Raw genomic sequence first — 72,089 nt, 5'->3', positions numbered from 1 at the left:
TACTGCCAAGAATGACCTTGAGCAGATCACTGCAGACTATGTGCCTCTGGGAAGAAGGATAAAGGAGTTTGAGGTGTAAGTGGTGTTCTCATCCATCCTTCCCGTAGAAGGAAAAGGCCTGGGTAGAGACCATCGAATTGTGGAAGTCAACAAATGGCTATGCAGGTGGTGTCGGAGAGAAGGCTTTGGATTCTTTGACCATGGGACACTGTTCCAAGAAGGAGGAGTGCTTGGCAGAGACAGGCTCCACCTAATGAAGAGAGGGAAGAGCATCTTCGCAAGCAGGCGGGCTAACCTAGTGAGGAGGGCTTTAAATTAGGTTCACCGGGGAAGGAGACAAAAGCCCTGAGGTAAGTAGGGAAGTGGGATACCGGGAGGAAGCACAAGCAGGAGCGCGCAAAAGGGGAGGGCTCCTGCCTCATACTGAGAAAGAGGGACGATCAACGAGTTATCTCAAGTGCTTAAGCACAAATGCAAGAAGCCTGGGAAACAAGCAGGGAGAACTGGAAGTCTTGGCACAGTCAAGGAATTATGATGTGACTGGAATAACAGAGACTTGGTGGGATAATTCACATGACTGGAGTAAAAAGAAAAGGAGTACTTGTGGCACCTTAGAGACTAACAAATTTATTAGAGCATAAGCTTTCGTGAGCTACAGCTCACTTCATCGGATGCATTTGGTGGAAAAAAGAGAGGAGAGATTTATATACACACACAGAGAACATGAAACAATGGGTTTATCATACACACTGTAAGGAGAGTGATCACTTAAGATAAGCCATCACCAGCAGCAGGGGGGGGGAAAGGAGGAAAACCTTTCATGGTGACAAGCAAGGTAGGCTAATTCCAGCAGTTAACAAGAATATCAGAGGAACAGTGGGGGGTGGGGTGGGGGGGAGAAATACCATGGGGAAATAGTTTTACTTTGTGTAATGACTCATCCATTCCCAGTCTCTATTCAAGCCTAAATTAATTGTATCCAGTTTGCAAATTAATTCCAATTCAGCAGTCTCTCGTTGGAGTCTGTTTTTGAAGCTTTTTTGTTGAAGGATAGCCACTCTTAGGTCTGTAATCGAGTAACCAGAGAGATTGAAGTGTTCTCCAACTGGTTTTTGAATGTTATAATTCTTGACGTCTGATTTGTGCCCATTCATTCTTTTACGTAGAGACTGTCCAGTTTGGCCAATGTACATGGCAGAGGGGCATTGCTGGCACATGATGGCATATATCCCATTGGTAGATGCGCAGGTGAACGAGCCTCTGATAGTGTGGCTGATGTGATTAGGCCCTACGATGGTATCCCCTGAACAGATATGTGGACAGAGTTGGCAACGGGCTTTGTTGCAAGGATAGGTTCCTGGGTTAGTGGTTCTGTTGTGTGATGTGTGGTTGCTGGTGAGTATTTGCTTCAGATTGGGGGGCTGTCTGTAAGCAAGGACTGGTCTGTCTCCCAAGATCTGTGAGAGTGATGGCTCGTCCTTCAGGATAGGTTGTAGATCCTTGATGATGCGTTGGAGAGGTTTTAGTTGGGGGCTGAAGGTGATGGCTAGTGGCGTTCTGTTATTTTCTTTGTTGGGCCTGTCCTGTAGTAGGTGACTTCTGGGTATTCTTCTGGCTCTGTCAATCTGTTTCTTCCCTTCAGCAGGTGGGTATTGTAGTTGTAGGAATGCATGATAGAGATCTTGTAGGTGTTTGTCTCTGTCTGAGGGGTTGGAGCAAATGCGGTTATATCGTAGAGCTTGGCTGTAGACAATGGATTGAGTGGTATGATCTGGATGAAAGCTAGAGGCATGTAGGTAGGAATAGCGGTCAGTAGGTTTCCGATATAGGGTGGTGTTTATGTGACCATCGCTTATTAGCACCGTAGTGTCCAGGAAATGGATCTCTTGTGTGGACTGGTCCAGGCTGAGGTTGATGGTGGGATGGAAATTGTTGAAATCATGGTGGAATTCCTCAAGGGCTTCTTTTCCATGGGTCCAGATGATGAAGATGTCATCAATGTAGCGCAAGTAGAGGAGGGGCATTAGGGGACGAGAGCTGAGGAAGCGTTGTTCTAAGTCAGCCATAAAAATGTTGGCATCCTGTGGGGTCATGCGGGTACCCATCGCAGTGCCGCTGATTTGAAGGTATACATTGTCCCCAAATGTGAAATAGTTATGGGTGAGGACAAAGTCACAAAGTTCAGCCACCAGGTTAGCCGTGACACCAACATTCCACACAAAGATGGACTACAAGCTATCAGGAACAGTATCCCCGATACTGTCACGATACTGTCAAGGCTAACCTGGTGGCTGAACTTTGACTCTGAACTCTAGAGTACAGATGTGCGGACCTGCATGAAAGACTGAGGAAGACTCCTTAAGCTTATTCTTACCAGCTTAGGTTAAAACCTTCCCCAAGGTACAAGCTTTGCCTTGTTCTTGAACAGTGTGCTGCCATCACCAAGCGATTTAAACAAAGAACAGGGAAAGAGACCACTTGGAGACATCTTCCCCCAAAATATCCCCCCAAGCCCTACACTCCCTTTCCTGGGGAAGGCTTGATAATAATGTCCTCACCAATAGAGACAGGTGAACACACACCCAAACCCTTGGATCTTAAGAACAATGAAAAATCAATCAGGTTCTTAAAAGAAGAATTTTAATTAAAGAAAAAGTAAAAGAATCACCTCTGTAAAATCAGGATGGTAAATACCTTACAGGGTAATCAGATTCAAAACATAGATAATCCCTCTAGGTAAAATCTTCAGTTACAAAAAGACACAAAATAGGAATACACATTCCCTCCAGCACAGCAAATTTTACAAACCATTAAACAAAAGAAAAGCTCATGCATTTTCTAGCTAGATTACTTACTAACTTTACAGGAGTTGGAAGGCTTGCATTCTCGATCTGTTCCGAGAAAAGGTATCACACAGAGAGACAAAATACTTTTTTGCCTCTGGCCAGGAGGGATTTTGTAGCACTGTATATGGAAAGGTGGTTACCCTTCCCTTTATATTTATGACATATGTGTAGAACATCTCCACCATCCTGAGATATGCTCTACCAAGTGGACTCTGAAACTTTTTCCACCTATATGTCTCACTTGACTGTCCTCCTCCTGTTCTGTGACACCTATGTTGGGCTCATCTCCAGGTATCTGCTGAATAATGACAGGGTGTTGTCTGTGCTTTACAACACAGTCACCCTCATGCTGAACCCTTTGAGCTACACCTTGAAGAACCAGGACGTGAAAGTGGCACTGAGAAAAGTCTTGATGGAGAAATTGTATTTGCAATGAAATTAGACATATTTTTCTGAAGGGCTTGTGAATATCTTCTCGGTGCTAAAGGACTCTTATTTTCTCAATTCATTTTCTGCTCTGAGTTTAGTTGAAATGGTGAAAAAATTACAAAACAAATGAAGTTAGTTTTCATTTAGTAACTTCAAATGGAATTATTTTTGTCTTTTTAGTGAAATTTTCTGTTGTACTTTATTGTTTATTATTCATGCTCATTTTCTACAGTTTTAGTGAAATTTTGTTCAAAATCATTCTCAAAATGGTTAGCTTGCAGCACATGAACACTGTTTTCCAAAATTAGCTTTTTAAACAACATATTTCATTGTGATTTTGAGTTGAGAAGAAAAAAATCCATGCATATTCACATTAAAAGTAGATGAGTTTTTGTGATTTTTCTCTGTGTGTTTCAAGCAGAAATATATATGATCAACATTTCTGAAACTTTAATTACTTTTTTGGCCAAAATTTCTAATTTCAACCTCTCCCCCAATTTTTTTTTTTTGACAAAATGTCTTGAACATTTTTGTGTGTTTCATTTTGCAGTTTTTGGACACTACTTCAACTGTAGCACTGAATGGCATTGACATCAAAGGAACTACTCCAGATTTGTACAATTGGATAACTGATCTCAGAACAAGACCTGTATCCCAATTATTTTCTTTGAGAAAATATTTTTCTTTTCAGCCCATCCCATAACAATCTCTGCACAGCCCCTTTCACCTCATTGTTCTTCATGTTGGGGACACCGGGCATGGCCACTAGGTAACTCAAGGGGATGGAAGACCACAAGTGTCAATGAAGCCCCCTCGCTCTAGGCCCAGATAGCCCCCCCTTCCCTTTTCTGCCCGGAGATACTCACAGCCTTCAGGCTGAGAAATTTGCAACAGTGTATTGCAGGCACAGACTGGCTGTAGCAAGATTAGGTCAAGCAGGACAGGAATGTTAGATAGTGCTGAACAAACAACTCCATATATGGGGGAATAGATGATAAAAGGAAAAAGGGGAACTGGCTGGTATACCGGATTGGCTATATGGATACTTAGGACAGCTTGCTATTGGATAAGCATGCTAAAGAATGAGTGTATAAAATATGTGTAACTGCTTGCACTGGTGTGCAGGATTTGAGATTGTTGTTTCCCTGTACCGCTTGAAGCTTCAAATAAACTTTTCTACTTCTCCACTCCGTTCTGATTATTGGGCGACACACACCGGACAACAAATCCAGCTGTTGCCTGCCTTGGGCATTTTGTTCCAGCAACACTCAGGCTGAAGACTATAGGGTTCAAGTAGGGGGTGATGGTTGTATACATCAGAGCCAGAACTTTGTTGCTGTCCAGTGAATTAATGGACTTGGGTCTTAAATAAATCAGGCCACTGCTCCCATAGTACAATGTCACCACAATGAGGAGTGAGGAGCAGGTGGAGAAAGCTTTGTGTCTTCCATCAGTCAAAACCATCTTTAAGATGGTGGAGATAATAAAGGTGTAGGACACAAGGATGAGAAAAAATAGAGTGAAGTTGACCAGTACAGTAGCTGTAAACAACTGCATTTCATATGAAGAGGTGTCAGTGCAAGAAAGCTTAATCAATGGGGGAATGTCACAGAAGAAATAGTTAATCTGATTGTACCCACAAAATGGCAAGTTGAAAACCCAGGCTGTCTGCACTAGGGATACCACATTACCACTGAACCATGAGAGAACTGTCAAGGAAAGGCAGACCCTCTTCATGATGAGCCTGTACCTCAATGGGTTGCATATGGCCACATAGTGGTCATATGCCATGTCGGCCAGAAGAAAGCACTCAGAGATTCCAAGGAAGTAAATTTGGGCAACACAGCCCATGTAGGAAATGCTCCTGTCCTCTGAGAGGAAGTTCACCAGCATCTTGGGGACAGTGACTGAGGTGTAGCAGATCTCCAGGAAGGATAAGACCTGGAGAAAGAAATACATGGGGGTGTGAAGAGCTGTGTCCATGGTAATGAGGATGGTGAGGATTTTCCCCGTCAGGGTAATGGTATAAATTAACAGATAGATGGAAAACAGAGGCACCTCCAGCTCACGGTGGTTGTACAATCCTAGTAGAATGAATTCAGTCACCATGGTGAGGTTCCCCCTTCTTAAGTCCTCTGCATATTTCATCTGTGGGAGACAATACATTCCTAGATATCATCTGAAGAAATGACCCACTGCAGGAAATAAGAAGAAATATTCAAAGCACACATTCTCCAGTGGACATTTTATGGGAGTTGGGGCCCATGTCCTCAAAGATATTTCAGTGTCTCACTCCCTTTGATTTCTATTGGAGTTAGGAACCTAAATACCTTTAAGGATCTGGACTTTGGTGAGTAACTTCCCCATGAGACGTTGAAAATCATCCTCAAAATTATAGGGGCATCTTCTCCCGTCTTCTTAGGGCAAATTTCCCTGAGATGCCAATCTGGGTTAATTGGTGTGTGATCATTCTAGCTGTGGTCAGGAAATGAAAGAAAATGTCTCAAGGAAAAGAAACATCCCCAAAATTTGTAATTGCTGTTGAAAAAATCAGAACTACCTGAAACAGGCCCCTCAGTTGGATAGAATGACTCACAGATAGATCTATAGAAAGAGAGATAGACTAATAGGTAGGTAGCCCAATTGATCAGTGGATAGATGGATAGATTTCACCAATCTTTTAAAATTTTATCCTCTTTCAAATTCTTTTAACCATCCCACCATTTCCCCTTCTGCAATAAGGACACACAATCTCTTATTGTTATAAATTCATCAGGAACACATTGACTACACTATGTTCTAATCAGCACACTATAAGGATCCTGAGTTAGTGTAGATCACCAAAACTTCTTTGAAGTACATGAATTCATGCTGATTTGCACAAGCTACGTATTTTCCCCCTAGAGTCCCATCAGACTGGCACAAAGTTTTCTGCCCTGTTCAGTGATTGCCAAATAATAATATTGAGATGCTTTAAAAAGCTAACTTTCTGTCCACCATGACCAGCTGCAATTTTAAAGCACTTGAGGGCTTTACACAGAAAAGTTAGAGAAGATGGGCATGCCTCTCCTCCTTTTTGTGCCTTAATTTCTCCAGCTATAGAAAGGGATGATAAGTTTTGTTTATCCCTTAGTGGAATTGTGAGGCTAAAATAATTAATATTTGTAGAACACTTTGAGATCCTCAGATTACTGTTGTTATGGAAATGCAAAGTGACATTATTATTATTGAATCAAATTGATTCCTAAATAACTGTTGATAATTCCAATTCAAAAGGAACAGATTAGGGTTTCGTAATATATATATATATCAAAGCCCATTTTGATTTTTTTTAAATTGTAAGAAAAGGGTAATAGAAAACTGGAGACAGTACAAAAGAGTGGTGAAAAGTCTGATTCTTTTTAGTGGGGGAAGGGAATTAAAAATCTAAAGTATGAAGAAATTTACAAAGACCAGAATATGTGTCTATAGGGATATGAGGAAATGTAACAACTGTTTGCAGACAAACAGAGGGAAGTTAAAAAAAAAACTGCTGGTTGAAAATTTCCATAGGAATGTTTTCCATAAGAAAATGATGATTAAAAAAAATCTAAATATTTAGATTTTATCTAACTCGTCTATGGAAAATTGATATCGTAGAATAATATTGCTTCATGGTTATCATTTCAACAATAATATAATCAAATTTATAGAGTCAAAATGAAATATTTTAAGCTTATTAAAAACAACAATTTTACTTTATTCAGATACAGTATTTCAGAATATTTTGTTTCACAAAAATAAAATTGAGATTTTGAATTTTTGGACTGATTTAGGATTAAACCTAATTTTGAAAACTATGATTTTATTTTAGGACAGCTATGAAAAAAGAGAGAAGGCATTGTTCTTCTATTTATTTCTAATAACAATAATGATCAATAGCTAGCCAGTTCTTTGAGCCCTTACTGATTAGCATTTGAATTGTTTCCTGAGCAATTCCACAGGGTATGTCTACATTACGAAATTAGGTCGAATTCATAGAGTCGGTTTTTTAGAAAGCGTTTTTATACAGTCGAGTGTGTGTGTCCCCACACAAATGCGCTAAGTGGATGTAGTCGGCAGACTGTGTCCACAGTACCGAGGCAACAGTCGACTTCCGGAGCTTTGCACTGTGGGTAACTATCCCACAGTTCCTGCAGTCTCCACCGCCCATTTGAATTCTGGATAGAAATCCCAGTGCTTAATGGGGCTAAAACATTGTCGCGGGTGGTTCTAGGTACATATCGTCAGGCCCCTGTTCCCTCCCTCCCTCTGTAAAAGCAAGGGCAGACAATCGTTTTGCACCTTTTTTCTTGAGTACCTGTGCAGACGTCATACCATGGCAAGCATGGAGCCTGCTCAGCTAACCGTCACTGTATGTCTCCTGGGTGCTGGCGGACATGATACTGCATTGCTACACAGCAGCAGTTTATTGTCTTTTGGCAGCAGACAGTGCCGTATGACTGGTAGCCATCGTCAGCGTAGTCCTGGGTGCTCTTTTAACCGGGCGCCTGGGCAAACATAGGAGTGACTCAGCCAGGTCATTTCCCTTGTTTCGTCTCATGGCGATTGAGTCCTATTGGCAGTGCACTGTCTTTTAATTTGCAGCCAGCAGAAGACGATGGCCAGTAGTCATACTGCACTGTCTTCTGCTGAGCACCCAGGAGGTGACGATGGCTAGCGGTCATACTGCACAGTCTGCTGCCAGCATGATGTATAAAGATAGATGAAGTGGCTCAAAACAAGAAATAGACCATATTTGTTTTGTATGCATTTTCTCCTCCCTCCCTCCCTCTGTGAAATTGATGGCCTGCTAAACTCAGTTTTGAGTTCTTTCCTTGAGGTTTTGAATTCTATCCTTGAGGCGGCCATTCAGTTTCTTGCAAAGCCACGCCCTTTGTTGATTTTGATTCCCTATAAGCCAACCCTGTAAGCCATGTTGTCAATCGCCCCTCCCTCCATCAGGGCAACAGCAGACAATCGTTCCGTGCCTTTTTTCTGTGCAGACGCCATACCATGACAAGCATGGAGCCCGCTCAGATCATTTTGGCAATTAGGAGCACATTAAACACCACACACATTATCCAGCAGTATATGCAGCACCAGAACCTGGCAAAGTGAAACCGGGCAATTAGGCAACAGCAGCGCGGTGACGAGAGTGATGAGGACATGGACACAGACTTCTCTCAAAGCATGGGCCCTGCCAATGTGGGCATCATGTGCTAATGGGGCAGGTTCATGCGGTGGAAAGCCGATTCTGGGCTCAGGAAAGAAGCACAGACTGGTGGGACTGCATAGTCTTGCAGGTCTGGGACAATTCCCAGTGGCTGCAAAACTTTCACATGCGTAAGGGCACTTTCATGGAACTTTGTGACTTGCTTTCCCCTGCCCTGAGGGGCAAGAATACCAAAATGAGAGCAGCCCTCACAGTTGAGAAGCAAGTGGCAATAGCCCTGTGGAAGCTTGCAATGCCAAACAGCTACCGGTCAGTTGGGAATCAATTTGGAGTGGGCAAATCTACTGTGGGGGCTGCTGTGATGCAAGTAGCCAACGCAATCAAAGATCTGCTGATATCAAGGGTCATGACCCTGGGAAATGTGCAGGTCATAGTGGATGGCTTTGCTGCAATGGGATTTCCTAAATGTGATGGGGCCATAGACGGAACCCATATCCCTATCTTGGCACCGGAGCACCAAGCCAGCGAGTGCATAAACCACAAGGGGTACTTTTCAATAGTGCTGCAAGCACTGGTGGATCACAAGGTACGTTTCACCAACATCAACGTGGGATGGCCGGGAAAGGTACATGACGCTCGCATCTTCAGGAACTCTGGTCTGTTTCAAAAGCTGCAAGAAGGGACTTTATTCCTAGACCAGAAAATAACCGTTGGGGATGTTGAAATGCCTATAGTTATCCTTGGGGACCCAGCCTAACGCTTAATGGCATGACTCATGAAGCCATACACAGGCAGCCTGGAGAGTAGTCAGGAGCTGTTCAACTACAGGCTGAGCAAGTGCAGAATGGTGGTAGAATGTGCATTTGGATGTTTAAAAGCGTGCTGGTGCAGTTTACTGACTCGGTTAGACCTTAGCGAAACCAATATTCCCACTGTTATTACTGCTTGCTGTGCGCACCGCAATATCTGTGAGAGTAAGGGGGAGATGTTTATGGTGGGGTGGGAGGTTGAGGCAAATCGTCTGGCTGCTGGTTACGCACAGCCAGACACCAGGGCGGTTAGAAGAGCACAGGACGGTGTGGTGCACATCAGAGAAGCTTTGAAAACCAGTTTCATGACTGGCCAGGCTACGGTGTGAAAGTTCTGTTTGTTTCTCCTTGATGAAATCCCCCGCCCCTTGGTTCACTCTACTTCCCTGTAAGATAACCACCCTCCCCCTCTCCCTTCGATCACCACTTGCAGAGGCAATAAAGTCATTGTTGCTTCACATTCATGCATTCTTTATTAATTCATCACACAAATAGGAGGATAATTACCAAGGTAGCCCAGGAGGGGTGGTGGAGGAGGGAAGGACAAGGCCACACAGCACTTTAAAAGTTTAAAACTTATTGAATGCCAGCCTTCTGTTACTTGGGCAATCCTCTGGGGTGGAGTGGCTGGGTGGCCAGAGGCCCCCCCTACCGCATTCTTGGGCGTTTGGGTGAGGAGGCTATGGAACTTGGGGAGGAGGGCGGTTGGTTACACAGGGGCTGTAGCGGCAGTCTGTGCTCCTGCTGCCTTTTCTGCAGCTCAACCATATGCTGGAGCATATTAGTTTGATCCTCCAGCAGCCTCAGCATTGCATCCTGCCTTCTCTCATCACCCTGCTGCCACCTTTCAGCTTCAGCCCTCTCTTCAGCCCACCACTTACTCTCTTCAGCCTGTCACCTCTCCTCCCGGTCATTTTGTGCTTTCCTGCACTCTGACATTGTCTGCCTCCATGCATTCATCTGTGCTCTGTCAGTGTGGGAGGACAGCATGAGCTCAGAGAACATTTCATTGCGAATGCGTTTTTTTCGCCTTCTAATCTTCTCTAGCCTCTGGGAAGGAGAAGATCCTGTGATCCTTGAAACACATGCAGCTGGTGGAGAAAAAAAAAGGGACAGTGGTATTTAAAAAGACACATTTTTATAGAACAGTGGGTACACTCTTTCACGGTAAACCTTGCTATTAACATTACATACATAGCACGTGTGCTTTCGTTACAAGGTCACATTTTGCCTCTCCCCCCCCACGTGGCTAACAGTGGGGAACATTTCTGTTCAGCCATAGGCAAACAGCCCAGCAGGAACGGGCACCTCTGAATGTCCCCTTACGAAACGCACCCTATTTCAACCAGGTGACCATGAATGATATCACTCTCCTGAGGATAACACACAGAGATAAAGAACGGATGTTGTTTGAACGCCAGCAAACATACACTGCAATGCTTTGTTCTACAATGATTCCTGAGTACGTGCTACTGGCCTGGAGTGGTAAAGTGTCCTACCATGGTGGATGGAAACCTTTTGCAAAGGCTTTGGGAGTACATCCAGGAGAGCCACAAATGCCAGGGCAAATTAATCATTAAACATGCTGGCTTTTAAACCTTGTATAGTATTTTAAAAGGTACACTTACCAGAGGTCCCTTCTCCACCTTGTGGGTCCGGGAGGCAGCCTTGGGTGGGTCCGGGGGGTACTGGCTCCAGGTCCTGGGTGAGAAACAGTTCCTTGCTGTCAGGAAAACCAGTTTCTCCGCTTGTTTGCTGTGAGCTATCTACAGCCTCCTCATCATCGTCTTCCTCGTCCCCAAAACCTGCTTCTTTGTTGCCTCCATTGAAGGAGTCAAACAACATGGCTGGGGTAGTGGTGGCTGAACCCCCTAAAATGGCATGCAGCTCATCATAGAAGTGGCATGTTTGGGGCTCTGACCCGGAGCAGCCGTTCGCCCCTCTGGTTTTCTGGTAGGCTTGCCTCAGCTCCTTAAGTTTCACGCGGCACTGCTTTGGGTCCCTGTTATGGCCTCTGTCCTTCATGCCCTAGGAGATTTTCACAAATGTTTTGGCATTTTGAAAACTGGAACGTAATTCTGATAGCACAGATTCCTCTCCCCATACAGCAATCAGATCCCGTACCTCCCGTTCAGTCCATGCTGGAGCTGTTTTGCGATTCTGGGACTCCATCATGGTCACCTCTGCTGATGAGCTCTGCATGGTCACCTGCAGCTTGCCACACTGGCCAAACAGGAAATTGAAATTCAAAAGTTCGCGGGCCTTTTCCTGTCTACCTGGTCAGTGCATCTGAGTTGAGAGTGCTGTCCAGAGCGGTCACAATGGAGCACTCTGGGATAGCTCCCGGAGGCCAATACCATCTAATTGTGTCCACAGTACCCCAAATTCAACCCAGCAAAACCAATTTCAGTGCTAATCCCCTTGTCGGTGGTGGAGTAAGGAAATTGATTTTAAGAGCCCTTTAAGTTGAAAAAAAGGGCTTCGTCATGTGGATGGGTGCAGGGTTACATCGATTTAACACTGCTAAATTCAACCTCAATGCCTAGTGTAGACCAGGGCACAGAAACCAACGTGATCATTTATGGAACAAGGTCCCATTCAATGTGAATCTATCACAATATGTCCCCTACCATTTACATAGCGCCATTCACCCAAGGACCTCTGAATAACTAACATCAATTGTGCCAGTCTTACAACCTCTGGCTGCGGCAAGTCAGTATTTACCCCAATTTTGCAGATGGAAAAATGGGGCACAGGGAGGCAAGAAGAGATTCTCCACCAAGGTCACACAGCTAGTCTGTGGAGGTACAGGAAGAGATTCTGGGTCTCATGAGTCACCGTAATCTAAGCACAGAACAGCCCCTGAATATACCCTATGTATATAAGAGTATACACCTCTGCAGAAACCCAATGATATGACAGGTTTCAGAGTAGCAGCCGTGTTAGTCTGTATTCGCAAAAAGAAAAGGAGTACTTGTGGCACCTTAGAGACTAACAAATTTATTAGAGCATAAGCTTTCGTGAGCTACAGCTCACTTCATCATTCATCCGATGAAGTGAGCTGTAGCTCACGAAAGCTTATGCTCTAATAAATTTGTTAGTCTCTAAGGTGCCACAAGTACTCCTTTTCTTTTTGCCAATGATATGACTGACCAAACTGCACAGATGAGGGCTATGTCTATATAGAAGGACAGACAAAGAGTTCGTTTCATGCACCCACTTCCAAAACTATCAATCCAGTCCCTTTGGTTGGTTCTCAAGACCCTCCATTCTAAAGGCTGCATGAATACAGGGGCTGCAGAGACTACAGCCTGGACACTTTGGATTTCAGGAAAAAAAATAACATCGAAATGGTATCACTTAAAGCCAACTGCTACAATCTAGCAAACTTTGCCACATGAGGAATCTCATTCACGTATGCCTTTGCAAAATTGAGCCCTGGGTAAATGTCTGATAAAGCAGACAATCCTATCAGATTGCTAAACACCACTAAAATTACAGAATCAGGAAATTCTGTGTTTATGATATGATCAGGCAAAATTAAAATGTTATGAGCAATGACCTAATTCAGTGTCTGAGATCTCCGGAAATTACTGTTTGCTTAGTTAAAGGGAATTGAAAATAATACATAAAAGGAGAGAAAACACTTCATTAGTGTTAATTCTACCCAATCCCTTTCTAGAAAAAATATAAGATAACTTCATACAAACTCCCCTTTGCCTTCAACTTAACTGTAAGGTACCGGTCTATCCCTTTACAATTGCTAGACTTTGCCAGATACAGAATTATCTGTGTCTGATTCATTAGAGTGATATGTTCTTGTTTGCATTACTTGTTGGACATATTTTCTTTATTTATTTATTTGAATTGAGGTAATACCTAGGAGCCCCAGTCATGGATTAGGACCCCATTGCGCTATGCTCTGGATAAACCCTGAATAAAAAGTCAACCCTTCCCCAAAGAAGTTGCAGCCTAATTACATAATTTCCCAATCTTTTGGAAGATTTTACATTAGTATATGGAGCCCTGGGGATGGGTAGAGTCAGACACATCTGAGGATAGGCACCTATTTAATTGCAGTTTTAAATTTCTTTGGGAAAGCAAGAAAAAGAAGTATTAAAGGGCTGATAGTCAGCAGGTGAAAATTCTTTGTTAGAAATGAGAATCTCCCCCGGGTTTCTATATTGAGATAGTTCAAGTCACAAGGGCAAAAGCAACATGCCCTAAGTTATGTTTTCAGCCCATGCAAATGTAAATGCTAATCAAAATATAGTCAGATCCAAAATAAGTTCCCCCTACCTTCAGCTCCTTCTGCTCAGTTCACTGCAGGAAGAACGTGCTGATTTCTGTGGTCTACTTCAGACTTTTTACATAAAACTTGGGGAGCGATTATGCTGGAACCACTGCATTCTGCACACCAGGGAATTTCACACCTGTGTACTCCCACTGTTTCTCTCTGATTCAGTTGTAAAAGTCTGCAGCATTAGGTTTTTCAATGGAAACTTTTGTCTTGTTCCTGGACCTAATTCTCATTCACATTAAGACCAATTCATGTGGTTCTGTCCGTGTCCCAGAGCCTTGAAATGGGTGTGAATGTCATTTATATCCATTTTTAGGCTCTTTTTATATGGCTAAAGTGGTACAGAACAGCTTCCATGTCAGTGAGATTCAGCTCTACTGAGGCAAATTCTCTTTTAAGGCTATATCTATACTTGGAGCTGGAGGAGCAGAGGTACAGACACCTGCCTCGAGCATATGCCAATGGTGTCTGAGTGGGTTTGTAAATCAAAGTGATGAGCTCATGGTACTGCCGCTTGCCACTGCCTGTGCTACTATGGCTGAACTACTATTTTTAGCACACTATCTCAATGACTGTGAACACAGGCATGTCTACATGAGCTGGTAATAACACCCCTAGCTCCAAGTATAGATATACCCTAAATTACACCAGTGTGAAACTAGATTAAGGGCTTCATATTGCAAACTCATGAGCATGATCCAATGAAAGAAATCTGTTGGTTTCAGATCTTATTCTCAAAGGAGGGCACAAGCAATACTGTTTCAATTAGTGGCATTTACATCATTGTGACTACTTATAGTGGGAAACATTACACCAGGTAGTAACTGCTCATGGAATCATGTCATAACTGTATGAACTTCCCTGCAGCTAATCCAAATTTGTTCATGTCATGCTAAAAGCAGAACTCCTCTGGATAGATTAGTCTGCTTTGGATAGAGTAGGTAGGTAATTGTCATAGACCCATGGATTCCAGGGTCAGAATGGTCTGTTTTGATAATTTCATCTGAGCTTCTGTATAACCCAAGCCAGAGAATTCCCATAAAGTAGTTTGTGTTTGAACTAGAGTATATATTAAAACAAAATAAAGCATCCAATTTTGTTTGAACTATTGGCAGTGATAGAGAATCCACCAGAACCCTATTCCATGGTGTATTTTCCATGTCAAGTGAGGACTTGCTACAAACTTTGACCTCATTATAGTGAAGCACTTAAGCATGTGCTTCTCTTGAAACCTGTGCATAGTCACATGGAAGTCAATGGGAGTTTATATCATGCTCATTTAATCCCACTAATGCATCATTTTACACCTCATTGGTTTCAGTGAGGCTACTCATGCTTAAAACTCATCCCCCACTTTATTTACCAAATTTGAATAATAGTCCTTCTGTATATCTAGGTATTTATGTGATCCACATCATTGTAATATAAGCACCTTCAAAGAGAAGAATTGACAGGTTTCAGAGTAGCAGCCGTCTTAGTCTGTATCCGCAAAAAGAAAAGGAGTACTTGTGGCACCTTAGAGATTAACAAATTTATTTGAGCATAAGCTTTTGTGAGCTACAGCTCACTTCAATGGATGCATGCAGTGGAAAATACAGTTGGGAGATTTTATATACACAGAGAACATGAAACAATGGGTCTTACCATAAACAGTGTAACAACAGTGATCAGGTAAGGTGAGCAATTACCAGCAGGAAAGCGGGGGGGGGGGAACTTTTGAAGTGATAATCAAAGTGGGCCATTTCCAGCAATTGACAAGAAAGTCTGAGGAACAGTGTGTGTGTGTGTGTGGGGGGGAGGAAATAAGCATGGGGAAATAGTTTTACTTTGTATAATGACATATCCACTCCCAGTCTTTATTCAAGTCTAAGTTAATTGTATCCAGTTTGCAAATTAATTCCAATTCAGCAGTCTCTCATTGGAGTCTGTTTCTGAAGGTTTTTTTGTTGAAGAATTGCCACTTTTAGGTCTGTAATAGAGTGACCAGAGAGATTGAAGCGTTCTCCAACTGGTTTTTGAATGTTATAATTCTTGACTTCTGATTTGTGTCCATTTATTCTTTATGTAGAGACTGTACAGTGTGACCAATGTACATGGCAGAGGGGCATTGCTGGCACATGATGGCATCTATCACATTAATAGATGTGCAGGTGAACGAGCCTCTGATAGTGTGTCTGATGTGATTAGGCCCTATGATGGTGTCCCCTGAATAGATATGTGGACACAGTTGGCAACAGGCTTTGTTGCAAGGATAGGTTCCTGGGTTACTGTTTTTGTTTTGTGGTGTTTGTTTGCTGGTGAGTATTTGCTTCAGGTTGGGGGGGCTCTCTGTAAGCAAGGACTGGCCTGTCTCCCAAGATCTGTGAGAGTGATGGGTCATCCTTCAGGATAGGTTGTAGATCCTTGAAAATGCGTTGGAGAGGTTTTAGTTGGGGGCTGAAGGTGATGGCTAGTGGCGTTCTGTTATTTTCTTTGTTGGGCCTGTCCTGTAGTAGGTAACTTCTGGGTACTCTTCTTCACTTCAGCTGGTGGGTATTGTAGTTGTAAGAATGCTTGATAGAGATCTTGTAGGTGTTTGTCTTTGTCTGAGGGGTTGGAGCAAATGCGATTATATCATAGAGCTTGGCTGTAGACAATGGATCATGTGGTGTGGTTGGGATGAAACCTGGAGGCATGTAGGAAAGCATAGCGGTCAGTAGGTTTCAAGTATAGGGTGATGTTTATGTAAGCATCGCTTATTAGCACTGTAGTGTCCAGGAAGTGGATCTCTTGTGTGGACTGGTCCAGGCTGAGGTTGATGGTGGGATGGAAATTGTTGAAATCATGGTGGAATTCCTCAAGGGCTTCTTTTCCATGGGTCCAGATGATGAAGATGTCATCAATGTAGCGCAAGTAGAGTAGGGGCATTAGGGGACGAGAGCTGAGGAAGAGTTGTTCTAAGTCAGCCATAAAAATGTTGGCATACTGTGGGGCCTTTTAGGGACCCATAGCAGTGCCGCTGATTTGAAGGTATACATTGTCCCCAAATGTGAAATAGTTATGGGTGAGGACAAAATCACAAAGTTCAGCTACCAGGTTTGCCATGACATTATCAGGGATACTGTTCCTTGTAGTCCATCTTAGTGTAGAATTTTGGTGTAGAGGTCTTCTAAATCCACAGTGGCTAGGATGGTGTTTTCAGGAAGATCACCAATGGACTGTAGTTTCCTCAGGAAGTCAGTGGTGTCTCAAAGATAGCTGGAAGTGCTGGTAATGGAGGGCCTGAGGAGGGAGTTTACATAGCCTGAAAATCCAGCTGTCAGGGTGCCAATGCCTGAGATGATGGGGCGGCCAGGATTTCCAGGTTTATGGATCTTGGGTAGCAGATAGAATACCCCTGGTAGGCGTTCTAGGGGAGTGTTTGTACGGATTTGTTCTTGTGCTTCTTCAGGGAGTTTCTTGAGCAAATGCTGTAGTTTCTTTTGGTAACCCTCAGTGGGATCAGAGGGTAATGGCTTGTAGAAAGTGGTGTTGGAGAGCTGCCTATCAGCTTCTTGTTCATATTCCAACCTATTCATGATGACGACAGCACCTCCTTTGTCAGCCTTTTTGATTATGATATCAGAGCTGTTTCTGAGGCTGTGGATGACATTGTGTTCTCCACGGCTGAGATTATTGGGCAAGTGATGCTCCTTTTCCACAATTTCAGCCCGTGCACATCGGCGGAAGCACTCTATGTAGAAGTCCAGTCTTTTGTTTCGACCTTCAGGAGGAGTCCACCCAGAATCCTTCTTTTTGTAGTCTTGGTAGAAAGGTCTCTGTGTGTTAGTATGTTGTTCAGAGGTGTGTTGGAAATATTCCTTGAGTCGGAGACGTCGAAAATAGGATTCTAGGTCACCACAGAACTGTATCATGTTTGTGGAGGTGGAGGGGCAGAAGGAGAGGCCCCGAGATAGGACAGATTCTTCTGCTGGGCTAAGAGTATGGTTGGATAGATTAACATGTTTTAGAGATGAATTAAGTTTACTCTAGCAGCACCTCTTTGAGGGTAGTCTATGTTATTCCCATGCGGATGGGGAAAGCATAGCATGGGTGTTTGATACACAGATTCCCAATGGGGTGGTAGAATATGATATTATGCTTCTGTTTTGTGCTTTCTCTTCTTATGGATGACCACTGAACAATAAAGAAGATTTTGGGGGAGGTATAGCTCAGTGGTTTGAGCATTGGCCTGCTAAACCCAGGGTAGTGAGTTCAATCTTTGAGGGGGCCATTTAGGGATCTGGGGCAAAAATTGGGGATTGGTCCTGCTTTGAGCAGGGGGTTGGACTAGATGACCTCCTGAGGTCCCTTCCAACCCTGATATTCTATGATTCTAAGTGACTCAGCAAAGGTCATCCAGGGAGTCTGTGGTTGAGCCAGGAATGTAACTAGGCCTTCTGAGTTCCACAACGGTGCCTTATAAATTAGTTGGTTGGAAAAGGAATGTTCTCCAGCCTAATTTACCAAATGAAACATAAGGGCAAATATGACCATTTTTACTTGTTTCCAACTGGAGTAAAGTTGGTAATGTATAAGAAAATCTGGAGGAAATTCCTTTTTCACACTCCTTTTACTGTTTAAAGCAATAAAACCATCTGATTAATGTATTGTCTTTGAACGTAAATGAGATTTGAGCATCTAACTTCCTTAGTCTCCTTTGAAAATCCCAGCCATAGTTCATAAAGTCTATAATGTTATTGACTAAACTGAAAACAAATAAAAAATAATAATACCAGCAAGATTCCACAAAATTATGGATTTTTTGACATGCACCATAGCTAATGTGAAACATTTCTTACCATTAAGCCATGATTTGAACTCTGGAAGCTCTCTGGAAGCTGTTTTGTGAAATGTTTTGTTCAGTGGAAGGCCCTGACATGGTCATCATCTCTTCTAAAATAATTATTCTTTCTGCTCAGCCTACCCAAAGAATCAATGAGCAAGTGGCTGAGATTTGGGAGGTGGGCGATCCTGAATTTGACAGCTATGCCCTACTGGCTCAGGAGGCATTGATGATTTTTGATGTATTGATGAATTTAAGCTCCCAAACTCATCTTTTGAAAGGTTTCCTTTGAGGATGAGGACTGAGAGGTCAGATATGGAGTGTTCATTTTGTGAAAAGTTTTGCCCATCAGTGATAGTGTGCTTTTGTCTTTTATCATTTTTCTGTGTGAGTGCTTTAGTGAGTGTATTGATTGTCTCGTTTCACCCATATTGTTGCTGTTGGGGTAGTTGGTGCTTTGGATGAGTTTTACACCATATGTTATGATTGGCATGTGTAGGCCTACAGAGTCTTGGAAGGACAAGCTTGTGTGACCAGAGGCTGGTGGTTTCAGGGAGCTAATCCACATCAGGCACAAACAAGTCTCCCTTGCACCAAGGACAGGTGTTGGCAAAGTGCCTCCCAAACCCAGGTTCCTCTGGGAAGCATCACCATGGCCAATGGAATTTAACCTGAATGTTTCACCAAAATGACCAGCACTCCATCCACTCATCCACCCCTCCATGAAAGATCATGATGTATGAAAAATATCAGTCCAGAAAGTTAATCAGAAATCTAGCTCAGTAGTAGAAATGGTTGAGATTTTCCATTAGAAACATGGGGGAGGAGGGCAGAGGGGAGGAGTTTGGGCAGAAAATGGCTATTTCATCAAAATGGGCTTTTCCTTGGGGAAATGTCTATTTTCAATTTTTAAAAAATAGTAGTTGATTTTTGTTGTTGACAATCTCAAAACAAATAATCAAAAATGTAGCTGAAAATGGATTTTTTTTTCCAAATGTTTTCATGGAGTGTGTGTGGATGGAATTCCTGATTAGTTCTACTCAGAAGAAACCACAGCCTGATGGGCACTTGAATTTTATGCTGTCAAGGTTCCTTCCCCACTCTGAACTCTAGGGTACAGATGTGGGGACCTGCATGAAAACCTCCTAAGCTTACTTTTACCAGCTTAGGTTAACACTTCCCCAAGGTACAAACTATTTTACCCTTTGCCCTTGGACTTCCACTGATACCACCAAACGTCCGGGTTTATTTTTGAGAAAGAGTTGTTTGGAAATGTCTTTCCCCCCAAAATCCTCACCAAAACCTTGCACCCCCCTGCCTGGGGAAGGCTTGATAAAAATCCTCATTAATTTGCATAGGTGAACACAGATCCAAACACTTGGATCTTAAGAACAATGAAAAAAGCATTCAGTTTCTTACAAGAAGAATTTTAATAGAAGAAAAGGTAAAAAGAATCACCTCTGTAAAATCAGGACGGTAAATACCTTACAGGGTAATTAGATTAAAAACATAGAGAATCCCTCTAGGCAAAACCTTAAGTTACAAAAATACACAAAGACAGGAATATTCATTCTATTAAGCACAGCCTATTTCCTCAGCCATTTAAAGAAATCATAATCTAATGCATATCTAGTTAGATTACTTACTAAGTTCTAAGACTCCATTCCTGTTCTGTCCCCGGCAAAAGCATCACACAGACAGAGAGACCCTTTGTCTCTCCCCCCCTCCAGCTTTGAAAGTATCTTGTCTCCTCATTGGTCATTTTGGTCAAGTGCCAGCGAGATTATCCTAGCTTCTTAACCCTTTACAGGTGAAAGGATTTTTCCTCTGGCCAGGAGGGATTTTAAAGGTGTTTACCCTTCCCTTTATATTTATGACATATGCTGATAGCATAAACACAGAGAAATTTAGATGCAAACATAAAACACTCTTGCTGGAAGGTTGCAATATAATATGACTTTATTTCTTAGAATACAGAATGATAGTTCACAAAACCCCCAAACCAGTGAGAGACAAAGCAGGCTTCTCCCTCAGGCATAATTCAACCCACCTTGCTCTAGGTTGGCTTTGTGCAGACTTACTCCTACTCCTAGATTGCAGGCTTCCCTACAGAGCCCTTTGCCTGCGTGCAGGACCAGTAAACCCCTTCCAAACTTGGAATGATAACTTGTGATTTTAACAGTTTTCAATACACCACATGGAAAATTCAGTGAACACCTGTAAATCACATTGATTTCAGTAGGATTGACATTCCATATGGTTTGTTTCAATGGGATGACGTTCATGAAGGACTGACTTGAACCAGAGATAGCAGGATCGGACTCCGAGTTCAGATAACATGAGCTGCATCACATGGTCTCCATTTTCATTTTGATCTAAAGGCATTAGCTTGAATTCTCTGAACTGCTGTGAAAGTCCCAAATTTCCTGACAACTTTCGTCAGGGCCTCCTTTATCTCTTTGTTTCTCAGGCTGTAGTTGAGGGGGTTGACCAGTGGTGTGAGGATGGTGTAGAAGACCGAGAAGACTTTGGTCATGCCTTGCAGTGTGTTGATGTCTGGGAGCAAGCAAACAACGATTAGGGTGCCATAGTAAATGGTCACCACCATGAGGTGAGAGGAGCAAGTGGAAAATGCCTTTTGCCTGCCAGAGCTGGAAGGGATTCTCAGGATGGTCGTGATGATAGAAATGTAGGAATTCAGGGTTAATAGAAATGGTGGTAGTGTGAATAAGGAGGATAGCAGGAAAGCCACAAGTACCATGCTGTGGATGTCACTGCAGGAGAGTTTTATACTACGTTGAATTCACACAGGAAATGGTCAATTTCATTGGGACCGCAAAACATTAACATTGATATCCCAGATACTATTATGGAAGCAGCCACTAATCCACTAATCCAAGACCCAACCATTAGCTGGAAGCAGAACCTATCATTCATAAGGGACACATAGTGCAGTGGTTTACATATCGCTAAATACCGATCATAAGACATTGCTGCCAGGAGATAGCATTCTGAACATGCCAAGACTCCAAAACAATAAAGCTGCATGAAGCAGCCACTCACAGAAATGGTTCTGTCCCCAGTCAGGAAACTGGCCAGCATCCTGGGCAGTATGGTGGAGGTGTAGCAGGTCTCCAAGCAGGACAGGTTCCCCAAGAAGAAGTACATGGGGGTCTGAAGGTGCGGATCAGCCACAACTAGCACAACAATGAAGATGTTCCCAGCCATGGTCATGATATAGATCACTAGAAAGAACAGGAAGAGAAGAACCTGCAGTTCTGGGACATTTCCAAATCCCAGGAGGATAAATTCCATGATGGATGTTTGATTTCTGCTTTCATGTGTGCCAGGGGGTGTATCCATGGGAGGAGGGAAGAGAAAGCTGCAATGATAATAAAGAGACATTTGCTTTTGTAGTACAGTGCCAACATTTACAATTCAATTATTGCTCAAAAGGACCCCTCTGATGATTACCATCCCTAGTCTTACTTGAAGAAAGTGGACTGGGGTGTTTATCACCAGCTATCACTGATGCTGGAGACATCTAAACATTTTCCTCAGTAATATTGCTTGTATATTTCTCTTGCCACATGATCCATTGCTGGAGTGACACCTCTCCAATGCACTGTGGGTGGGCTGCATTGTAACATGGAATTCAGAAGACCTGGGTTTTGTTTCCAACCTTTGGTCAGTCATGCACAACATTCTGCATTCAGAAATATAGACACAACTTCCTCTTGCCATCATGTCTGCTGTTTATATTTATGCCCATCAGTGTAGATTTTTTTTATATCCATTTCACTCTGATCATTCTTAATGGAGGACAGATGGAAGGGTGCATTGATTTCTCTACACTGGTCCTTTTGGCAACCATATCACTTTACAATCACTAATTTTATTTTTAGTTTTTCCCCATATCACCCTTGGAGCCCAATAGTGCAATGAATTGAAGTCAATGGGACTGATTATAGTGTGCAAAATTAAGTACATGGGCAATCTTTGTAAGATCAGGGCCTTAATTGTGATACCGTAGTGATGTAGATAGATAGATAGATAGATAGATAGATAGATAGATTTTTCTGTCCATGTTGCTAACCTCTAGCTCTGTCTGTTTCCTTCTGTCCTGTGTGTCATTCAGAGATGTATTTGAAAATACTTTGGGTATTTCATTAACATGCCCCTTTCAGATAATTAATGCAGACGTTAAATGAAATGTGAGGTAACACTGGCCCTCTAACTTCCATTTTTTTAAATCAACGCACACTTGTATGGTCTGTTGGCCAATTCTCCACCACTGGCATTTCTCAAGAGGATTGAATAACACAGAACAAAGAAGTTATTTGATGAATTGCAGCTTTTCATCATTTCTATTACTTTCTTTTTTGAATTGTCTGAGAACAGAAACAAAAATTCTCCAATATATTCATGATATAAAAGTGCTCATAGAGTTCATCAGTAAAGAATATTTTGTCTCCAGATCATTCTCAGAAAATGTGTTATTCAAAATTTACACAGTGCTGTTCTCTTACATTTCTCTGACGGCATTTCCTCCACTCTTCATTGGATAACTGCCTAGCCTGGCATGTATTGTAAGTTGACGCTTAAAGGTATCATTTAACTTTGTTTCCTGGGCTGTATTTCAGCTTGTTAATCTTAAGGGTCATGTCCTCAGCTGATATAAATCACAATAGCTCCACCGGCATTAATGCAGCTACATCAGTTTATATGAGGTGTGGGTCTGGCCCTGTGTGCTCAAATGTTCACGGAACACAAATGCAAAAGGGTTGTGTGACCGAATGCACCCCTCTATTGCCGTAATCTTGGTACAATTTATGCCTTGTGAGGTATCATTTGAAAACTAATAACTTGCTGGTCAATACTATCATGGTGAAATGTATGTAGCAACATGGTATGTCAAGTTATGAAATCCCCCTCTATGATGTTATAAGCCTATGTTCAAAAGCACGTAGCCCTAAACAAAGAAATGCATGTTTACCTCAGTTTACATATAAATAATAAACAGGGTCCTCTGGACAGCAAGAGAGGGTAGACCAGTTTCTCAAAGACAAAGGACAAGCCGATGCCTCTAGCATGTGTCATCAAAGTTGATGGGCAATCGCCCTTTCAGGTGGCTATTCTTTGAGCAACTGGTTTGGAATGTAGTATCCAAAACAGAGATGAGAAAAGTATAGAACAAAGCAACAAGTTATGGAGCTGTTACAACTGTGGGTTGGATTTTCATGATGTATAGCGTTTTGTATCTTGTCAAAACCGTATTATAAAGGTAACTAGCTTTAATGCATATTTCTGGAGCATATCTTTTGATTTCCATCCTCCTTGTAATAGCCCGTCACATGTCTGAAGACTGTTGTCAGGTCCCCCCTCTTTTCTCAAGTCTTTCTCAAGAGTGAATATGTCCAGTTTTTTTAACCTTTCCTCTTAGGTCAGGTTTGCTAAAACCTTTGATCATTTTCATTGCTCTCCATTGGACCTCTTTCCACTTTGTGCACATTTTCTTAAGTGCTCACACAGTACTCCAGCTGAGGCCTCACTAGTGCTGAGATAATAATTCTTGTATCTTACATATGACACTCCTGTTAATACACCCAAGAATATTAGCTGTTTTTGCAGCAAAATCAATTTGTGATCCACTCTAACCCCCAGATCCTTTTAGCCGTAATTGTGCATTTGATTTTTCTTCCTAACTTTGCATTTGCCTTTATTGAATTTCGCCTTGTTGATTTCAGATGAAATCTCCAATTTGTCAAGGTCATTTTGAATTTTTATCCTGTCCTCCAAAGTGCTTGCAAAGACTTCCAGCTTGGTGTCATCTGCAGATTTTATAAGCATACACTCCACTCCATTATCCAAATCATTAATGAAAATATTGGATAGTACCAGACCCAGGACAGAACCCTTTGAGACCCCACTAGATACATTCTCCCAGTTCGACAGTATAGCAGAGAACCATTGATAACTACTTTTTGGGTACATCTATACGGCAAAAACAAAACAAAACAAAAACACACCAAAAACTACCCAGCAGCAGTGAGTCTCAGAACCTGGGTCTGCAGACTTGGTCTTGTAGGGTTCATGCTGCAAACACTAAAAATAGCCATGTAGACATTCTGGCTTGAGCTGGAGGTCAGGCTCTGAAATCCATTCCTTTCCCTGAGCTTCAAACTGGTAGTCTACATGGCTATTTTTAATGCCATAGCATAATCCCCGCAAGCCAAATCTATAGATATGGGCTCTGAGACTTGCAGACACAGGGTTAGTTTTTTTTGCTGTGTGGACGTATCCTTTCAGTATGGCCTTTCAATCAGTTTTTGCTCATATTATAATAAGTTAATCTAGATCACATTTCTCTGTTTGCTTATGAAAAAGTCATGGAGGACTGCATCAAAAGGCTTACTAAAATCAAGATATATCATATCTATTGCTCCTCCCCTATCCAATAGACCAGTTTATATACATATGAACATAAAAACAATGATGCATACAAGCATATGAACATGTGATCGTAATCACCAAAAATGCAATCAAATGCACTAGCACAATTCTATTCATATATATACACAAGGATGCAGAAACCTACAAATGTAAACACTCAGATGTATATATATACAAGGACATGACTCAAAAATATAGAAACAGATAAAACATGTTGGCTATAATTTATTAAGCCATCTAGGGGATTCAGATACTTATTTCCCATTGACGATTAAAAGCATAGATTATTTTTTCAGACATCCAGTCAAAATGTAAACCTTTCAAGTTGGACAGGTGAAAAAATGTTTTGGGTTTGGTGGGGTTTTTTTGTTGTATTTTTCCCTTGTGGAAAATTTCAACTGTTCATTGAAAAACAAAAAAAATCTCACAAAGCACTTGTTTGGGGGGTACTTTTGCAACCAAACCTTCAAAATTTCCACCCAAAACCTGAAAATTCATCTGTTTACAGGTTTCTAATTATATATATATAAATTTCATCCATTCACCTCTAACTTACCTGCTTGGGAGCAAATTGCCCCGCTTCAGCACAATTTCTCCAAGTGACAAAAGGCACCCATTTATATACATTTTGGTGTGCACCAGGGAGGTACCCTGAAAGAGGCTCTGCTGTGATGTTTCCATGCAACCAGAACTGCCCTTAGTAATCATAGATGAAGAACGGAGGCTTCCAAACTTACACAGCTGGCTACACCCGACGTGGTGAGCTATCAAAAAATGGGCAGCTTAGATCACTCTGGTTCAGGCTCAGATTGCTGGTGAGTTGGTTTGTGTTTGAACCAAGCTGTGAGTGATGTCATGCTGGGTTCCCGACCATTGCTTTTCAGTGATTGTGACTAGGGTAGCTTCACGATGTCACCTGGACGCAGACACTGTCAAGTCACTTGCCACTGTTTAGTGACCCCCAAGAAGTAATCAGTGGGTCCTCATGGAAAGTGAACATGTGTAGTTGATTCTTTTATTCCTACTAAGAGAATACCCAAAGGCCCAGAGGTTAGAGGTCACAGAAAGTCCATCACAGCCTCAGAATAAGGCAGTCTTTCTTTTTATGGCCACATGTTGCTGTAGCTTTTCTGCATTAGGATATATGATCAAAGCTGTCTTGCTAGGGTATGTACAAATAATAGGCTTCCATGTGTCTCAGCTTACACACCGCAGGCTCTAGAGGCCTCATAAAGCTCTGCCAAGAGAAAAGAAGAAGGTGTGGGCTGGGGAAGAGGAGTCAGGGAGAGCAATTGTCCAACTTACATGGAGAGTATTGGCAAGAAATTTGGGCCCCACTAAAGTCAAAAGCAAAACTCCTGTTGAATTAACAATAGTAGTGACACAAGTTACTAGAGACTAGAGGCAAATCTTGAATAAGTGTAAGGAAATTGTTAAGGTGGATGCTGGAGGTATAAGGATGGACCATGCTTGGAATGAACAAATTAGAGGAAGTGTGAAGGCGGTACCAATTACAGAAAAGCTAAGGGAATCCAGGCTTAGATGATTTGGGCATGTGAAAGGAAAATTGGAGGAACGGATGGGAAACAGCCTTTTGAACTTAGAAGAGGAAGGTACAGAATGATGATCCAAAAGTAGATGATGGATCTGGTCAGATGCATCTGATGAAATGGGCTCTAGCCCACGAAAAGCTTATGCCCAAAATAAATTTGTTAGTCTCTAAGGTGCCACAAAGATTTCTCATTTTTTTCGCTGATGCAGACTAACACAGCTACCACTCTGAAACCTTTAATCTATATATTAAATTTGTATTGTACAATTTTATTTGATAGATAGATAGATAGATAGATAGATAGATAGATAGATAGATAGATAGATAGATCTTTTCAAAAAAATGGAAATTGGAGTTTTGGCTAAAACTAATTTTTCACAGAAAATTAAATTTTCATCAGAAAATAAATAAATAAATAAATAATAAATATTTATATATATATATATATGTTTTAGGGATGAAATATTTTCACTTCTTGGTAGTTTTTTGCCCTTTATAAAAATGTAAAGTCAAAATTACTGGTGCTAATTTTTCATATTGGGAAAAAAAATCACCAGCTTTGTCAGACAGTTAGATACATTGATTAAATGGCTAATCTTGCACACAATGTGGCAAAAGAGCCATGGATGGAAGCTTAGTCCTAGAGAAATTCAAACTGTAAATAAGTATATCTCTTCAACATGAGATTAAGTAACAACTGGAACTACGTATCCAGGGATGTGATGGATTTCCATCATCTGAAGTGTTTAAAGCAAGACTGAATGTAGGAAGTACTGAGAGAAATTATATTCCATATAGTATGTGGACTAGATGATTGTAATGTCCCCATTTGCCCTTAAAATCTATAGAAAGATAGATAATTCTTCATTGTATTAGAACTGACCTGCAAGGTAAATTGTTAAAGGAAAAGAGTGATTTCCTGACCCAAAGACATAGTGAGAACAAGGTTTTCTTCCCTGATGAATTTACACATTTAGAGAAAATATTGTGTTAAGACAAAATAAAAAAATCAGGAATATTTTCATTTCAAGGGGTTAAAAACAAGTTTATTTCAAGAGTTTTTGTAGAATTTTTTCAATCCATTTTTTTTCATTTTGTTGAACATATTATTGAAATGGCTATTAATTTTTTTCATTTACCAAACAGTGGATAAATGAAACATTTTAAGAATCCTTTAAATGTGATTTTATTTAAAATATATTAAAAATGTCATGATATTTTTTGCAGAAAATTACATTTTTTTATTACTTTCATAGGAAAAAACACATATAACTAAGGACCACACACATGAACAAGAATTTAACCAGAGGGATGGGTGTTAAGGGATGGGGCACAGCATGCTGAGCTCTGATTGGGCAGGGATGGTGTCCCTAGCCTCTGTTTGCCAAAAGCTGGGAATGGGCGACACAATGGGTGACACAACGGGTATCACTTAATGGTTACCTGTTCTTTTCATTCCCTCTGGGGCACCTGGCATTGGCCACTTTCATAAGACAGGATACCTTGGTTAGATGGACCTTGGGTCTGACCCAGTATGGCCATTCTTATGTACCTCCATTTCATGCAAATGTTAGCAAATTGGAGTTGCCTTTACTGATTTTTGTGGGAAAGGCACACATTTCACAAGAGCTTTCCTCAGGGCCCTGTTCACCTCCTTGTTTTCTCAGGCCTGTAGATGAGGGGGTTGACCATGGGAGTCAGGACTGTGTAGAAGACAGAGAACCACTTTATTCAGGTTTCCCACTGTAGCACTATCTGGTAGCATGTAGACAATCATTAGGGTCCCGTAGAAAATTGGTACCAAAATGAAGGTGGGAGGAGCAGGTGGAAAAGGCCTTTTGCCTCTTGGTGGTGGAAGGGATTCTCAGGATACAGGTGGTGATAGAAATGTAGGATGTCACAGTTAATAGGAATGTGGGAAGGGTGAAGATGGAGGAGAGTATGAAGGTCACAAGTTCCATCTGGCTGTATCACTGCAGCAGAGTTTGATCAAAGGGGTGAAATCACAGAAGAAATGATCAATTTCCATTTGGGCCGCAGAAAGTGAACTGTGCTAACAAAGACTTGTGACAGTGCTAGCCAGAAAGCCACTAATCCAAGAAAAAGATGCCATCTGGAGGCACAAGCTGACATTCATCAGCATTGCATAATGCAGGGGTTTACATATTGCTAAGTACGATCATAAGACATCACTGCTAGGAGAGCACATTCTACAGCTGCCAGGGAGCTGAACCAATTAAATTGCATGATTCCCCTCTAACAGAAATGGTTCTGTCCCCTGTCAGGAGACTGGCCAGCATCCTGGGCAGGATGGTGGAGGTTTAGCAGAGCTCCAAGCAGGACAGGTTCCCCAGGAAGAAGTACATGGGGTGTGCAGATGTTGATCAGTCACAATAGAACAATGATGAGGATGTTCCAGACATGGTCACAAAGTAGATCACTAGGAACAGCAGGAAGACGAAGAATCTGTAGTTCAGGAGATCCCCGAATCCAGAAGGATTAATTTTGTGATGGATGTTTGATTTCCAGCTTCTGCATGGGCCTGGAAGTGAGGCTAGGGGAAGAAAAGACAACTTTATAGTATGCTTAGTATAACTAAGTATCAGTAGTATTGCAAGGAGATCGTTTTATACAAAATTGGTTTACTGTGTCCAACTTTTATTTTTATTTTTTCTTGTGGAGTTTTCACTCGGATCTCTCCTAATGGCAATCATATGGACGTTCAGTGTCTCTACAAAAACCATTACTGGCTTTATTGGTAACTCAATTACATTAAAAATGCATGTCCACTTTTTTGTCCTTTGATAAGACACTCAGACACCAGAGCAATGATCATGAGAGAGAGAGAGAGAGAGAGAAGAGAGAGAGAGAGAGAGAGAGAGAGAGAGATTGTTTGAATCAAAGAATGGAGATCGATGGACAGAAGAATGGATAGGCAGACTGACAAAGAGAGACAGAGTAACACACTCAATAATGAATGAGGAGAGAGAGAGTAATTGGAAGTGAAGTATAGTGAGGCAGATGAACATAGATAGATATCTTTCATTATTACTGCTTTCCAGGTTTTGCCCTCTGTCAAGGTTCCTTCCCCACTCTAAACTCTAGGGTACAGATGTGGGATCTGCATGAAAACCCCCTAAGCTTATTTTTACCAGCTTAGGTTAAAACTTGCCAAGTATAAATTATTTTACCTTTTGCTGTTAGACTTTATTGCTGTCACCACCAAGGCGTCTAACAGATATATAACAGGGAACGAGCCCGCTGGAAATGTCTTTCCCCCCAAAATCCTCCCCAAACCCTACACCCCCTTCCTGGGAAAGCTTGATGAAAAATCCTCGCAATTTGCATAGGTGACACACAGACCCAAACCCTTGGATTGTAAGAACAATGAACAAGCAATCAGGCAATCAGGTTCTTAAAAGAAAATGTTAATAGACAGAAAATAGTAACAAGAATTACCTTCTGTAAAAATCAGGATGGTAAATACTTTACAGGGTAATCAGATTCAAACATAGAGAATCCCTCTAGGCAAAACCTTAAGTTACAAAAGACCACAAAAACCAGGAATATCCATTCCTTCAGCACAGCTTATTTTCTTCAGACCATTTAAAGAAACCTCATAATCTAACTGCATCTCTAGCTAGATTACTACTAAATTCTAAGACTCCATTCCTGTTCTGTTCCCTGCAAAAGCATCACACAGACAGAGAGAGATAGACTTTGTTCTCCCCCCTCCAGCTTTTGCAAGTATCTTGTCTCCTCATTGTCATTGTGGTCAGGTGCAGTGAGGTTATCCTAGCTTCTTACCCTTTACAGGTGAAAGGGTTTTTCCTCTGGCCAGGAGGGATTTTAAAGGTGTTTGCCCTTCCATTTTATATTTATGACATCCTCCAATTCAATACATATTCATTTGGCTTTCCCTCTCTGAATTGCCTGTGTCTTCCCAGGCTGAATTTTGTTTTCTCTTTTCTACCCATATTTCTAACCTCTGACTCTTTCTTTCATACTTACTTCAAACGCTCAATGGAATTCATTTCCAAACCAATGTTTAATAATCTATGAATGAGGAAGACATTCCTCTGAAACTCTTCTACTTTCTTCTTGCGAATACTGACTCTAAATCAACCCAGTGTGTTCTACACTCATCTGCTACTCCCTGGTGAAGGAAATTTCAAAACCAGAGTATGTCTCCTTTCTGTCTAAAACATTATGACCCCAATCAATAAGATACTCAACTTGCACTAAGCTTTAGCACAGCAAGCAGTCGATTAATTTTACATGGGATTACTCGTAAGCTTAAAGTTATGCATATGTTAGTACTTCCTGATCAGAGTCTATAGTGTTTCCAATTAGAGGGGCAAATGTTGCAGTGGAAACAAAGGATTTCAGCAAGATGATTCTATCAATCTTTTATCTTCCCTAAAGAGGATAGAAAACTGTGGAACAACTTTCAAAGGGTGTGATATAGTCTCTGTCACTTAAAGTTATAAAAGTCATGCAATGCATCGATGAAGTGAGCTGTAGCTCACGAAAGCTTATGCTCTAATAAAGTTGTTAGTCCTTCTAAGGTGCCACAAGTACTCCTTTCTTATGACTGAATATGTTTCTTAAAGGTATGCCCTAATTTCAACAAGAAGTTGTTATTCTATGCAAGAATCACTGGCTGAAATTATCTTGCCTGTATTATGCAGGAGATCAGACTAGATGTCCATAATGGTTCTTTCTGTCCTTAAATTCCATAATCTGTAAATTGGTTTACCTTTAAGGAGGAGGTATTACCAGACAAAAATCTTTGATGTGAACTCTTCACTCATGGTATTGACACCAGGATATGGGGTTCTGCTGTCTATCTTCCATCCTCCTTCTCATCATTATGATGCATGGGTGCCGGCTTCCTCTGGAGGAGCACCCACGAAGTCAGCGCCTATGTTCAGGTGAGATCTTTCAATAAGGAGCCCTGCCTATGCCTGACTATATGTGTCAGTTCTGCTATGCAGCTGCATTCATTTTGCCTTCTATCCATCTATTGAATGTCAGCGTCTCTCCTAATTCCTTATTTATTTGTTGTGGGGAGAAGGGGAAATCTCCCTTGACATTTTAGCTGATGATGGCAATAACAATGGCAGTGGTTTCCATGTGGGATTTGAACACAGTCCTCCCTTTTGTCTTTGAAAAAATCAGCCATTTTATTTACTGTTAGATATAGAGATGGTCAAGACTCTTTGTTTTTAAACTTTTGTTTTCCACTGGAAAATGCCAGTTTATCACAACTGACACTGTTCTTTCAGAAGAGAAAGTTTTGACACATTTCCTTGTGTTGGGAATCCAAATGACTGAGCTTGTCCAAATACCTCTTCTCAACATTTCCTAAATGAAAAGCTTCCAATTATTGTTGCATCCACATTTGCATTTTGCATTTCATGTTGAAATTTATTTTAACTTATTGTAAAAAATAAAAAGGTCAAATTGAAATGAAACATTTTGAAATTTTGGGAGCAATGCATGTCTGCTGACCCACATCTCAGTTTTGTGGGGGGTGGGGGGATTATCTCTTCACAACACATTCGGGTTGAGATTTTCAGAGTTGCCCAAGGGAGTTAGATGCCTAATTTCATTAGAAGGAAGGGGAATGGACATCCCATCCCTTAAAGGGCTCTGAATCTCTCATACTATCCGTGTCCCTGATCAAAGGCAAGTATGTTATCTCAGTATGGTTTCTATATTTCTGTTGTTATTGGTTTAAGTGCCAAGAGATCTCAGCTGAGACCACGGCCCCATTGTGCTAATTCCTGTGACATGCACATAGTAAGAAACAGATCCTGCCATGCTGAGAGTACAATCTAAATGGTTAAAGGTGGGAGTGGAAACTGAATCACATAGCAGGAAAGTGACAGTGCTAGAAGTCAGTGGTAGCTCTAGAAAAGGAGCCCAGGTTTTCTGACTCCTTGTCCCAGGCTCTATAAGTGTGCACAGCATTACTTCTACAAACTTTTGGCATTATCGAGTCATTTAAAGGCTCATATTTTCAAAGTTGCCCGAGAGATACAACATACAGTTCCAACCACATCATGTGGGCATCTCTAAAAATCCCAGCTAAAATCTGTACATTTAACCCCCCAGGAATTCAATATTTGTGACTTTATTTAGTTACAGGAACATTCAAACTCAGACTGACCAAAATCACAAGCACTTTTAGAGCTCATGTAGTGAATTTTGTGGATCTCAATTTAAAGCAGCAATTGATTAAAGCACCTAAAGTACAAGTGTACCTAAAAGTACAGTGCAAACCTTTGATACTTAAAGTTGAAGGTTTCCAAGCTGTCTAGGAGAATGGCTCCCCCAATTCCCATTAGATTAATGGGATTTGAGTATATATCACCAAGGCAGATTTGAAAATCTCAGCTAAAATCTCTAAGTTTAAATGACATAACAGTCAGCATTTATAAGTTTATCAAGCCATATTAACATGCAAATTTGGGACTGACAAAAGACACAGAAAATCTTGTCCTTTTTGCTTGTAAAAACCTCATAACTACCAATAAACAAACAAAACAAAGAAACAAAAAACCCTCTAACTGGAAAATCTGGAAACCAAACATTTCAGTCCAAACAACAACTTTTGTTTTCAGTTGAAATGTGTTGGTTTTCACCAAACCCTAATATTTTCATCTGGAAAACCCTACATATATTTTATTTGACAAAAATTATTTTTGTTTTGGTTGGGGAGCTAAAGAAAAAGGATTTTCAGGGTTTCTTTTTGATAAGCAGAGTCGTTGCTTTCCAGTATAAGTTCCCCATCCTGCAAGTATGACCAATTTTTCTTTGTCTAGATGAATAACCTATATTCGGCACTGGTGAGGCCACATCTGGAGTATTGCATACAGTTTTGGGCCCCCCCACTACAGAAAGGATGTGGACAAATGGAGAGAGTCCAACGGAGGGCACAAAAATGATTAGGGGACCTGGGACACATGGTTATTAGGAGAGGCTGAGGGAACTGGGCTTGTTAGTCTGAGAAGAGAAGAGTGAAAGGTGATTTGATAGCAGCCTTCATCTACCTGAAGTGGGGTTTCAAAGAGGATGGAGCTAGAATGTTCTCAGTTGTGGAAGAGACAGAACAAGGAGCAATGGTCTCAAGTTGCAGTGGGGGAGGTCTAGGTTGGATAATAGGGGAAACTATTTCAGGTCGGAGGGGGTGAAGCACTGGAATGCATTACCTAGTGAGGTGGTGGAATCTCCATCCTTAGAGGTTTTTAAGGCCTGGCTTGACAAAGCCCTGGCTGGGATGGTTTAGGTTGGCGTTGGTCCTGCTTTGAGCAGGGAGTTAGACTAGATAACCTCCTGAGGTCTCTTGCAACCCTAATCTTCTATGATTCTATGAATGGGGCTGTATTGAACACAAGTTCAAATGAACCCATTCATCAAGCAACCTAAATCAGCCTGAATAATTATTATTATTTGCCACCGCATCATGGTTTTTTTTGGCAGCACCAAGTACAGACACCTGCAAGACCCCACTAGACACAATCTATTCAATGATTCACCATTTACAATTACTTTTACAGTTAGCCAGTGTTAGACGGCTTTCCCTTCACCCTCTACCCTGGTTCTGTCATGCAAACAGAAAGCAGAAGATCAGAAGTCTGAAGTGTAGACAATGTGATGTTTATTGGGGTTAGTTTCCAGCAAACATCGCGTTCCATAACTCTGACGCCTCAGAGGCCTTATTTCCCAATGTCCTCATCCCCTCTCCTCAGGAAGCATAATTATACAGCAACTCCTTGCTTAACGTTCTAGTTATGTTTCCTGAACAATGCTACTTCAAGTGAAACGGATATTAAGTGAATCCAAGTTCCCCATAAGAATTAATGTAAATGGGGGGTTAGGTTCCAGGGAAATTTTTGTCTTTTAGACAAAAGACTCTATACACACCACAGCACACACACACACACACACAAACACACACATACAGTATACACAGTAGAAGTTTAACAAACAGTTTAATACTGTACACACCAATGATGATTGTGAAGCTTCGTTGCAGTGGTGAAGTCAGAGGGTTGAAGAGGGTGGGGTATTTCCCAGGGAATGCCTTACTGCTAAATGATGAACTAGCACTCGGCTGAGTCCTCAAGGGTTAACACATTGCTGTTAATGTAGACTCACACTCTACAAGGCAGCACGAATGGCGGGAGAGGAGACAGCAAGGCAGAAAGAGACAAACACACACGATGTGTGTGTGAGAGAGATGTGCATTGCCCCTTTAAGTATGCTGACTCCACTCTAAGTACATTGCCTTTTTAAGTAGATCAGCAAGTTGAGTCAGCACCTGCTGCCAGTAATTCTAGCATTCTGAGCCCTGTCGTGTCCCCCCCTGCTCCGTGGAGATAGGGTACAGGAGGGGAAGCAGGAGTGAGGGGTGGGGGAGACCCTGACATTAGCACCCCTCTTCCAACCCTCGCTTGCACAGCAAGCAGGAGGCTTCTGGGAGCTGCTCCAAGGCAGAAGGCAGGAGCAGCACAGGGCAGTGGGGGGAGGGACATCTGAACTGCCCGGTAATTGGTAGCCTGCTGGGCGGCTGCCGCCCAGGAAACTTAGGGGAGCTGATAGGGGGGCTGCCGGCCCACCCTGGTTCCAAGCCCCCACCAGCTCCAATGGCTGCTCTCCCTTCAAGCAGTGGACAAAGCAGGTGGCTGTCAAACAACATTATAAGGGAGCATTGCGCAGCTTTAAAAAAGCATGTTCCCTAATTGATCAGCAACATAATGATGAAATAACGTTAACCGGGACAACTTTAAGTGAGGAGTTGCTGCACCTGAAATGCATGCACACAGTCCCACCCCTTACAACTTAGGGTCATGTTCCATTTTGGGTCTGGGGTCTTCGTCCCACCTCTTTTGTACCCCATGGGAAGGGTAAGAAGTGAAGTTATGCTGCAATCAGGGACAGGCATTTCTTTGGTCTTTTAGTGTTTATATACCTTCCCACAAAGACCTTTGCCCCTCCCAACTGGTTGTTTGACTTTGCCTTGAGATAGGGGTTCAGGCAATCTTAAAGTGTGCTCTGAGTAACACTTAACTACTCTTATCTGTTCCCATTGTACTAACAAATCCATCTGACTAGTAGAAGCAACATCACAGTGTCTTTGTCCTTTGTTTACACATATTAGTATAAGAATATCAAAAAGTCAACCCCAAAATTCTATCCCAGGCTAACAAACAGACCTATATACTAACAGCAAGTTTTAAAACTATTTTAATATGGGTTACAATGACTTTATATAGTGCTAATTTTTTAAATCAGTGTGTCAGATGCCTTAATATAGTTTCAAAAGAGCTTCAACATAGTTACTTTATGAATGTAATTTGTCATCTCATAACAAAGAAATCACAGAATCACGGAAATATTCAGCTGGAAGGGACCTTGAGAGGTCATCTAGTTCATCCCCCCAGGCTGGGTCAGGACCAAGTATATCTAGACCATCTCTGACAGGTGTTTGGTCCAATCTCTTCTTAAAAAACCTCCAAGAACGAGGATTCCACAACCTCTCTTGGTAAATTATTCCAGAACTTCATTGTCCCTAGAGGCAGAAAGTTTTTACTAATATCTAACCTAAATCTCCTTTGCTGCAGATTATCCTTGATGGACATGAAAACAACTGATCACCATCCTATCAGGTCCCTCTTCAGCCTTCTTTTCTCAAGACTAAACATATTCTTTTTAACCTTTCCTCCTAGGCCAGGTTTTCTGAATCTTTTATTATATTTATTGCTCTCCTTGGGCTCTCTCCAATTTGTCCACATCTTTCTTAAAGTACTGGACACAGTACTCTCTGGACACAATACTCCCAGGCCCGCCACCAGGGGGGTAAGGAGGGGTGTCAGGGGGCAATTGACCAGGGGCCTGAGCTATTTAAAAGGGCCCGGGGGCCCCCAGCTGCTACCGCCGGCAGTGCAGCAGGGCTAAGGCAGGCTTCCTGCCGGCCTTGTTCCGCACCACTCCTGGAAGTAGGCAGCATGTCCCTGCAGCCCCTGGGGAGGGGGTCTCCACACACTGCCCCGACCTGAGCACCAACTCCGCAGCTCCCATCAGCCAGGAACTGCGGCCAATGGGAGCTTCAGGAGTGGTGCCTGCAGGCAGTGGCATGTAGAAATATCCTGGGCTCCCTGCCTAGAAGCTGCTGCCAGAGGGGTATGCCAGTTGCTTTCAGGAGCTGCCCGAGGTAAGTGCTGCCTCCCTGACCCCCTCCTGCCAATCCTAGAGCCAGCACCCAAAGTCCCTCCCAGATCCCACACCCAAACTCCTTCCAAGAGCCAGACCCCTCACCCTCTCCCTCACCCCACCCACGACCCAGCCTGGTGAAAGTGAGTGAGGGTTGGGGAGAGTGAGTGATGCAGGGAGGGGGGATGGAGTGAGCAGGGGGAGGGGCCTCACAGAAGGGGTGTGGTCGGGTGTCGGGCAAGCATTTTTGGGTTTGTGCAATTAGACAGTTGGCAACCCTACTGGGTGAGCATGTGGAAGTCCTGGCCATGCCAGAAGAGCACGCTCAGCAGCCCAGCCGGCAGCTTGCTGGGCATCAGCCAGAAGAGGCTCTGCACCGCCAAAATGTCAGGTGGACCACATCCGCACAGGCGTGGCTTGTGCATGCGTGGGGGCCCATTGACTGTTCTACCCTAGGGACCGGAATTGCTGTCAGCGGGCCTGAGCGCTTCAGCCGAATCCTCAACAGTGCTGAGCAGCGTGGGACACTTATCTCCATTGTTTTACATACAATGCTTCTGTTAACACAGTTTTTGCAGCTGCATGACATTGTTGGTTCATATTCAAGTTGTGATCCACTATAACCCCCAGATCCTTTTCTAAACTACTATCTTGCCAATTAGGGGTGCTGGAACAGTTTTTATAGTGGATCTGCGCCTGATGGAAACCATGTGTCCAAGGGCAAAGGTTAAAATAGTTTGTACCTTGGGGAAGTTTAACCTAAGCTGGTAAAGTAAGCTTAGGAGGTTTTCATGGAGGTCCCCACATCTGTACCCTAGAGTTGGGGAAGGAACCTTGACATGGTGGCAGAGCAGTGGAATCAACTTGAAATCATTTTGAGATTTTTTTGAACCAGAAGCACAGATTGAAAAGGAAATTTTTTTTTCTTTGGGCTGCTGGAAAGCAGGTTAAACTGAAAACAGTTAGAGTTCCTTTTTTTCTGCTTTGGGGCCAGAGCAGAAACAAAAGGGAATTGTCTTTTGTGAGGGGGAGTTTTCTCTTCCTAAAGGCAAGATAGTTAGCCTCCAGCAGGGAAATTCACCAGTCTTCACAGACCTGAAGTTTGTTTTGTTTTGTTTTTTGTTTTTTGGTTTTTTTTTTCCCTAAGAGAAACTAGAGGGGTTTTCTGCCTATTTGCCTGGAGCCAAAGGTGTTAGGGTTTGGGGGTTTTTTAGGATTTCTCTGTAGGTTGACAATCACTATCAGAGAATATAGGTTTCATATTCAGCACAGCAAAATTTTACAAGCCAAGTTTTTTTGTTTGTTTGTTTTGGTTTTCTGTCTAACTCTCGGGTATAAAGTTAGTTAAAAACAGAAAGGTTAGGATGACAGGATCCATGGTTCAACAAATGCTGGAATTAGCCAGATTTGTGGCTGAGGAAAAACAAAAGGAACATGAAAGACAGATAGAACTCATGCAGAGAGAAAGGGAGGCAGCGAAAGAGGCAGAACAACACCAAGCAGCTGCCCACAGGAGAGCAATGGAGGCCAAGGACAAAGAACTGAGGAAAAGGAAAAAGAGAGGAAGCATGCACTGGAGATGGAGAAGGCAAATGCTCAGCAGAATATACCAAGAAACCCTAGCAATCCTTCTCCAGGTACCACTTCCCATCCCAGAAAGTTCTCCACCTACAAGGCAGGCGATGATACTGAGGCCTTCTTAGAAAACTTCAAAGGACCTGCCTTGGGTACAGCATCTCTACAGACCAATACATGGTAGAGCTGAGGCCACAGCTCAGTGGACCCTTAGCTGAGGTGGCGGAATGAAATGCCTAAGGAAGCATGAACAGTATGAACTGTTTAAAACTAAGGTGAGAGTCTAATGCTCGGGCTAATCCCCGAGCATTCCCATCAATGGTTCAGAGCCCTAGGTGGAAACTAGATGTGTCATTTACCCGACATGCCTACCACATTGTGAAACATTGGGATGCCTGGAGATCAGGAGCAAGTGTTAAATCTCCAGAAGATTTGCACTTCCTAATGCAAATGGAAAGGAGGACTTGTGGCACCTTAGAGACTAACAGATTTATTAGAGCATAAGCTTTCGTGAGCTACAGCTCACTTCATCGGATGCATTTGGTGGAAAAAACAGAGGAGAGATTTATATATACACACACAGAGAACATGAAACAATGGGTTTATCATACACACTGTAAGGAGAGCGATCACTTAAGATAAGCCATCACCAGCAGCAGGGTGGGGGGGGAAAGGAGGAAAACCTTTCATGGTGACAAGCAAGGTAGGCTAATTCCAGCAGTTAACAAGAATATCAGAGGAACAGTGGGGGGTGGGGTGGGAGGGAGAAATACCATGGGGAAATAGTTTTACTTTGTGTAATGACTCATCCATTCCCAGTCTCTATTCAAGCCTAAGTTAATTGTATCCAGTTTGCAAATTAATTCCAATTCAGCAGTCTCTCGTTGGAGTCTGTTTTTGAAGTTTTTTTGTTGAAGTATAGCCACTCTTAGGTCTGTGATCGAGTGACCAGAGAGATTGAAGTGTTCTCCAACTGGTTTTTGAATGTTATAATTCTTGATGTCTGATTTGTGTCCATTCATTCTTTTACGTAGAGACTGTCCAGTTTGGCCAATGTCCATGGCAGAGGGGCATTGCTGGCACATGATGGCAAATATCACATTGGTAGATGCGCAGGTGAAGGAGCCTCTGATAGTGTGGCTGATGTGATTAGGCCCTATGATGGTATCCCCTGAATAGATATGTGGACAGAGTTGGCAACGGGCTTTGTTGCAAGGATAGGTTCCTGGGTTGGTGGTTCTGTTGTGTGGTGTGTGGTTGCTGGTGAGTATTTGTTTCAGAATCGGGGGCTGTCTGTAAGCAAGGACTGGCCTGTCTCCCAAGATCTGTGAGAGTGATGGGTCATCCTTCAGGATAGGTTGTAGATCCTTGATGATGCATTGGAGAGGTTTTAATTGGGAGCTGAAGGTGATGGCTAGTGGCGTTCTGTTGTTTTCTTTGTTGTGCCTGTCCTGTAGTAGGTGACTTCTGGATACTCTTCTGGCTCTGTCAATCTCTTTCTTCACTTCAGCAGGTGGGTATTGTAGTTGTAGGAATGCATGATAGAGATCTTGTAGGTGTTTGTCTCTGTCTGAGGGGTTGGAGCAAATGCGGTTATATCGTAGCACTTGGCTGTAGACAATGGATCGAGTGGTATGATCTGGATGAAAGCTAGAGGCATGTAGGTAGGAATAGCGGTCAGTAGGTTTCCGATATAGGGTGGTGTTTATGTGACCATCGCTTATTAGCACCGTAGTGTCCAGGAAGTGGATCTCTTGTGTGGACTGGTCCAGGCTGAGGTTGATGGTGGGATGGAAATTGTTGAAATCATGGTGGAATTCCTCAAGAGCTTCTTTTCCATGGGTCCAGATGATGAAGATGTCATCAATGTAGCGCAAGTAGAGTAGGGGCATTAGGGGATGAGAGCTGAGAAAGCGTTGTTCTAAGTCAGCCATAAAAATGTTGGCATACTGTGGGGCCATGCGGGTACCCATCGCAGTGCCGCTGATTTGAAGGTATACATTGTCCCCAAATGTGAAATAGTTATGGGTGAGGACAAAGTCACAAAGTTCAGCCACCAGGTTAGCCGTGACAGTATCGGGGATACTATTCCTGATGGCTTGTAGTCCATCTTTGTGTGGAATGTTGGTGTAGAGGGCTTCTAGAGACTGCTGAATTGGAATTAATTTGCAAACTGGATACAATTAACTTAGGCTTGAATAGAGACTGGGAATGGATGAGTCATTACACAAAGTAAAACTATTTCCCCATGTTATTTCTCCCTCCCACCCCACCCCCCACTGTTCCTCTGATATTCTTGTTAACTGCTGGAATTAGCCTACCTTGCTTGTCACCATGAAAGGTTTTCCTCCTTTCCCCCCCCCCGCCCGCTGCTGGTGATGGCTTATCTTAAGTGATCGCTCTCCTTACAGTGTGTATGATGAACCCATTGTTTCATGTTCTCTGTGTGTGTATATAAATCTCTCCTCTGTTTTTTCCACCAAATGCATCCGATGAAGTGAGCTGTAGCTCACGAAAGCTTATGCTCTAATAAATCTGTTAGTCTCTAAGGTGCCACAAGTCCTCCTTTTCTTTTTGCGAATACAGACTAACACGGCTGCTACTCTGAAACCTGTCCTAATGCAATGGAGCAATTCTTAGAGGGTGTTCCTGAGGAAAAAGGAAGATACATCCTAGATGGGAAGCCCAAAACTTCGAGGTGGGGGAGATTGGAGCCCAATGGTGGAGGGTGGCAGAGAAGAAAAAAAACTGGTCGCAATTGGAGCAGATACCAGAAGGGACAACCTCAGACCACACCCTACTACTGGGGGCCGCCCAAAGCCCCACCTACCCGCCAAGGATCCCTCCAGCCACCTTACCGTCCCGCCACACCGTTCTCCAGCAACTGCCCTTGCCCTAGTGACCCATCAGCTGGATGATGTTTTAAATGTAACGAGACGGGGCATGTAAAGATCAACTGCCCCAAGAACCCCAACAGATTACAGTTCATTGCACTGGAATCACACCTGAGGTCCTCAGGCCCAGATACCTCCCAGATACCCTTGCAGCGGAGGGAAATTGTGAGTGTGGGCAGGAAGAAGGTCACTGCATGGAGGGACACCGGAGCACAGGTGTCAGCTATCCATGCTTCCTTAGTGGACCCAAATTTAATCAAGCCAGAGATTCAAGTGACAATTCAACCCTTCAAGACCAACTCTTTCAATTTTCCTACAGCCAAGTTGCCTGTCCAGTACAAGGGCTTATCAGGAATGTGGACTTTTACAGTCTATGATGATTATCCCATCCCCATGCTGCTGGGAGAAGACTTGGCCAATCATGTGAAGTCAGCCAAGAGGGTGGGAATGGTCACCACAGCCAGACTAAACCAGCCGTCATGCCTAGCTCACTTTTGGAAACTTCTACCAGGACCCGGTCAGAGGTGATGGACCAGGACCCCAGGCCAATGTCTGCAATAGTAGTAGTGGATCCAGTCCCAGAGACCCAGACAGAGCCAGTCCCAGAACCGGAACCGGTGGAACAACCAGCACCAGACCCACTGCCAGCACTGAATCCAGTACTTGCAACCCCAGCCCCAGAGGGCCCCACCGAACGTGAATCGGCAGCAGCCAATAACCCTAGAAAAAAGGCTCAGCTGGAGCCTGAATCCCAACATAGTGCACCAGCGGAGAGCGGTTCACAGTCAACGGAAACAGCCTCATCCCCTACATCACTTCCAGAGGGACCAAGCCTAGGTCCACAATCCAATGAGGAACTGATGTCTCCATAATCAAGGGAACAGTTCCAGAACAAACAGGAAGCAGATGAAAGCCTCCAGGGAGCTTGGAGAGCAGCAAGGAGGAACCACCATGTCTCAGCTCTTCTAATGGATCCAGGTTTGTAGTAGAAAGAGGATTTTTATACAAGGAAACTCTTTCTGGTGGACACCATGAAGACTGGCATCCTCAGAGACAGTTGGTAGTTCCAACTAAGTACTGGGTCAAGCTCTTGAGCTTAGCCCATGATCATCCTAGTGGCCGTGCTGGGGTGAACAGGACCAAAGACCATTTCGGGAGGTTATTCCACTGGGAGGGAATGGGCAAGGATGTTTCTACCTACGTCCGGTCTTGTGAGGCATGCCAAAAAATGGGAAAACCCCAAGACCAGGTCAAAGCCCCTCTCCAGCCACTGCCCATCATTGAGGTTCCATTTCAGCGAGTAGCTGTGGATATTCTGGGTCCTTTTCTGAAAAAGACACCCAGAGGAATGCAGTACATCATGATTTTCATGGATTTTGCCACCTGATGGCCGGAAGCAGTAGCTCTAAGCAACACCAGGGCTAAAAGAGTGTGTTAGGCACTAACAGACATTTTTGCCAGGATAGGTTGGCCCTCCGACATCCTCACAGATGCAGGAACTAATTTCCTGAAAGGAATTATGGAAAGCCTTGGGGAAGCTCATGGAGTGAATCACTTGGTTGCCACTCCTTACCACCATCAAACAAATGGCAAGGTAGATAAGTTTCTTGGAACTTTGGGGGCCATGATACATAAATTTTTAAATGAGCACTCCAGTGATTGGGACCTAGTGTTGCAGCAGTTGCTCTTTGCCTACAGAGCTGTACCTCATCCCAGTTTAGGGGTTTCACCATTTGAACTTGTATATGGCCGTGAGGTTAAGGGGCCATTATAGTTGGTGAAGCAGCAATGGGAGGGATTTACATCTTCTCCAGGAACTAACATTTTGGACTTTGTAACCAACCTACAAAACATCCTCCAAACCTCTCTAGCCCTGGCTAAAGAAAACCTACAGGATGCTCAAAAAGAGCAAAAAGCCTGGTATGATAAACGTGCCAGAGAGCATTCCTTCAAAGTAGGCGACCAGGTTATGGTCTCAAAGGTGCTCCAGGCCCATAAATGGAAGCGTTGTGGGAAGGGCCATTCATGGTCCAGGAGCGCCTGGGAGATGTTAATTACCTCATAGCGTTCCCCACCTCCAACCAAAAGCCTAAGGTATACCATATTAATTCTCTAAAGCCCTTTTATTCCAGAGAATTGAAAGTTTGTTAGTTTACAGCCAAGGGAGGAGATGACCCTGAGTGGCCTGAAGGTGTCTACTACGAAGGGAAAAGTGCTGGTGGCATGGAAGAGGTGAACCTCTCCATGACCGTTGGGCATATGCAGTGACAGGAGATCCAAGAGCTGTGCACTAGCTACGCGCCGACGTTCTCAGCCACCCCAGGACTGACTGAACGGGCATACCACTCCATTGACACAGGTAATGCTCACCCAATTGAAGTCCAACCTTACCGGATGTCTCCTCAAGATAAAACTGCTATAGAACGGGAGATCCAGAATATGTTACAGATGGGTGTAATCCACCCCTCTGGCAGTGCATGGACATCTCCAGTGGTTCTAGTTCCCAAACCAGATGGGGAGATATGTTTTTGTGTGGACTACCGTAAGCTAAATGCTGTAACTCGCCCAGACAATCATCCAATGCCATGCACAGATGAACTATTAGAGAAACTGGGACAGGCCCAGTTCATCTCTACCTTGGCCTTAACCAAGGGGTACTGGCAGGTACCGCTAGATGAATCCGCCAAGGAAAGGTCAGTCTTCACCACACATATCGGGCTGTATGAATTTAATGTACTCCCTTTTGGGCTGCAGAATGCACCTGCCACCTTCCAAAGACTTGTAGATGGTCTCCTAGCGGGATTAGGAGAATATGTAGTCGCTTTCCTTGATGATGTTGCCCTATTTTCTGATTCCTGTGCAGAAGACATGGAACATCTACAAAAAGTCTTCGAGCGCATAAGGGAGGCAGGACTAACTGTTAAGGCTAAGAAGTGTCAAATAGGCCTAAACAGAGTGACTTACCTTGGACACCAGGTTGGTCAAGGAACTATCAACCCCCTACAAGCCAAAGTGGATGCTGTCCAAAAGTGGCCTGTCCCAAAGTCAAAGAAACAAGTTCAACCCTTCTTAAGCTTGGCCGGTTATTACAAGCGATTTGTACCACAATACAGCCAAATCGCCCCCCACTGACAGACCTAACCAAAAAGAGACAGCCAAATGCCATTCAGTGGACCAAAGAGTGTCAGAATGCCTTTAACCAACTTAAAGTGACACTCATGTCTGATCCTGTGTTAAGAGCCCCAGATTTTGACAAACCTTTCCTAGTTCCCACAGATACATCCGAGCATGGAGTGGGAGGAGTTTTAATGCAGGAAGGACCGGATCAAGAATTCCACCCTGTAGTGTTTCTCAGCAAAAAACTGTCTGAGAGGGAAAGCAACTGGTCAGTCAGTGAAAAAGAATGTTACACCATTGTCTACGCTCTGGAAAAGCTACGCCCATATGTTTGGGGACGGCGTTTCCACCTGCAAATCAACCAATCTGCGCTACGGTGGCTTCATACTGCCACGGGAAATAACAAAAAACTTATTCGGTGGAGTTTAGCTCTCCAAGATTTTGATTTTGACATCCAACACATCTCAGGAGCTTCTGACAAAGTGGCTGATGCACTCTCCCATGAAATCAGAATCCACTGGTTAAAATTGTCCTTGAGATGTGGAAAATACTGTTAGTCTTTATATACTTGGTAGTATATTTAGAGGTGCATGTGTCTTATTAACTCTGTTTTTTCCTAAAGCTCCAGAAAGAAATCCTAGCCAGTGTTTCACCCTAGCTGTGATTTGGGGGGCATGTCATAAATATAAAGGGAAGGATAAACATCTTTAAAATTCCTCCTGACCAGAGGAAAAATCCTTTCACCTGTAAAGGGTTAAGAAGCTAGGATAACCTTGCTGGCACCTGACAACAATGACCAATGAGGAGACAAGATACTTTCAAAGTTGGAGGGCGGGAGAAACAAAGGGTCTGTCTGTGTGATGCTTTCTCCGGGGACAGAACAGGAATGGAATCTTAGAACTTAGTAAGTGATCTAGCGTTAGATTATGATTTCTTTAAATGGTTGAGAAATTGGACTGTGCTGAATAGAATGAATATTCTTGTCTTTGTGTTTTTCTTGTAACTTAAGGTTTTGCCTAAAGGGATTCTCTGTGTTTTGAATCTAATTACCCTGTAAGGCATTTACCATCCTGATTTTACAGAGGTGATTCTTTTTACCTTTTCTTATACTAAAATTCTTCTTGTAAGAAATTGAATGCTTTTTTCATTGTTCTTAAGATCCAAGGGTTTGGGTCTGTGTTCACCTATGCAAATTGGTGAGGATTTTTATCAAGCCTTCCCCAGGAAGGGGGGTGTAAGGTTTTGGTGAGGATTTTTGGGGGAAAGACATTTCCAAACAACTCTTTCTCAAAAATAAACCCGGACGTTTGGTGGTGTCAGTGGAAGTCTACGGGCAAAGGGTAAAATAGTTTGTACCTTGGGGAAGTTTTAACCTAAGCTGGTAAAAGTAAGCTTAGGAGGTTTTCATGCAAGTCCCCACATCTGTACCCTAGAGTTCAGAGTGGGGAAGGAACCTTGAACCATGTATCTGGTGTTTGTTATTACTACTTCAATACAGGGTGTGTGGCAGCACCCCCAGAACCCCTAATTGCAGCACCACTGTACCCAGTTATTCCCCATTTTGCATTTGTGTGTGATATCAGCTTTGTTAGAGGACATAAATCCATCCTCCATTTGTTATCTAAGATTGTGAAGCTGCAGCTTATGCACACAAGATGGAAGGAATTTGAGAACAAACCATGAAGTGTTTCTCAGTATTTATGCACTTCTTACAGTTCGACACTCCCATTGATTTCAATAGGGCAGGAAGCAGCCCTTCCTTGGCAAAACTACTATTGAGGTCAGAGGAAATTTTGTTTAAGAAAAGAAGTCTGCATTGAGTAAAGGACTTTTTTCTTAGGATAGACAATCACTTTCCTACTTATGCTCCCCATCTGTGTCACTGGAGAAAAAGGGCTATATCTCCAGCTGATGTCAGTGCAACTGGTGGATTTATACAAGATAGTGATCTGGTACCTATACTCAAATAGAGCTAAGGCAATTTATACCAGCTGGGGATCTGACCCACTGTCTCTGACAGAGCTCGGGTGGATTTACACCAGTTGGGATCTGGCACATATGCTCCAGTGGAGCAGACTTGTATATTTCTCAATAAATGAGAAAGTTGTTCCTCCAGTGTTCAGCTCATCCATGTCCACACATTTTAATTTCTATGGAACAAACCCAAAGGATAGTGTTTGCCTTGCTGAACAACATTTATTCTGCTCTCTTTCCTGTGGAAAATCAGATGACAAACACAGTGTCTGTATCTTCTCACTTCTTGCACCTCTCAATCCTCTTTTTCTTTCTTTTGAGCAAGTTTTGTGTTCTCTTGAGCTAATGCCACTGAGTGACTTTGTCAAATCATTACCCAAGAGGGACAACAGATGAAAGGTGCATGAGATAAGCTTCTGCTTTGAAAGAATGGCAGGTCAGATTGGGTATTTGGAGAGCCAGGCAATCAGTCACCTGGTATAAATGACCCCAATGTACCTATGCCAATGGAAGCTATTGACTAACTGGATCTCAGTGTGGCGGTGCTGGCTAGGACACCATAGTTGAAGATACACTATATTTCCTTTTGGCAGTGGAAAGAATGGTGAACACCTACTTTTTTTGTAGTAATTAAAGAAATTGACCATTCTGGTTGTTTGCGGTGGTCAGGTGCTTTCCAGGCATGCCAAAAGGGGTGGTAGCTCCTCTGAGCAGCTGCCAGTCAAAGGGCCTTATGATTGCAAAGACACTTCTAAAACACATGAACAAATTGTAAGCAGAGCAGCAACATGTGTCTGAGTCTGCAGAGAGTGTGACATGATAGATCTGAGAAAGGGGAAATTGCTCCAAGTGTAATCAATGCAGCAATAGTGCCTGGATCTGCAGAGAGCCTGAAACTATAACTCGGAGAGAAAGGAAGTTCCCTGTTCATCTCAATGGGGTGTTACACTGAAACTCACTGCCAATCCCAACCCATCTGAAAACTCTCTGTGTGTATGGGTGAGGCTTTGCTGCTTAAACACTATCCTGGCTATGCTACCAGGAGGGGCAGGAAGGTTGGCAGTAGCCCCTAGACATAGAGCTCTCCACGTGCATAAATAGACAGTGATTGGACTGAATCCTCCCTCCCACGAGAAAAACCACAGCCCAGCAGAAGACAGGGATTGGATGTGTCAGGGGGCAGAGGGTCTCAGCCTGACCAACGATGAGCGCTGGTGGTGCCCCCATGAAGTCACATCTCCCTCTAGAGGTCTGATTTAACAATGCTTTCAAGGTTCCTTCCCCACTCTGAACTCTACGGTACAGATGTGGGGACCTGCATGAAAACCTCCTAAACTTATTTTTACCAGCTTAGGTTAAAACTTCCCCAAGGTACAAACTATTTTACCTTTTGCCCTTGTACTTTATTGCTGCCACCACCAAACATCTAACAGATTTATAACTGGAAAAGGGCCCGTTTGGAAACATCTTTCTCCCCAAAATCCTCCCAAACCGTACACTCTCTTTGCTGGGGAAAGTTTGATAAAAATCCTCACCAATTTGCAAAGGTGAGGACCCAAACTCTTGGATCTTAAGAACAATGAAAAAGGAATCAGGTTCTTAAAAGAAGAATTTTAATAAAAGAAAAAGTAAAAGAATGCCCTCTATAAAATCAGGATAGTAAATACCTTACAGGGTAATTAGATTCAAAACATAGAGAATCCCTCTAGGCAAAATCTCAAGTTACAAAAAGACACAAAAACAAGAATATCCATTCCATTCAGCACAGCTTATTTTCTCAGCCATTTAAAGAAAACAGAATATAACGCATCTCTAGCTAGATTACTTACTAAATTCTAAGACTCCATTCCTGTTCTGTTCCCGGCAAAAGCATCACACAGACAGAGAGAGATAGACTTTGTTTCTCCCTCCCTCCAGCTTTTGAAAGTATCTTGTCTCCTCATTGGTCATTGTGGTCAGGTGCCAGTGAGGTTATCCTAGCTTCTTAACCCTTTACAGGTGAAAGGGTTTTTTCTCTGGCCAGGAGGGATTTAAAGGTGTATACCCTTCCCTTTATATTTATGACAAATGCAATGGCCTGTTATTGACCAATAGGTAATTAATGAGTCTCTCAAATCATAAGGGCTTATGCAGTCCTACTGAAGGACAGTGCTTGGTCCTCACTGTGAGCCATGGTTTCTACTGTATGCAGCCATAACCATAGCACCAAGCGCTGAGATGGTCTCTTGCTGACTCCTCAATAATTGCTGCATGCTTTGCCCACAGGGTAGAAATCTCACCCGGCAGAGTTTGTGTCTGGGAGAGATTTCCAGAGACACCAGTGGGTGCTAGATACCCAACACCCATGGACTTTCAGCAGGACCTGACTACCTCCCTCCCTTCAGCTCTTCTGAAAACTCCAGCCTTCATGTTCACTGTGGGCTCCATAGCTAAACCAGTGAACCTTGCTAGGCAGACCAGTGCTGGCAGACTCTCAGCTGATAGAAATCATCAGGGCTCTGCTGAAGTCAGTGGGGTCAGATCCCCAGCTGGTGTGAATCAGACTAATACAACCTTAAAATAAGACACAATTTGTTGGCAACTAGGGTGTCTAAACTTGGAGGAGTGTAGCGGGGAGGTAGGTAATGGATGCACCATTGCTTGGAGGAAAGATTAGATTTTTTTAAAAAAATAGGCTGGGGAAATTCTGTGGCCTGTGCATGCAAAAGTCAGACTGGCTGGTTGTGGTAGTCTCCTCTGGCCTTGAGATTTATTATTCCCCCTGTCCATCCCCTTCACTCATGGTTCATGGGGAGAATGAGCTTGTCTGCCTTGCACTCAACATGCTCAAAACACTCACAATCCAGCCCTTAAAGCCTAGATGCCCCAACTGAGACCGGGGCCCTGTTTGTGTTAGGCGATTGTGATGCTCTGTACCTCGGGGGAACACCCAACACCCCCACGTTCATCCTTGTAAAATGAGTGTGTGGTATCCGATGCAAAGTCTGTCATATTGGGTGTCTTTGGAAGGCTAATGATGCACTGAGAATGGTTATTATATTGATGTTATAGTAATTGTTATAGTAATGTTATGGGTTATAATTTCATGTATATAGTTACAAGGCTGAACCTGTATCCTCATGGTTAAAATAAGCCCAGGCAAAAGCACTCCAAGAGCTGAGACGCAGTTCACACCTCATCAGGGTATGTATGGGACAAACCCAGCCAGGCCTCACAGGAACAAAGGACACTGGCCTAGACAGCAACAAAAGAATCTGTTGGACTCTCAGGGAGTTACCCCCCTTCCCTGGGTCAGTTTGGAACTGTGATGTGGTAATACTCACCTGACTCTGAAGGGATGGGGGGACAAAGCCAAGAGGAAAGAAAGGACGTGATAAAAGGGAGAGACATTTGCCATGCTCTTCCTCTCTCTTCCACCTACATCTACAGACATCACCACCAAGCAACTTAAGCACTGATCAAAGGGGAAAGCCTGGCTGAAGGGTAATCATCCAGCCTGTGGTGAGAAGCAGCTAAGTTTGTAAGGGCATTGAAAGTGTTAAGATCATCTTAGAATGTGTTTTGCTTTTATTTCATTTGACCAAATCTGGCTTGTTATATTTTGACTTATAATCACTTAAAATCTATCTTTATAGTTAATAATGTGTTTGTTTATTCTACCTGAAGCAGTGAGTTTGGTTTGAAGTGTGTCAGAGGCTCCCTTTGGGATAACAAACCTGGTACATATCAATTTCTTTGTTAAATTGATTAACTCATATAAGCTTGCAGCGTCCGGTAGGCGTAACTGGGCACTGCAAAATGGAGGTTCCTTGGGTTGTGTCTGGGACTGCAGATATTGGCTAGTGTCATTAGGTCACACAATCCAAGGAGCAGCTTACATGCCAGAGGCTGTGTGTGAACAGCCCAGGAGTAGGGGTTCTCACAGGAGACCAGGGTAAGGCTGGCTCCCAGAGTCAAGGATTGGAGTGACTTAGATCACTGGTCCAGATAACACCAGAGGAGAACGTCACAGTGTTGTACAGACACGTAACTAGAGGTGAACCCTGACTCGAAGAGCTTACATTCTAACTAGACAAGACAGATGAAGGGTGGGAGGGGAAACACAACCCAGAGAGTGCTAATGACCAGGACATGGTCACACAACGGGCCAGTGGCAGAGTCAGGAGCGGTACCCAAGTTCTTATCTACTAGAACATGTTGCCTTCAAGTGTATATGGGGTATGAAACTGCTCACTGTTAAGACTATAGTTTCAATATAATTCACCTTCAAATTTCTAAGGAGCCTCCCATTCAACAGTGAATATTCTGTGAAGCAGTCAATGCAAGCATATGAGAGAGGGAGAGAGAGAGAGAGAGAGAGAGAGAGAGAGAGAGAGACTGTCCTTTTTCTCATGGATAGCTTTGTTCTTCCTTCCTTAATTTTCTTTACTCTCAGTCTAAAATAAAAGTAAACTCAGCTAAAAATTACAGTTATGATACACCTCTCATTTACCCTGGTTTTAGAGCAGTGTGATTACATTGACTTCAGCAGAGCTATCCTGATTCACATAGTGATGGTACTATTTTATACAGCAGTACAGCAGTGTGATAGGCCAGTTACAAGAGAGAATAGCTATGAGGCAGACGAGACCACCCACAAAGGAGTGGGGGCTTGTGAAGGGCCATGGCTGATAACTGAGTTAGGTATGGGTGCAAACTATGGCACTGGTTCTCCAGGTTGACTCCAGTGGCCAATTCCTACTCCTACATGGAGACCTACTTGCTAGGGCTGGCTGGAAAACAAGAATTCTATGTCATGACAAATGTTGAGGTTTCTAAATTTGTTTTTTCTCCACATCAGAATGAAAATAAGATGATTCAAACTTTTTTTGGAAAAAATCACAAAACGGGGAATGTGTTTTTCCCAGGCCTAAATAGCTAAAAGCATGGTGATGAGGAGCTTCTTCTTCCCGCCTGGTGGAAACTGGTCCAAACCCATCAGCATTGGTGCAGTTGTCCCTACTTGCAGCAGTTCACAATCTGTCCAGCTGTGTCTTATGAAGAGAATGAAGGGGGGAGTCTTTGTCTATGAACTGGAAGATGGAATATCCCTCAGCTGCTGATCTCTGCTGCTCATGTGATGGGGACAGAACTTTCCACGGCTCTCGCTTTATTTGAGAAATTTCTTAGGACTTAGTTTTGCATTCTCTATGCCTTCAAATATCACTAATGTAAACGTGGGGAGACACTGGGTCATACCAGAGAGACTAGATAGATGAGTATGCATGCAGACAGAGACACTAGATAAATAAGTATAAAGAGAAATAGAGAAATCAGATAGATGAGTATATATGCAGAGAGATGGAGATATTAGATAGATGAGTATATATAAAGAGAGAGTGATGGAGAAATGAGTATATATGCACATAGAGAGACATAGTGTGTGAGTATATATGTAATAGACCCAAAGACAGATGAGTATATATATACTGGCAGATAAATGTGTATGGGAATATATAGATTAGAAAGCCAAAACCTTTTGAACATTCTTGTTTAGATTTTACTTAATCTTATTCAGGCAAAATTCTCATCAACTTCAAAGAGAATTTTTCCTTAAAAGAATGGAATAAAAAAAAATCTGGATTTGGCTCTGTTGCTTATAGGTTACAATCACAAATGAATGAGTGAATTTTTATTCTTTTCCTCACTTTAATATGTTCTTGGGAATATCAGAGTTAAAGACTCATGTTATTTAGTAGATTGTCAGAGTTCTAAAGATCTACACACTGTAAGAATTTTATTTTATTTCAAGTACATTTTGGTAATTCTTTTTTCTGTTGGTGAACTTTCTTTCTTCCTTTCTTCCTTGTTACATGGTGACTATTATAAACTCTTTAGCATATAATATGATATAATATATAAAACCACATATATATAAAAATTACCCCAATTTACATCATATGATATAGAGCGGGACTTACTCTCTAATAGAAAATCAGCCCCAAACCTCTTTCCTACAGATTGCTGCAACATAAATGTATTGTCTGTGCTGTCACTAGAATAGGAATGGCATCATGATTTATTATTATCTTCCTTTATTTAGCTGTACTATATCTTCACTTATGTTACATTCATGCAACTAAAGACTCATCCTCTGTACAAACTTGGTCTTTAAGGCCAGGGTTTTCAAAGACGGCTTAGAAGATAGATAGATAGATAGATAGATAGATAGATAGATAGATAGATAGATAGATAGATAGATAGATATGTACTCTCTTTTCAAGTCAATGGGAGCTGGGCACTTAATTCACTAAGTGTTTTGAAAACCCCAGGTTAAATATGTTTGATTTGCTGAGCATTTTCCTGATCTCAGTTGCACTAGTATAAAAATGATTAGGGGTATAGAACGGCTTCCGTATGAGGAGAGATTAATAAGATTGGGACTTTTCAGCTTGGAAAAGAGATGACTAAGGGGGGATATGATTGACATATATAAAATTATGACCGGTATGGAGAAAATAAATAAGTAAGTATTATTTTCTCCTTCTTATAACACAAGAACTAGGGGTCACCAAATGAAATGAATAGGCAGCAGGTTTCAAACAAACAAAAGGAAGTATTTCTTCACACAACACACAGTCAACCAGTGGAACTCTTTGCCAGAGGATGTTGTGAAGGCCAAGACTATAAAAAGGTTCAAAAAAGAACTCAATAAATTCAAGGAGGATAGGTCCATCAAAGGCTATTAGCCAGCATGGGCAGGGATGGTGTCCCTAGCCTCTGTTTGCCAGAAGCTGGGAATGGGCAACAGGGGATGGATCACTTGATGATTACCTGCTCTGTTCATTCCCTCTGGGACCTGGCATTGGCCACTGTCAGAAGACAGGATATTTGGCTAGATGGACCTTTGGTCTGACCCAGTATGGTCATTCTTACGTTCTTATGTAAATCTGAAGGGATTCTGTTGATTTCAATGGATTTAAGGTAAAGGAAGGACACCCAATTCCCATTGGAAACCAATTGAATTTTGTCTATGTATTTCATTTAAGTTCCTTTGCAAATCTCATATTTACGTCTTGTTCCTGGTGGTGTAATAAACATGAGAATATAGCCCTCTATTTTATATCAGTTCTGAGGGAGATATTCAAAAGCATCTAAGATATTTAGGGACACAAGTCTCATTCACTTTCAATGGCACTTCTGCTCCCAAATTGCTTAGTCTCTTTTAAACATCTCCCCTCCTAGTTTTGTATTATGAATCACAGGTCACATCTAAATATTATTATATTTTAACCTATCCCACTTTCTGTGAGATGAAATGAATGTGACACTAGTACAACTGGAAATTAATGGCTAGTAACACAAAATAATCATAGACAAATATGATTGAAATTAACATCAAATGTTGACCATTATTATTATTTTGCTTCACCTTTTTGTAATTTGAGTTTTCCTCTACTAAGATTCAAAATGTACATACAAATACTGATCCTGCAAAGAGAGCATGGTGAATTTTATGCACATGAATTGTTCTGTGGAAAGTAATGGAGCTACTCATGTGTTTAAAGTTAAGTGCTTGCTTCTGGGACATAAAAATAACCAACTTTGTTTTGGCCATGAATTGAATACAACACTAGTAGCACTCAAAGCTAAAAATCCAATGTATCTATCTGTCCTTCCCTCCTTCCTTCTTCCTCTTGTGATGATGATTTTCTATTGACCTTTCTGGACCCCAGATTGAATATGATAGTAGCAGGCTATAAAGTGAACATCAAAAAGTGAACTATCTTCTTTTTCTTGATATAATAGCAATATTTTTAAAATACTGGTCGCTGAAAGCTGTGCTGTGTAATGGGTGTGGCAATTAGACCAAGTAATTATAGAATCATAGAATATCAGAGTTGGAAGGGACCTCAGGAGATCATCTAGTCCAACTCCCTGCTCAAAGCAGGACCAATCCCCAATTTTCTTTTGCCCCAGATCCCTAAATGCCTCCCTCACCATTGTGTAGTCTTTCTCATACAACCAATAAAATTATTGCACACACATTAGCTGTAAAGTAAGGGTGGTAATTGGTTGAGTTACCTATGATATCACAGTGGTCTAGGACTCTTGTCATGGAATGTATTCCTGCCTTACTGTAGCTGTACACTGCAGAGGTGTAATTTGTAAAGTCAGAATGGCTGAGAACTTAAAAATAGGATGGCAGGGAACCACAAGTTCTAGTGATATTTGAACCTGATGATATTCTGAACAAAAAGAGCCCTCTACCATGCTTGGGGCTGTTTCCACCACTTTACACTGACTCAATAGATACTCTAAACTTCAGAATGACACACAGACAGGTGACATAACTGGAATCTTATTAGAGCGATAGTATCATTTGTGACATGAGTTAATATCAAATATGACCCATCCTGTTATTAATTATTCCATTCTATAAAGCTCTTTATAAAGGTAGGTTTATTATCACTACATGACAGATGGGGAAACTGAGGAATTGAACAGTGAGGTGAATTGATAAATGACTCAGTGGCAGGACTAGGAATAAACCCCAGGAAACTTGATTCCTAATTGAGTAACATACCTTATTACCTTACACATAAAGTGTATCCATTCCTTTTCCCTCTGTGGTGAAAGTTGATACCATTATACTTGATCTGCCACTTTGTAATTGAGATCTGAGTTTTTTCTTCATTGCCTTTAAGTAGGCAGATTCCTACTGATACCCTGATGCATCCTAACATAACTGATTCTTTTTCTGACCCACTGCTGCAGATTGAATGCAGGTCTTCATTGGACTTTCCTATAACAATGTCTAGGCCTTTGTTCTGACTGGTAGCAGATAATTGAAGATGCAGGAATGTGCGCAAATAGCTCCAGGGTGAAAAAATCCTTTCCACTTGTAAACAAGAGTTCTCCTCTGCCATTCTGCACTCTGCAAGTTCCTGCAGGGACTTTGTGCCCTCTTAAAGACAATGGGAAAGATTTTCAAATGTACCAAAGCACATATGAGAGGAGGGATGGTCTAGTAGTTATGGGGCTAGTCAGGGACTTGAGAGGCCCCGGGATCCATTCCTGCTCTGCCATCAACTGTATCTGACTAAATCACTTAGGTCCCTTTGTAAATTCCACTAGAAGCCTATCTGCATCTGTAGGCATCTCAACTAACTTGGAAAATCTGGTCATCTGTCCATTCTCCATCTGTAAAATGGGCATAATAGCACAACCCAAACTCACGTGAGGGTAAATACATGCAAGTTCTCACATACTACAGTGAAGGTGGCTAGACAAGAATCTTCGATAGAAGTTGAACTGATTTTCAATAGGACTTGCCTTCCTAAATTCCTTAGGTGCTTTTTAAAATCTCTCCCTATATAGCTTTGAGTTAAGGATGGTTGAGTTGTTAGAGTAATTTTGAGTGAGATCTTCTATTGAGGCAAATTGCTGTAGCAGTAGCAGTCACGTCTGAGAATCTGGGCCATAGTTCCCACAATGGTGTGGGGTTCCAATACTAAAGGATGGGTCTAATAATGAGGAATATCAAAGTAAAGTGCTGAAGTGAAAGATCTCAAGAAAACAGGATCTGTAACTTCAACCACTTATTTCTGTCTATTTCTGACTCGGCAGACTCTCAAGGGCCACATGGAGCAGGAGAATGACATCAGTGTCCAGGAGTTCATCCTGGTGGGATTCCCGACCATCTTGGAGCTACAGATATTGCTCTTTGTGATATTCCTGGTGGCCTATGTGCTGACCCTCCTGGAGAATATGGTCATCATTGCCTTGATCCAAACAAAAAATCACCTCCGCAAGCCCATGTATTTCTTCCTCAGTCACCTCTCCTTCCTGGAAGCCTAGTACATCTCAGTCACCATCCCCAAACTGCTGGTGAATTTCCTGGTGAAGAACAAGAGCATCTCCTTTATGGGATGCATGACCCAACTCTATTTCTTCAGCTCCTTCTTATGCACTGAGTGTGTCCTGCTGGCTTCCATGGCCTACAACCGCTATGTGGCCATCTGCAACCCACTGTGTTACCTGGCCATCATGACCCCCAGTTCTGCCTGCAGCTGGCAGCTGTCTCCTGGGTAAATGGCTTCTCCATATCCCTGGTCAAGGTGTCCTTCATCTCCCCTGATGTTTTGCAGCCTGGGGATCATCAACCATTTCTTTTGCGACATCTCCCCGGTGCTGAACCTGGCCTGCACTGACATGTCACTGGCAGAGACGGTGGACTTTGCACTAGCCTTGATCATCCTGATGGTCCCGCTCTCTGTGACAATTGTCTCCTACCTGTGCATCATTGCCACCATCCTGCACCTACCCACTGTCCAGGGGAGGAAGAAAGCCTTCTCCACCTGTACTCCCACCTCACTGTGGTCATCATCTTATTCTCAACCTCCCTCTTCATGTACGCCCAGCCAAAGAAGATCCATCCATTTGACTTGAACAAGCTGGTGTCAGTCGTGTACACTATTGTCACCCCCATGCTGAACCCCTTCATCTACTGCCTGAGGAACCAAGAAGTGAAGGGGGCACTAAGGAAAGCTTTCTGTGGTGTGAGTGCTGTCCACCAGGCTATGTGACAGACACAGCCCTCCAAAGGGACACAAAGTTTCATGCTGGTGGAACATGAGCAGTATGCTGCTTATGGCATATAAGGCCAAGACGTATAGAGACCTTTTTTATTAACTCAAGCTGAGAGCTGAAAAGACTGAGAGAACCACATGTCAGTCTCTCTCCAGGAGCCACAATAAATAATCTCCTTTCTGTTCTGTATGTCCAGACTCTGACTGTTCTCTACCCACAGGAAACTCTAGCAAGACCAGGGAAAAGACATGGCTGAGGGGGGAAATTTCAATAAGGATTGGAAGATCCCTGGAATTCAAGAGGTGTTCAGACCTAGTGTTCCAATTCCCATCAGTCTCTGGTGTCTATCATCTGGAGAGGTTGGGAAATTGGGACACAGACTGTTCAGTCAGTTCCCACAAGAGAATGAGTGGGAGACCCCTCTCCTGGTACAAGGCAGGAGAAAGCACTGGAATGACCCACAAGGGCAATGATTCTTCATGAGCCCTGGGGAAGCAAACTAAGGAAGCTAAAAGATCATTTCCATTTTCTGTGGACCAAGTCTTGGGGACATTCATTGTTTTGTACTCATGCAAATTCCATTGTAGCCATAAATAAAAATTGAGTTAGGAGTTGTGTACCTTTCAGGTCAGCATGGATTTCATACCAGAAGGCAATATAAAAAAGCCAGCCAATGATATTTTACCACTGAAAATTTCAGTTTTAAGAATACCACATTGTCTGATAGGAAAATGGCTAGCAAGAATAATTTTGACCAGGTCTAATGGCTGCACAGTTAGAGTTTTTAAATGTTGTAAAGATGGAGTACATGGAAAAAATGTCATGGAAGTAGCATAGGTGAATAGACCACTGACACAGTTAGACTTTATTGTTAAGGAAAGTGGTTCTTTGATCCTGTGGTCCACCTAGCACTAAAGCTAATCAACACTAGTCCTACTAGTTAAAGCTCAGTTTAGATCTCTATTAGAGTTTCCAGAAGACTTTTTCTCCAACAAATCTCAGTACACACACACACAATCTCCTCTCTGCACCATGTGCAGCTACTTTTGTCTTACTCCTTCCCAGCTACTACACAGCCCCTTTGGTGTCACTGGCCTACATGCTCAGGGTCTAACTGATTGCCATATGTGGGGATGGGAAAGAATTTCCCCTGGGTCAGAATGGCAGAGACCATGGGGGATTTTCACCTTCCTCTGTAGCACTGGGCATGGCTCTGGTTTGAACTAGTGTAAATGGTGAATTCTCTGAAACTTGAAGTCTTTAAATCAAGATTTGAGGACTTCTGTAGATCATCCAGATGCTCTCAGCCTGCTACAAGAGTAGATGGGTGAGGATCTGTGGACCATAATGTATACAAGGTCAGACTAAGTGATCATGATGATCCCTTCTGCCCATGGAGTCTATGAGACTATTTTTATGTTCCCCATATGTAAATTCCCCTGCGATTACATGTGTAGATGAGTTTATTTTAATAATTTTCTTTATAACTATTTTTGTGTCACCCTGGTCCCTTAAAGAACGCTTTTGAACCAGACCGAGTGATTACAGAGGAGATACTCATGATTAGAAGATCTCTTTCTTAGAAACTGGTTCCCCCCTATGAAAACTTTGGGGAACACCAAGCTCAGAAGGTTGGTATAAAGAGCTTTGCATCTTTATGGTCATTTTCTTGAATCCAGCACAGGTTGTCAGCATTAATTGTGCTGCTGAGCTGTAAGATGTTGAGTTGTTTGGTCTCTGTTGGAAAAAAATAATAGGGTTGTACATTTCAGTATAGAAATGTGATGAAATTCAGACTTCTGGGGAAACATTTTTTTTTAGTCTTAATTCTCTGTGTCCTTGAGTGTTCATTATTTTGGGGAAATTCTAAGGCCTGTGTTAAAAAGGCAGTCAGACTAGCTGATCACAATGACTTTGGGATCTAAGAATCTATGACTGTATGCATTTTATCAGGGCTGGATATATGCATAGGCGCTGTAGGCCTATGCCAAGGGTTCAAACTCCTGGAGTCATGTGATTACCTCAGACTATCAGCTTTACGTTTGTTTGCTTGTTTGTTTTGTTTTGCTTTTTATTTCCTAGCCCCTTGTGCTGGAAATGCTTAGAAAAATAACCTCATTGTAACCAGTGCTGCAGCCTCTGCAGAGAAACTTGAACAATAGGTCTGAGAACGGGGAATGTGCCCCTGGTATAACAGACACAGTGCTGTCTTTCTGCATATACAGAGAACCTGAGCAAATAGTTCTGAGAGGGGAGAACTGCCCTGTATCTCTCAATGGGATGTTATCTCCAAGTCCCACTGGTTTGAGAGCCGCACTGTTAGAGAGCTTTCCGTTCACCCCCTCCCCTGGTTCTTGTCACACAGACAGAAAGCAGAAGACCAGAATTCGGAAGTGCAGGGAATGGGATGTTTATTTGGTTAGTTTCAAGCAAGCATATCCCTAGCTCTGATGCCACAGAGCCTTTACCCGTGTCCCTGTTCCCTATTCCCACCTCCTCCTTCTTTGCAGGCCCAAATATACCTGCAGTGCACTCCCACAGTCCCACCCTTTACAGCTTATGATCAAGTTCCATTTTGGAAGGTTGTGAATTTGTCGTCTTGGTACCCACCTCTGTTGTATCCCATGGGAGGGGCAAGGAGTGAGGTTGTGTACTGGCCAAGGCCAGGCTTTCTTTGGCTTTTAGTGTTTCTTATGACTCCCCCCTAGCCCCCTTGCCTCTCCTAACTGGTTGCTTGACCTTCACTTGAGAAAGGAGCCAGGCAACCTTACAGTGTATGCTTGTATATTACACTCCCACCATACCCTGTAACACTATAAACTCTATCTCTTATCTCTTCTCATTATACTAAGAAACCCATCTAGCTGGGCAGAAGCAACACACAGTGTCTTTGTTTTTTCCCTCTTCCCTAGCTGGCCCATCACCATTAGTTGCCCTGGGTTGGTAAATCATGGTAAATTTGACTGGCAAGACATAATGCACCAAAATCTCTCCTGAAGTGAAGGTGATGTTATCCTCAAAAAGTACTGCAGCATTGGGCTCAAAGTGTGGTTTTCATTTCATAACCAACTCAAAAAGGGAAATATTTTTAGTTGTTTATTTTACTAAGTTTATTGCATCATAAAATGTACAGCAAATGGGCCTGATTATCCATCAATTTACACACACTTTAGGACAGTGTAAATGCATTTACTTCAGTGGAGTGACTACTAATTTACATCAGGGTGAATGAGAGGAAAATCAGATCCACTTATTTGCATGTGGCTACTAGTGATTTACACCTGAACCAGAGAAAGCTCCGGGTTTACACAAATATGGGTGAGATTTGAATGAAGACCACTTAGTCTATTGAGCTGTGTTGCAGACATGACATAGGAGTACTATACATAGATGATCCAGGTTAATATGGGCTCTATTAGTTTCCTTTCCAGTTCACACATTGTCATCATCACCAAACAGTTCCCCACTTAGGCATTAGTGATAACTCAAGGTCCAAACCTTGAGCTGGTGAAGATACACAGAGATCAGATTAGCTAAGCAAATTACACTACCTAACAATTTGGATGGAGGTCATTCCTATTCTAAGTATATGTAAACATGCAAATATATAGAGAAATATTTTATTGTCTTAAATATGTTGTATGTTCAGTGTTCTGGAACATTATAGAAACAATGGCATTGCTATGCAGAAGAATCCTGTCTCCAATGGTGGCCAGTATCAGCTGTTTCAAAGATACGTGAATTGAATGATAAATGATGGAGAAAATGTATTCCTAACTCAGACAGGCAGTAGCTGACTGATATCCCAAAGCATGAAGCCATATTCATATCAAAACCATTTTAGAATTCTGAAAATATATCCTAATGACATACCTAAATAACATCCAGTAGCAATGAGTTTCACAGGTCAACTAGTCAGGTAAGTAAAGAGAGAAGCAGAAAGAGCGACAGATAGACACACAGAAAAAAGGATAGATAGATAGATAGATAGATAGATAGATAGATAGATAGATAGATAGATAGATAGATACTCTGGATACCAAAGACTTTTTTATGCTTGCCCCCAAACTAATCCCAATAAAATAAACATTTGCTCAAAATTTGTTGTTGTATTACACTATATTTTGGCCCAATTGGTTTCATCTGTATGTTCAAAGACAATGTTCATTTTTTCAAACATTTCTTGCTCATAGTCCTTCTCAAAGCATCTTTCACATCCTTGTTTCTGAGGCTGTAGATGAAAAGATTCAACACGGGAGCAAAAAGGGTATAAAAGATGGATACCATTTTCCTTGGGTACAGAAAAGTTAGCCTAGTGGGCTGGGCATACATCAAAGCAGTGGACACATAAAATAAAGTCACAACCACCAAGTGGGAGGTGCAGGTGGAGAAGGCTCTGTGTCTGTCTTCAGCAGAATGAATCCTGAGGATGGTGGAGATGATATAGACATAGGAGACAAGCACAATCAGTGCAGTGCTCACTAAAATGAGGCTGTATAAGGTAAATATCAAAAAGTTATTGACGAATGTGTCACCGCAGGACAGACTAATCAGGGGAGGGCCGTAACAGAAGAAATGATCCACCTCATTAGACCCACAAAAGCGTAGCATAGAGGTGAAGCCTGTTTGCACCATGGAGTTCACACAGCCACAGATATATGATATATATGCCACAAGTATTCCTTTTCTTTTTGCGAATACAGACTAACAGGACTGCTACTCTGAAACCTGTCCCTGCTGTGTGGCTCCTCTCTCTTACTGGCTCAGTAGCTGACATTTCCTTTAGAAAATAGAACAAGATAAAAGTTAAAAAAGTGTCAAATATAAAATATATGTTGAAGTTTCTCCTAAGATTTCTTGAAATCAATGGGGGTTAGTCATCTAGATGCTTTGGAAAATCCCATTAGGTGCGTAAACACCTTTAAAAATTTGGCCTCAGGGTGTTTGTTTGTTTGTTTGTTTGTTTGTTTGTTTGTTTGTTTGAAAGATTTTACTTTGAATCCCAAATTAATCAACCTTCCTCTACAATCGTGGGGAAAGACTCTTTTTGGCTGAGGAAGACATGGGCAAAATCCCCCATGAGCAATGCCATTCATTTATAAAAGGGTAGTAAAAATAGGCTCTTTTACACAGATTATTCTATTCCTTTCCATCTGCGAATCAGTATATTTATGATTTATGTAACCACCATTTCTGCTCCTGACAGATTGCAGTGATTCTAGTTGACAGCTTTAACATCTGTATACAATAGCCTTCCTCTGGGACACTCAATGGGAGTTTTACTTGAGTACTGACAGAGCAAAGTCTAAGTAAGAATGTAAAGACTTGTTGTTTGCTTTTAACTCCAGGTTACTTCAACTTTTAGCTGGATTATGTATCAAGTGTCTGAGTCTTACTCACATTGTGTAGTACCTTCCTTCCAGTGTAGACTCCTTGATAACAATGGATTGTTAATATTCAAATATTCTATAAATAACTTTGCAAGTACACGTATTTATGGTTCATCACCCTAGATGTGAATCTCCTCCATCAGAGGGAGGGCAGTTGGGCTCTGGTCACTGGAATCTAGGTCAACAAACTACAAATGTCCAGATAATTCTCTTGAGATGTGGCTGGACCCTTTACAAAAATTCAGAATTACAGAATATTTCCCAATTTTCTAATGTTTGTGTGGGGGGCAGAGCTGGTTGGAAAACAACAGCTAAAACAACCCACAACACATTTTTTAATATATATATATTTTTAAAATGTTGAATGTTCCATATTTTGACTTAAACCTGTCAAGCAAAACTAATTAAACCATTTGCCATGTGACCCCCTCTGCCAGGTGGTGTCAGCAACCAAAAGGACCAGGTTCAATTTTTCTATGGGTTTTCTTAAAGACTTCAAACACACTGGCTCCAGCTTTGACCCAGAAACCTGGGAAAATACATACACCGCCATGGGAATCCTTGATGGGCAATTCTTCCCCACTGGCAAACACTGAGTCCAGGCAATACAACCAAGGGAACTTTTTTTGGGGTGTGTAGGTGGGAGGAAGACATGAATGAATTTGGGAAAAACAGCTATTAATACATTAAAAGTTTTATGATGTTAGATTCCCCCTGGGTATCTTACGAGTAACCTCAGTCCAACCTACAGCTGGTGCAAGTGGCTGATGAGTTCTAGCCAGTTCCCTCTTTACTAGCTGGCCCATCACCGTTAGTTGCCCTGGGTTGGAGAAGTCTAAGGATTCTAGCTGGCCAGTGCTTCATGGGCCACTCTACTAATTAACTCACCTGGAATGATTTCAGCTTTCCCTGCTGGGAAGGGAGGTCTGCACTAGTGTCCCTTAGGCTGGCTGCTGTTTTCTCCATGGCTTCAGTCCAAGCTGCCTAGCTCTGCTGCTGTGTGTCCCCTCAAAGGTGCTGGTACTGTAGCATCACTGCCATCCATGGCCTCCTAGCCATCCATTGCCTCAGACAAGCCATTGCTCTGTTCTACAGGTCGCCACCAACCTCCTGCAACTGCCGCTGTTCTACACCATCCGGCGGTCTCAGCTCAGCTCATGGGAAGATATCAGTGGTACTTAGGGCTCTTGAGAGAGGCCTGACCTCCAAGAGGCTCTCCCAGCAGCAAGCAGTGCCTTTTCCCCCTTCCTCCCTCTTGGTGTTCTGCCCAAGCCCCCTATCCCCAATGTACTGATGAGAACCTTTGTGAGGTACATTCAATGTCCATGGCTTGTCCATGCATTGCCCAATAAGGTCAATTGCAATTTATGCCCCCCAGTCCCAAAACATAACTGCACTTTAACTAAAATGTTCCAAACTGCTGTGTAACTAAAATGGAAATGAAACCGCAGAGCGTAGCCATTCAGTCAATTCCCTTTGCCCTACCATAGATCGTGGCAGAGAACTCCCTTAGCAATGGAGTGCCTGCACATCCTCATATCTTAAGCTGCTTTGGACTGCTCTTCCCCCATTTAGTGCACAAGCTCCCATCTTCCTAATGCTTCAGACCACAGGATTACAGATAGATAGATAGATAGATAGATAGATAGATAGATAGATAGATAGATTATGGGTGTGTATGGGAACAGATAGACAGATAAATAGATAGATGGGTGTGGATGGAAATAGGTAGATAGATTTTTCATGTGGAAGATTTCATACAGTTGTTTAAACGTATTGTTCTTTCAGGGACTGCGACATCTTAAACATTAAACTTCTCTCTGAATTTTCTTTTGTCTGCTATTCTCACAATTTTCACCTAAGATCACTTTTAGTAAAAGAAGTTAGAGAGCAAATATTATTCAGTGTTATCCAGGGAGACAACTGCATATTTTACACAGCAGAAATCTGTGTTTCCACCCTTCTCCGGTCAGTTTTCCTTGCCATCTGTGTTACTGCTTGACTCCATAGGGGGCAGAAAACATTTTAAAACAAATTACAAATCCCCAACAGATGGTAGGGGCATATGCCACACCTGAAACTTTTTAAAAAGTATCTATCTATCTATCTATCTATCTATCTATCTATCTATCTATCTATCTGTCGATTAGATTGCTGGTTGAAATGTCTCTATTAAGGTCTTGATACTGCAAACAAACACTTATGCCTGTTAATAATTTGTCAGAAAGATCTCTCAGGGATGGTCTAGGCACACTTAATCCTACATCAGCATGGGGGGCTGGACTAGATGACCTCTCAAGGTCCCTTCCTCCCCTACGTTTTTATGATTTTCTGAAAGCAGTCTCATTGAAATCAATAAGCTTATTCCTATCAATAATTGCCCTCATGTTCTTTATAAGTTTCCAGGGGTAGGCTCTTTCTTTCTTTCTTTCTTTCTTTCTTTCTTTCTTTCTTTCTTTCTTTCTTTCTTTCTTTCTTTCTTTCTTTCTTTCTTTCTTTCTTTCTTTCTTTCTAGAGCAAGTTAGGGAAGTTGGAGAAAGTAAATAAGGAAGTGTTATTTACTCCCTTGCATACACAAGAATTAGGGGTCACCAAATGAAATTAATAGGCAACAGGTTTCAAACAAATAAAAGGAAATATTTTTTCATACAACACACAGTCAGTCTGTTGAATTCTTTGCCAGAGGATATTGTGAAGGCCAAGACTATAACAGGGTTCAAAAAATAATTAGATAAGTTCATGGAGGATAAGTCCATGAATGGCTATTAGCCAGGATGGGCAGGGATGCTGTCCCCAACCTCTGTTTGCCAGAAGCTGGGAATGGGTGACAGGGGATGGATCACTTGATGATTACCTGTTCTGTTCATTCCCTCTGGGGCACTTGACATTGGCCACTGTCAGAAGACGGGATACTGGGCTAGATGGATCTTTGATCTGACCCACTATAGCCATTCTTAGGTTCTAAGTTGTTTGGAGGGGTGGAAGGGAGGAACTAGTTGATTGCTAAACATTTAGCCATTGTCCCCTCTATTCTTCAAACACTTCCCTTCAGGCATAATGCTTACTTTGGTGACTTCCTCAGTTGACTTCAGTGTTATGCCTGGCAATATTTAAATGAAGAAATGGAGAAAAAGGTTTTTTGATGATAGCCTAAAATAAGGTATAATTCAGACCTTGTGCTAAAGAACTCTGTGGGAGTGTTGAACTAGAACCTATTACATTTGAAAGCAAACAGGCAGAATAAGAAAGAGTAATCAGGAAACCAATAAGAAAATATACCTTTAAATACCTTATGCAATAGTTTGGAATTAATGTAAAGTCACCAGATTATCAAGCATCTGGGGAACCGGTGCTTATTAATCACATTGTAAAGGCAAATCTCATAAGCAGTGTTTGAAGACACCACACTGGACACTCAGCAGAGAGGTGTTTGTTGTATTGTAGGCTCCATGGCTCCATCTACCTCAGACAAAAACTCAAGATCTTGGCCAAATTAACTCAGCAGCAGCACAAAGCAAGGTTTTCTCTGTCGGCTCTGATTGAGAGCACATCTTTTAGTGGTTCCACCGGAGGGCATGGATCAGCATTCAGGTTGCACTCACCATCAGGACACAGCCGAAGTCAGAGAAGCTTATGATCCAACCAGCAGACCAAATTTGGTGATAAATCCTGGTCATGAGCCACCTGAGGCATGTTGCTAAGAAGTGGTTCCATCGAGCATTTGAGATGCAGCGCCACATTGACAAAAGAATCAAAGAGATGTCCAATACAGATGATGTAATAATGGTCAACCCTTGTGTTCCTTCCCCACTCTGAACTCTAGGGTACAGAAGTGGGGACCTGCATGAAAGACTCCCTAAGCCTATTCTTAGCAGATTAGGTTAAAAACTTCCTCATGGTACAAACTTTGCCTTGTCCTTGAACAGTACGCTGCCACCACCAAGCGTGTTAAACAAAGAACAGGGAACGGGCACACTTGGAGACGTCTTCCCCCCAAAATATCCCCCCAAGCCCTACATCCCCTTTCCTGGGGAAGACTTGATAAAAATTCTCACCAATTGCTACAGGTGAACACAGACCCAAACCCTTGGATCTTAAGTACAATGAAAAAAGCAATCAGGATCTTAAAAGAAGAATTTTAATTAAAGAAAGAGTAAAAGAATCACCTCTGTAAAATCAGGATGGTAAATACCTTACAGGGTTACAAAAAGACACAAAAACAGGAATATACATTCCATTTAGCACAACCTGTTTTACCAGCCATTTAACAAAAGAAAATCGAATGCATTTCTAGCTAGATTACTTACGAACGTAACAGAAGTTCTGAAGAGCATTCCTGATCTGTACCCGACAAAAGAATCAGACAGACAGACAGACAGACCCTTTGTTCCCCTCCCCGCTCCAGCTTTGAAAGAATCTTGTCTCCTCATTGGTCATTTCGGTCAGGTGCCAGCTTCTTAACCCTTTACAGGTGAAAGGGTTTTGCTTCTGGCCAGGAGGGGTTTTCTAGTTCTGTATACAGAAAGGTGGTTACCCTTCCCTTTATATTTATGACACTCCCCCCAAATCACAGATAGGGTGAAATGCTGGCTGGAATTTCTTCCTGGAGCTCTAGGAAAAAATAGAGTTAATAAGACACATGCACCTCTAAATATATTACCAAGTGTATAAAGATTAACAATATTTTCCACATCTCAAGGACGATTTTAACCAGTTGATTCTGGGAAACTTTCATGGGAGAGTGCATCAGCCACTTTGTTAGAAACTGCTAAGATGTGTTGGATGTCGAAATCAAAATCTTGGAGAGCTAAACTCCACCTAATAAGTCTTTTGTTATTTCTCGTGGCGGTATAAAGTCACTGTAACACAGTATGGTCGGTTTGCAGGTGGAGACGCTGTACCCAAACGTACGGGCGTAGCTTTTCCAGAGCATAGACAATGGCATAACATTCTTTTTCACTGACTGACCAGTGGCTTTCCCTTTCAGATAGCTTCTTGCTGAGAAACACGACAGGATGGAATTCTTGATTTGGTCCTTCCTGCATTAAAACTGCTTCCACTCCATGCTCGGACGCATCGGTGGTTACTAGGAACAGTTTGTCAGTTAGCACAGGGTCAGATGTGAGTGTTGCTTTAAGCTGGTTAAAGGCCTTCTGACACTCTTTGGTCCACTGAACTGCATTTGGCTGTTTCTTTTTGGTGCGGTCTGTCAGTGGGGCAGCGATTTGGCTGTATTGCGCTACAAATCGCCTGTAATATCCGGCCAAACCTAAGAAGGATTGGGACTGTTTCTTTGACTTTGGGAAAGACCACTTTTGGATAGCACCCACTTTGGCCTGTAGGGGATTGATAGTTCCTTGACTCACCTGGTGTCACTCTCTTTAGGCCTATTTGATACTTCTTAATCTTAACAGTTAGTCCTGCATCCCTTATGCTCTTGAAGACTTTTTGTAGATGTTCCAGGTGTTCTGCCTAGGAATCCAAAAATTCGGCAAATTGTCAAGGCAGGCGACTGCATATTCTCCCAATCCTGATAGGAGACTATCTACAGGTCTTTGGAAGGTGGCGGGTGCATTCCGCAGCCTGAAAGGGAGGACATTAAATTCATACAGCCCGATATGTGTGGTGAAGGCTGACCTTTCCTTGGCGGATTCATCTAGCGGTACCTGCTAGTACCCCTTGGTTAAGTCCAAGGTAGACATGAACTGGGCCCATCCCAGTTTCCCCAAAAGTTCATCTGTGCATGGCATTGGATAGTTGTCTAGGTGAATTACTGCATTTAGTTTACAGTGGTCCACGCAAAAATGTATCTCCCTATCTGGTTTGGGAACTAGAACCATTGGAGAAGCCCATGCACTTCCAGAGGGGCAGATTACCCCCCATCTGTAGCATATCCTGGATCTCCTGTTCTTTAGCCATTTTAGCTTGAGTAGACACCTGGTAAGGTTGGACTTTAATTGGGTGAGCATTACCTGTGTCAATGGAGTGGTATGCCCGTTCAGTCAGTCCTGGCGTGGCTGAGAACATCAGTACCTAGCTCGTATACAGCTCCTTGATCTGCTGTTGTTGCATACATCCAAGGGTTATGGAGATGTTTACGTCTTCTGTGCCACCATCACTTTTCCCTTCATAGTAGACACCTTCAGGCCACTCAGCGTCATCTCCTCACTGGACTGTAAACAGACAATCCTTTAATTCTTTGGAATAAAAGGGCTTTAGAGAATTAATATGGTACACCTTAGGCTTTCGGTTTGAACTGGGGAATGCTGTGAGATAATTAACAGCTTCCAGGCGCTCTTGGACTGTGAATGGCCCTTCCCATGACACTTCCTTTTTTGGGGGGCCTGGAGTGCCTTTAAGACCATGACCTGGTCCACGACTTTGAAGGACTGCTCTCTGGCATGTTCATACCAGGCTTTTTGCTCTTTTTGAGCATCCTGTAGGTTTTATTTAGCAAGGGCTAAAGAGGTTCGGAGGTTGTTTTGTAGGTTGGTTACAAAGTCCAGAACGTTAGTTCCTGGAGAAGGTGGAAACCCCTCCCATTGCTGCTTCACCAACTGTAATGGCCCCTTAACCTTGCGGCCATATACAAATTCAAATGGTGAAACCCCTAAACTACGATGTGGTACAGCTCTGTAGCGAAGGAGCAACTGCTGCAACACTAGGTACCAATCATTGGAGTGTTTATTTATGAATTTACGTATCATGGGCCCCAAAGTTCCTTTAAACTTCTCCACCACGCCATTTGTTTGATGGTGGTAAGGAGTGGCAACCAAGTGATTCACTCCATGAGCTTCCCCAAGGCTTTCCATAATTCCTTTCAGGAAATTAGTTCCTGCATCTGTGAGGATGTCGGAGGGCCAACCTATCCTGGCAAAAATGTCTGTTAGTGCCTAACACACTCTTTTAGCCCTGGTGTTGCTTAGAGCTACTGCTTCCGGCCATCAGGTGGCAAAATCCATGAAAGTCAGTATGTACGGCTTTCCTCTGGGTGTCTTTTTCGGAAAAGGACCCAGAATATCCACAGCTACTCGCTGAAATGGAACCTTAATGATGGGGAGTGGCTGGAGAGGGGCTTTGACCTGGTCTTGTGGTTTCCCACTCTTTGGCACACCTCACAAGACTAGACATAGGTAGAAACACCCTTGCCCTTCCCTCCCAGTGGAACAACTTTCCCAAATGGTCTTTGGTTCTGTTTACCCAGGCATGGCCATTAGGATGATCATGGGCTAAGTTTAAGAGCTTTTCCCGGTACTTAGCTGGAACGACTAACTGTCTCTGAGGATGCCAGTCTTCCTGGTGTCCACCAGAAAGAATTCCTTTGTATAAAAGTCCTCTTTCTACAACAAACCTGGATTGATTAGAAGAGCTGAGAGGCGTTAGGTTACTCCATGCTGCCGTCCAAGCTCTTTGGAGGCTTTAATCTGCTTCCTGTTCGGTCTGGAGCTGTTCCCTGTATGCTGGAGACATCAGTTCCTCATTTGATCGAGGACCTGGGCTTGGTCCCTCTGGAAGCAATGTAGGGGATGGGACTGTTTCCGTTGATTGTGAACTGCTCTCTGCTATTGCACTATGCTGGGGTTGAGGCTCTGGCTGAGCCTCTTGTATAGGGTTATCTGCTGCTGGTGGTGCAGGTTCGGTGGGGCCCTATGGGGTTTGGGTTGCGGGCACTGGTTCTGGTGCTTGTTGTTCCAACAAATCCGGTTCTGGGACCTGCTCTGTTTGGGTCTCTGGGACTGGATCCACTACTGCTGTTGCTGACATTTGCATGGGGTCTGGTTCCATCACCTCTGACCGGGTCCTAGTAGAAGTCTCCGGAACAGAGCTAAGTGTGACAGCTTGCTTAGCCTGGCTGTGGGTGACCATTCCCACCCTCTTGGCTAGCTTCACATGACTGGCCAAGTCTTCCCTGAACAGCATGGGGATGGGATAAAGATCATAGACTGTAAAAGTCCACATTCCTGACTAGCCCTTGTACTGGACAGGCAACTTGGCTGTAGGCAAATTGAAAGAGTTGAACTTGAAGGGTTGAATCGTAAGTTGGATCTCTGGGTTGATTAAATTGGGGTACACCAAGAAAGCATGGATAGCCGACACTTGTGCTCCAGTGTCCCTCCATGTGGTGACCTTCTTTCCGCCCACACTCACAGTTTCCTTCCACTCTTAGGGTATCTGAAAGGTATCTGGGCCTGAGGACCTCAGGTGTGATTCTGGTGCAATGAACTGTAATCTGTTGGGGTTCTTGGGGCAGTTGGCCTTTACATGCCCCGGCTCATTACATTTAAAACATCGTCCAGCTGAGGGGTCACTGAGGCAAGTTGGGTTGCTGGAGAACGGTGTGGATGGACGATAAGGTGTCTGGAGTGTTCCTTGGAGTGTAGCTGGGGACTTGGCCTGCCCCCGGTAGTAGGGTGTGATCTGAGGTTGTCCCTTCTGGTATCCGCTCTAACTATGACCCGGATTGTTTCTCTCTCCTCCCTCCACCATTTTTTTTCTGGTTTGCCCCACCTCTCTGGCAGTCTGGGACTGCTCGTATTGATCAGCATAAGAAGCAAGAGTTTCTGCTGAGTCCATTTTCTTATCCCATAAACACTGTTTTATATCATCCTTGGACATATTCAGGAATTGCTGATGTATCATCAAGTTCCACATTCCTCCAAAGTTAGTTACAACCCATCCGTTGATCCATTTATCAAACAGATCAGTCATTTGGTTTATATGAGCCACATTACTTAGTCCAGGCCCTCTCTTAAGGGTTTGAAATTTTACTCTGTACATTTCAGGTGTAACTTGAAATTGTTTTAAAACCAAATCCTTGAATTTTTAGTAGTCAGAAACCTCCTCAATAACCATCTTATTGAATATGTCCAGAACTCTTGCAGTCAATTTTGTGACCAATGTGGTCATCTTGTGAGCTTCAGGAATTTGATGGAGTGTGCACAGTCTCTCAAAAGTGAGCAAATATTCAGCAATATCACTGGATTCATTATACCGTGGACATAGTCGCTCCCATTTGTGGATTGTTGGGGAAGGATTATTAGGGTTATGCGGTATATTCAGTTGAGCCTTTGCTTTCTCCATCTCCAGTGCATGCTTCCACTCTTTTTCCTTTGCCTCCATTTCTTTTTCCTTTGCCTCCATTTCTCTCCTGTGGGAAGCATTTTTTCCCTCCTCAGCATGCTTCCATTCTTTTTCCTTTGTCTCCATAGCTCTCCTGTGGGCAGCCTCTTTGGCTTTTTCTGCTTTAGGTTCTTTCATTTTAGCCTCTCTGTTTTTAACTAACTTTACACCGGAGAGTTAAAAAACCCCCAAAAAACTTGCGTGTAAAATTTTTGTGTTACAATGTGATACCTATGTTCTCTGATAGTTATTCTCAGCCTACAGAAAAATCCTTTGTCTCCAGGCAAATAGACAGAAAAACCCTCTAGTTCCTCTTAGCTAAAAAAAAAACCCTCTTCAGGTCTGTGAAAAACTTGTGAATTTCCCTGCAGGAGGTTAACTACCCTGCCTTGAGTTAGAGAAAACTCCAGCTCAAAAAAGACAAATCCCTTTGTTATGCTTGCTGCTTTGTCCCCCAGGCAGAGACAGAAAAATTCTAACTGCTTTCAGCTTAAAATCTGATGCCAAGAAGCCCAAATGGGGAAAAATATCCCTTTAAAATCCTACTGTGCTTCAGCTTCAAAATTATCGCAAAAAAAAATCTCAGAATGATCCCACTACTCTGCCACCATGTCAAGGTTCCTTCCCCACTCTGAACTCTAGCGTACAGATGTGGGGACCTGCATGAATGACCCCTTAAGCTTATTCTTAGCAGCTTAGGTTAAAAACTTCCTCATGGTACAAATTTTGCCTTGTCCTTGAACAGTATGCTGCCACCACCAAGCGTGTTAAACAAAGAACAAGGAATGAGCACACTTGGAGACGTCTTCCCCCAAAATATCCCCCAAAGCCCTACACCC

At 42.7% G+C, this 72,089-nt stretch overlaps 3 protein-coding genes and 1 pseudogene across 3 annotated transcripts; 1 reads left to right on the top strand and 3 right to left on the bottom strand.

Moving 5' to 3' along the window:
* Positions 1-3,933: 3,933 nt before the first annotated feature.
* LOC119841639 (olfactory receptor 10A7-like) lies at positions 3,934-5,423 on the bottom strand. The gene is made up of 2 exons (XM_038369188.1): positions 4,542-5,423; positions 3,934-4,011 (listed from the first exon to the last, which is right to left on the bottom strand). Exons 1-2 carry the CDS (start codon positions 5,421-5,423, stop codon positions 3,934-3,936), a joined length of 960 nt encoding a protein of 319 aa, XP_038225116.1.
* Positions 5,424-20,747: 15,324 nt separating this feature from the next.
* LOC119841638 lies at positions 20,748-21,715 on the bottom strand (annotated as a pseudogene).
* A 34,077-nt stretch (positions 21,716-55,792) lies between these two features.
* On the top strand, positions 55,793-56,736 carry LOC119841637 (olfactory receptor 6-like). Its single transcript, XM_038369187.1, is given in 4 exon segments — positions 55,793-56,201; positions 56,204-56,282; positions 56,284-56,510; positions 56,513-56,736. Coding segments are annotated over 4 exon segments (939 nt in total).
* Positions 56,737-60,904: 4,168 nt separating this feature from the next.
* On the bottom strand, positions 60,905-66,088 carry LOC119841635 (olfactory receptor 12-like; the record flags this gene model as incomplete). Its single annotated transcript, XM_038369186.1, has 2 exons — positions 60,905-61,391; positions 66,051-66,088. Coding segments are annotated over 2 exons (525 nt in total), but the record flags the coding sequence as incomplete, so codon positions are not given.
* Between the last annotated feature and the right edge of the window lie 6,001 nt (positions 66,089-72,089).

This window comes from Dermochelys coriacea, chromosome 13, assembly GCF_009764565.3.
Source record: "Dermochelys coriacea isolate rDerCor1 chromosome 13, rDerCor1.pri.v4, whole genome shotgun sequence".
Taxonomy (NCBI): Eukaryota; Metazoa; Chordata; order Testudines; family Dermochelyidae; genus Dermochelys; species Dermochelys coriacea.
This window is presented reverse-complemented; position numbering and strand designations above follow the sequence as displayed.

Bases quoted from the DNA above. Each gene is read 5' to 3' on its own strand.
- LOC119841639 (XM_038369188.1), bottom strand. From the start codon at position 5,423: ATGAAATATGCAGAGGACTTAAGAAGGGGGAACCTCACCATGGTGACT. The intron at 4,012-4,541 runs GTTGCTGGAACA...CCCAACATGAAG, and splicing joins CTATAGTCTTCAGCCTGAGT to AACAATGAGGTGAAAGGGGC.